Here is a 51,101-nt window from a genome sequence, read left to right on the forward strand (position 1 = left end):
TAAGTCTACTTACCACGACTTATTGCATATTATATGAAAGCGACGGGCGATATGTGCATATTTTAGAGCTAAGATCATTTTAATTAATTTATTAAAATTACTATCAAATCCAAATTTAAATTTTTAATAATAAAAATTATCCAAAAATATTTTTATTGTAACCCATTACTTCTTATATATAAATTGCACCTTGATCTGATAAATTTTATAATATTAAATTCTAAATTTTTATAATTTTAATAAAATATTTAATTACGATGATATACAAACTAATAATATAAGTAAATTAAATCGTGGATTATCATTTACAGAACAAGTTCCTCTGAAAAGACTAAAATACCGCCAAAATTTTTAATTTTCAAGAACATAACTATTACTAATTTAATATTTTCAATTACATTTAAAATAATAGGGTATCTAATCCTAGTTTATAATTTAAATTTTTAAACTTCATTAACAAATTTAAATTTTTAAATAAAATTTAAAATTTCTCTTATTAAATTTTATATTAAAATTATTATTTGCAACTAATTTCTATTAATAAAATTAAATTATATTATTTGTATAACCGCAACTGCTGGCACAAATTTTGTTAATAATACTTACTATTTCTAAATATAAATTTCTTTAATATATAATTTTAATCACTGTTAAATTCTTCTATAAAATAATTTACACATAATAAAAAATAACACCTAATTTTTTAAGTTAAAATAAAACTTTCAAAATATAAACAATCAAATAAACATAAAATGAACTTCCTGCCTGTAAAAATTTTTCCCACTGACCAAAATTAAAAACAAATTATTCTTCAAATTTATTTTTTAAATTTTAACCTATTTTAATTTAAAATTTTATGACAAAATCAAATTCTTTTCATATATGAGAACTAAGTAACAATTTTTAATAAAATCCTAATTTAATAACGTAAAAATTTAGATAAATTAAATTGACCTGCACCCCTTAATGCAAGTTACAAAATAATTGATTCAAATTTTCAGTTAAATTAATTCCATAAATCAAATTGACCCGTACCCCTTAATGCAAGTTACAAAATAATTGATTCAAATTTTCAGTTAAATTAATCCCATACATTAAATTGACCTGCACCCCTTAATGCAAGTTACAAAATAATTGATTCAAATTTTCAGTTAAATTAATTCCATAAATTAAATTGACCCGCACCCCTTAATGCAAGTTACAAAATAATTGATTCAAATTTTCAGTTAAATTAATTCCATACATTAAATTGACCTGCACCCCTTAATGCAAGTTACAAAATAATTGATTCAAATTGTCAGTTAAATTAATTCCATTCCACATACTCCGTTCGATCAAGAGTAGTGTGAACATAGACGAGATGGGTAAAGGTAAAAGGCATTAAGAAAACTGCTAAGGGTGATGTCCTTATGGAGATACTTGGAGAAAAAAATCAAGTAATCGCCCTCAGACAAGCTATAATGGACAAAGATAAAGATACCCAGGTCGAAATTAAAAGAGATGAAGAAATTATTCATATCGCGGACATAGACGGAGATATGAACGCAAAACAGATAGAGCAAGATGTCAGGAAAAGCGTAGCAAACGCAAAAGAAGATGACGTCCGAGTGCTCTCTTGCAGGCCAAACCAGAGGGGAAACCAAACTGCTACACTTGCGGTCAAAAGAAGAGTGGCCAGCGAATTACTCAAAATGGATACCGTGAGAATAGGGTGGACACCGTGCCAGGTCCGAGCAAGGGTCAAAATCACCAGGTGTTTCAAATGTTTGGAGTTTGGCCACCGCACCAATGAATGCAAAGGAACCGATAACTCGAAGATGTGCCTTAAATGCGGCAAGGATAACCACAAGGCCAGAGACTGTCCTAACAAAAGCCATTGCCTAACATGTAAAAAAGACGGCCACAGAGCTGATCAGACTGCTTGCCATTACTACCTTAAGCTTGTAAAAGAAAAATCAAAAGCAATTAGTGACACCAGACGCAGGCTCAGCACTGCACGCGGTCAAAACTTTAGTGTTCAATATTAAAATACTTCAAGCCAACGTTGGACGTGCCTATGCAGCTCAAGACATGGCGTATGCCACCTCAGTTCAGCAAGGTATTGATATTTTGGTAACTGGGGAACCGAACAAAAGAAGAACTAAAGAAGCAAACTGGATCAAGGACAGCAGGCATAATGTGGGGGTCCTACTTCTGAATAAAAAGCTTGGCGTAATAAACCACGTAGCCGGAGATGGTCACGTAATTATCAAACTCAAAGATCTTGAGCTGATATGTTGCTATATATCCCCAAACATCAGATTGGAAGACTACAAAACTGAGGTGGACAGTATAATGGAGCACATAACGAACAACAGTGATGCCATTATTCTGGGAGACCCAAATGCCAAGTCCCCAATGTGGGGATCACCTGTAACCGATGAAAAGGGTCAATACTGGATGGAATGGATCAACGCTCGCGATTTGGTGGTTCTGCTCCAGCCCCACCCTTCACAGCAGAAGAGCTAAGGAAGGTAGCCCAAGGTACCAAATGTGGAAAATCACCTGGAATCCCCCTAAGGCTATCAAAATAGTAGCAGATTGTGCCCCAGACAGGTTATTAGGCATGATGAACAAACTACTCCAAAAACAGGAATTTCCAAATGAATGGAAAGTTGCAAAGATGGTTTTAATACTAAAACCAGGAAAGTCAGCTGAGTTACTTAGTTCCTACAGACCACTCTGTCTGTTAAATTCTTTGAGCAAGTTACTAGAAGCGTTCATACGAGAAAGACTACAAGATGAGCTTAAAGACAGAGGAGGGTTGCACATGTGTCAGTATGGATTTCAAAAAGGGAAATCCACGATCCAGGCTGTAGAAGCTGCACTGAATACTGTAACGGAGTTAAAAAGTAGATTGTGCACCCTTGTCACAATTGACGTTAAGAATGCTTTCAACACTGCATGCCACAGCCTGATTATCAAAGAGCTACAAAAAAGGAAAATATCGACATATCTAATAAACCTTGTCTCTAACTATTTAAGAAACAGAAAGCTGCAATTAGAAAAGAATAGGGAGGTGGATATTACGTCAGGTGTTCCCCAGGGTTCCGTCCTGGGTCCACTGCTGTGGAATGTACTATATGACGGCGTGCTGAGCTTAGAACTAACTCGTAATGCCGACGATCTGGCGCTGATAGTCGGAGCAGAAAGCCAACAGACATTGGTTACAAACACCAACATGTGCCTGGAAAAAATAAATACCTGGATGAGAGACAACAAGCTTGCTCTTGCCCCCCACAAAACTGAGGCAATCCTACTAAAGGGTAAACAAAAGAGGGAGCAAATAAGCTTCAGCGTAGACGGAATCAATATAAAGACAGCAAAGAACCTGAGATACCTAGGTATAACCATTGACGAAAGTAGAAATTTTGGCAAACATGTAGAAACAGTAACAAAGAAAGCAATAGAAAGGATTTCCAAACTTGCTCGGATTATGCCAAACGTAGGAGGTCCTAGGCAAAGCAAAAGAGCAGTGTTGTGTAGTGCTATGCAAAATATTGTCCTATATGGAGCCCCAATATGGCAAAAAGCGCTTATGAGAAAAAAGCACTATACTACGGTGAATAGAGCACAAAGAGACATGCTGCTGCGTGTAGCCTCCGCCTTCCGAACTGTGTCTGGGGTAGCACTCCAAGTAATTACGGCTACGGTGCCCATTGATCTCTTAGCCCAGGAAAGAACATCCAAGTACAAATCGCTACAGAATAGCAACAAAGCTAGAGAAAGTTCCCTCACAACATGGCAAACTAGATGGGAAGGTGAGACAGTAAAGGCCCAATGGACCAAAAGGTTAATACCAGACATCAAGCCGTGGGTTAAGTGCGAGCACCGCCAAGTAGACTACTACCTGACACAGGTCCTAACAGGACATGGCGTCTTTCGATGTTATGCCAATAGGTTCAGAAAAGACACCACGGATAGATGTATATACTGTGCCGCCGTAGACACTGCCGAACATACCATCTTCGTATGCTACAAGTGGAGAGAGGTCAGAGACAGGACTTGCAGACAGCTGGAATGCGAGCTCACTCCAGACAACATTGTAGAGAAGATGCTTGACAGCTCAGAGAACTGGAAATCGGTGCAGAACATGGCTAAGAATATTCTCAGCAACAAGGAAAAAGATGAAAGACAAAGTCAGCAGAGAGAAAGGAACCCGAACTCCTAATCCCGAGAGGGGAAGGGAGACGTAGGGTAAAAGGAAACCACTAATAGCCCGTCACTCATGAAGTATGTTCCAGGAACGATGCCATAAGTGACAAAAGGGGCCGTAGATGACAAGAAGGACACTCCAACCATCCGAGCCCCTCTGCTGAGCAGGACTCCGCAGAGGTGGTGAATGTTTCCCAGCAAATTGCTGAGGAAGTGTGAGGAAGTCGTTTAAAAAAAAACATTCAACACAATTGAAATTCCTCTTCTTAACACTTTAATTTTATTAACATCAGGATTAACTGTAACATGAGCCCATCACAGATTGACAGAAAATAATTTTACTCAAGGCCTCCAAGGATTAATTTTTACAGTTATTCTAGGAATCTACTTTACAATCCTACAAGGATATGAATATATCGAAGCTCCGTTTTCTATTGCAGATTCAGTTTATGGCTCTTCTTTTTTCATAGCAACAGGATTCCATGGTTTACATGTAATTATTGAAACAACATTTTTATTAATTTGTACAATTCGTCAATTTTTAAATCATTTTTCTTCTATCCACCATTTCGGATTTGAAGCAGCTGCCTGATACTGACACTTTGTTGATGTAGTATGATTATTCTTATATATTTCTATATATTGATGAGGTAGATAATTTATATAATATAAAAATTATATTTGACTTCCAATCAAAAAATCTAGATTCTAGTATAAATAATTAAAATTTTAATAAGATTAATAATAATAATTTGCTTAATTTTAATACTACTAACAATTATTTTAAATTTAATTTCTAAACAAAGATATTATGATGGAGAAAAAAGAAGCCCTTTTGAATGTGGGTTTGATCCTAAAACTTCAGCTCGTCTTCCCTTTTCTCTACATTTTTTCTTAATTGCAATTATTTTTTTAATTTTTGATGTTGAAATTACTTTACTTTTACCATTAATTATAACAATAAAAATTTCTAACATTATAAATTATTCAATAATTTTAATTATCTTTATTTTTATTTTACTGTGAGGTTTATACCATGAATGAAACCAAGGAGCATTAAATTGAATTAATTAGGATAATAGTTAATTATAACATTTAAGTTGTATTTAAAAATTATTGAATAAATCAATTTATCTTAAATAAGAAGCAAAATATTGTATTTAGTTTCGACCTAAAAGTTTGATTTTATATAAATCCTTATTTTTAATTGAATCCAAAAAGAGGTCTATCACTGTTAATGATCAAAATGAGTTATTCTCCAATCAAAGAAATAAGAAAATCAAGAATAAGCTTCTAACTTAATTCTTAAGCAATGAAATTTTGTTTTTATTTCTATTTATATAGTTTAAAAAAACATTACATTTTCATTGTAAAATTAGATTTTTTCTTATAAATACTTAAAAGTCTTTGACTTCCTTAATTTCATCAAAATTACACTCTTTATAAGCTATTTAAGTAAATATTTAATAATAAAAATATTAATAAAAAAATTAATAATAATAAATAAATTTTTAAATGATTAATTGAAAATAATTGTATTAAAGTTAACATTTTAAAATTTTTTGATATTTGTTGACCACCATAATATTCTAATCAACCTTGATCAAAAATTTTTAAATATAATTTTCCTATATATAACGGTAAATAATTAACCCCTAATGTAGATAAATAAGACATATTTCATATTATTCTTATAAATAACCTTGAAGTTAAAAAATTTAAAGTTAATAATTGATAAGAAAGTTTAAATTTAGCTAATTCATACCCTAACCACCCTCCAATTATAATTACAAATAAAGTTAATATTTTTATAAAAAAAGTTAAACAAATAAAATAAGGTGTAGAAAAAAGTAATCATGAAAATAATCTACCTCTAAAAACCACAAATAAAATTAACCCTCTTATTCCTTTTAATATAATTATTCTTCCTTCTTGAATAATATGCAAAGACATAAAATTAAAACTTCCAATTATTGAATAATAAGTTAAACGAAACCTATAAGAAACGGTTAATCCAATAGAAATATGAACAATTAAATAAATATAAATATTTAAATAATTTATTGATATAAATTCAACTACTAAATCTTTAGAATAAAATCCTGATATAAAAGGTAAACCACATAAAGATAAATTACAAATATTTAAATAAGTACATGTTAGAGGTAAATGTTTAACTAACCCACCTATAAAACGAATATCTTGACAATTAAATAAGTTATGAATATTACCTGCACACATAAATAGTAAAGCTTTAAATAAAGCATGAATTAATAAATGAAAAAATGCCAATTTATATTCCCCTAATGCTAAAATTGATATTATTAAACCTAATTGTCTTAAAGTTGATAAAGCAATAATTTTTTTTAAATCAAATTCAAAATTAGCCCCTAAGCCTGATATAAATATTGTTATTGATGAAATAAATAATAAAATTATTATTAAATTATTACTAAATGAAAAATTAAAACGAATTAATAAATAAACACCAGCAGTGACTAATGTAGAAGAATGAACTAAAGAAGAAACAGGAGTGGGTGCAGCTATTGCAGCAGGTAACCAAGAAGAAAAAGGAATTTGAGCCCTTTTTGTTATTGCCGCTAAAACTACTAAATACCTAATTAATTGTATAATATAATCTTCCTTTATAATTTCTAAATAAAAAATAAAATTTCATCTACCAAAATTTAATATTCAAGCAATAGATATCAATAAAGCTACATCACCAATTCGATTACTTAAAGCAGTTAATATTCCAGCTCTAAGACTTTTTAAATTTTGATAATAAATAACCAAACAATAAGAAACTAATCCCAATCCATTTCAACCCAATAAAATAGAAATTAAATTTGGTGAAATAATTAATAATATTATAGATAGAACAAATATTACAACCAATAAAATAAATCGATTTTTATAAATATCCCCAGATATATATTCCTCCCTATAAAAAATTACTATAGAAAAAATAAATAAAACAAAACTTATAAACAACACAGATATTCAATCTAACAAAACAACAAAATAAATATTAGTAGAATTTAATATTATAAAATTAAGCTCTAAAATATAAGTTAAATTTATAATCAATAAATATAATGAAAATCCTAATAATATTAATCTCAAATTTAAAAATATTACAAAATAAATATAACAAATAATCTAAAATCTTTATTTATATCTTAAGTACCACAAACTAATATTTTTATTAAACTATTTAGATTAAATTCATTGTACTAAAAATTCCAATTTTATAAACAATAAATTTAAAGGTAACCAATGTAAAATTATTAGTAAATATTCACGAATTAACCGTCTATTGAATATATATAATCCTGAATAATATTGACCATGTTGAGTATATGAATATAAAAACTATGAATAAATAGCTCTAAAAAATCATATTAAAGATAAAAATAATATACTAAATAAACTAAAAGATAAAATCCTATTGTTTAATATCATTTCTCTTATTAAATTTAATGAAGGTGGAGCAGCCATATTATAAGAAACTAACAAAAATCAAATTAACCTCAAATTAGGTATAATATTTAATAAACCTTTATTTAAATATAGCCTTCGACTATGAATTCGTTTAGCTAAACAAAATAAACCTGAGGAACAATAGCCATGAGCTAATATTATTAATAAAGCTCCTCATAATCCTCAATAATTTAAAGTTATAATTCCCGCTAAAACTAAACTTATATGAGAAACAGAAGAGTAAGCAATTAAAGATTTTATATCACTTTGACGAATACAAATTAAAGAAACAATAAAACCCCTTAATAAACAAATTATTATAAAAAAATATTTAAATTTATTAAAAATTGCTTAAAAATAAGTATAAACCGTAAAAGTCCATATCCTAATTTTAATATAATTCCTGCTAAAATTATTGAACCAGAGATAGGGGCCTCTACATGTGCCTTACGAAGTCATAACTGTAAAAATATATTGGAATTTTAACAAAAAAAATTAAATTAATACATAAAAATGTAAAAATAGAAGTTGAATTTTGATGCATACAAATAATATAGTTAAATAATATTTTTCTCTTAAATAAAAAATCATAATTTATATTGGTAATAATATTAATAAGTATGAAATAATAAATAGATATCAGCCTCTGAACGCTCAGGTTGACATCCTCAACCAATAATCAACATTGACGTAGGAATTAAACTAATTTCAAAATATAAATAAAAAATTCATAAATTAAGAGAAAAAATGTCAAATATGAGCTTAATAATAAAATAATTAAAATTATTATAACTAAATGATAATATTCATTATTAGTATACAATTTTACTCTAGCTGAAATTATTAAGCTACAAATTCAAAAACCTAGAAAAATTAAACAATAAGATAATATATCGTAACCCTAAAAAAAAGATAAGATAAAAAAATTACTGTATTAACCAAAAGCTCTTAAAACTTAAAGGAATCAATATTAATAACCCTAATAAATATATTATCATAAAAATGAAAAAGTTGTAATATAATCATCACCATGAACACGAACAATTAAAATTAATATAGACAGTCCTAATCCTTCTTCACATACTCTTATTGTTAAATAAATCATAGAAAAAAAATATTCATAAGTTATATTTCTTAAATATAAAAATAACCTAAAATATAAAGAAATAACAATAAATTCTAATCTTAATAATATTATTAATAAATGTTTTCGATTTGAAACAAATATTAACCCATCAGAAAAAAATATAATTATTAATAAATATATTAACATTAAAGTTTTAATAATTTAAATAAAATATTGGTCTTGTAAACCAAAAATAAGGTTTCTTTTAAAACTTTAGATTCTTTTAAAACTTTAGATATAAATAATATTCATCATTAATCTCCAAAATTTTTATTTTATTTAAACTAATATCTGATATAATTATATTTTTTCCTATATTATTTATATTGTCATTAATATTTATTTTTATAAGTCACCCTTTAACCTGTGGTTTAAAACTTTTACTACAAACTCTAATAATTGCTCTTATCAGTAGACTTATAAGTCTAAACTACTGATATTCTTATATTCTATTTTTAATTATGATTGGAGGAATATTAATTTTATTTATTTATATAACAAGAATCGCCTCTAATGAAAAATTTAAGTTCAATTTTAAATTATTATTGATTATTACACTAACAATAATTTTATTATTTATTTTAATATTTTTAGATCATTATTATATAAATATTATAGTACAAACAATTGAAACAAAATCATTTGATTTAAATAAAAACCTAAATCTATCTATAATAAAATATTTTAATTTTCCTAATTACTTATTTATAATTATAATAATTATTTATTTATTACTCTAATTGCTACCGTAAAAATTACAAACTTTTTATAGGGACCTCTACGACAAATATTTTAATGAAAATACCCTTACGAAACAGAAACCCATTATTAAAAATTATTAATAATTCATTAATTACATTTCCAACTCAATCAAATATTTCATACATATGAAATTTTGGTTCCTTACTAGGAATTTGTCTAAGAATTCAAATTTTTACAGGATTATTTTTAGCAATACATTATTGTCCTAATATTGAATTAGCTTTCAACAGAGCTGCTCATATTTGTCGTGATGTAAATTATGGTTGATTATTACGAATTTCACATGCAAATGGAGCCTCTTTTTTTATTTGTTTAAATATTCACATTGGTCGAGGAATTTACTATAGATCATATAATATAATAGAAACATGAATAATTGGTGTAACAATTTTTTTTAACAATAGCAACTGCCTTTTTAGGGTATGTTTTACCTTGAGGGCAAATATCTTTTTAAGGTGCCACTGTTATTACTAATTTAATATCTGCAATCCCTTATTTAGGAAATATATTAGTACAATGAATTTGAGGGGAATTTGCAGTTGACAATGCAACTCTAACACGATTTTTTACATTTCATTTTATTTTACCATTTATTATCTTTGCTTTTATAATTATTCACTTATTATACCTTCGTCAAACAGGATCTAGAAATCCAATTGGTACTAATAGTAATATTGACAAAATTCCTTTTCATCCTTATTTTATCTTTAAAGATAATTTAGGAGCTCTAATTATAATTTTTTTATTAATTTTATTAACTTTAAGAAACCCTTATTTATTCGGAAACCCTGATAATTTTACTCCTGCTAATCTACTAGTAACTCCTATTCATATTCAACCTGAATGATATTTTTTATTTGCTTATGCTATTTTACTTTCAATTCCTAATAAATTAGGCGGAGTAATTGCACTAGTTATATCAATTATTATTCTATATTTACTTCCATTTATTAATAATAAAAAATTTTTAAGATCAGAATTTTATCCATTAAATAAATTTTTATTTTAAACATTAGTCTCTACTAGTATTTTATTAACATGAATTGGAGCCCGACCAGTTGAAGATCCTTATATTTTAACAGGTCAAATTCTTACAATAGTTTATTTCCTTTATTAAAATTCTCTATTAACTTATACTAAAAATAATTAACTAAATTATAAGAATAAAAAAAATTCTTATTCTACCAAAAAATTAAATAATTTAATGAAATAGGTAAATAACCCTTTCAAGCTAAATATATCAATTTATCATAACGATAACGAGGTAAGGTCCCCCGAACCCAAAGCCAAAAAAAAGATAAAAAAGATAATTTTAAAAAATATATATAATTTATTAAATTTGCCCCTATAAATAGAAAAACACATATTATTCTTATAAACAAAATATTTCCATATTCCGCTAAAAAAATTATGGCAAATCCCCCTCTTCTATATTCAACATTAAATCCAGAAACTAATTCTGACTTTCCTTCAGCAAAATCACAAGGAGTCCGATTAGTTTCAGCTAATCTTGAAACTAATCATATAAAACATAATGGTAATAATAAATATATAAATCAAATAAATTCTTGATATTTAATTAAATCAATTAAATTCACACTTAAAATTAAAAATAAAAAAGATATTAAAATTAAAGCTAATCTTACTTCATAAGAAATTGTTTGTGCTACTGTAGGAAGCCTACCTAATAATGAATAATTAGAATTTGAAGATCAGCCAGCTAATATGATTGTATAAACACTTGAACTTGAAACAGCTAAAAAAAATAAAATTGTTAAATTAAACCTAATATTAATTCTAATAAATGGTATACATATTCATATAAATAAAGATAATAATAAATTAAAAATAGGAGATAAATAATATAAATTAAAATTTGCTATAAAAGGATAAATTTGCTCTTTACTAAATAATTTAATGGCCTCCCTAAAAGGTTGAATTAAACCAATAAATCCTACTTTATTTGGACCTTTACGAATCTGAATTTATCCTAAAACCTTACTTTCTAACAACGTTAAAAAAGCAATTCTAATTAATACACAAATAATTAAAATTAATTTTGAAATTATTATTATTAAAAAATCTTTTAATATCATCTATTATTTGTAATATAAATTTCATTTAAAGATTCTAAATTCATTGCACTAATCTGCCAAAATAATTATTTTAATTCAAAATATAAAAATTATTTTTTTCATTTGGTCCTTTCGTACTAAAATGTTAAATTTAATTAAAGATAGAAACCAACCTGGCTTAAACCGGTTTAAACTCAGATCATGTAAAATTTTAAAAGTCGAACAGACTTAATTAATTAGCTTCTGCACCAATTATAAACTTTAATCCAACATCGAGGTCGCAATCTTTATTATCGATTTGAACTCTTTAATAAAATTACGTTGTTATCCCCCTAAGGTAATTTTATCTTATAATCAAAACATTTGGATCAATTATTTATTAATTAATATAAAAATATAAAAAAAGGTCATTAAATTTTTTAATCACCCCAATCAAATAATTTTTAAATATAAAAAAATTAATTCTAAATCTTTTATATAAAAAATTATAAAACTCTATAGGGTCTTCTCGTCTTTTAATATTATTTAAGCTTTTGAACTTAAAAATAAAATATTATAAAAATTAAATAGAGACAGTCTTTTTTTCATTCAACCCTTCATTCCAGCTTTCAATTAAAAACTAATGATTATGCTACCTTAGCACGGTCAAAATACCGCGGCCATTCAATATATTCAGAGGGCAGACCAGACTTTAAATTTAACACAAAAAGACATGTTTTTAATAAACAGGTGAAAAAATATTTGCCGAATTCCTTTATTTAACCTAATAAAAAAATTTCAAACTTACAAATTTATATACTAATTTTATCATTATTACTAAATTTTTTATATTTAAATTTATATTTTAATAAAAAATTTGTAGCAAATGAAAATTATATAATTTTAATTATAAATTATAACATACTTCAAAATATGAAAATTTTTAATCCAAATTTTATAATTTCATTATTAATATCCTAATAAAAATTTATTTTTAAGCCCATCCCTAAAAATATTAACTATTAATAATATAAAAATATTCATATTAATTAATAAATAAATTGAATTTTTCTCTTAAAAAACTAGATATATTTAAAAACGAATAAAATTTCATTACAAAAAAAATATTTGGAATTATTTATTCTACAATAAAAATTTCAATTTTTTAGCTCTTTTAACTTCGAAAAAATTAAATATATAAATATTATTTAATAAACCCTAATAATAAAATTTTCTTTCACAATACAATTTACTATAATTAAATAATTGTTTTTTAATAATAAAATAAATTTTACTTAAATTAAAACTTTATAACTTAAAAAAATAATAAAATTCTTATTTCAAATTAAATTGAATTTCAAAATTAACTTTTTAATGTAACTAAAATACTTTTTAATCAAGCTCTAATTTGTATTCTAGACTCACTTTCCAGTAAGTCTACTTTGTTACGACTCATTCCATATTAAATGAAAGCGAATTAAAATTACTATCAAATCCAAATATAAATTTTTAATAATAAAAATTATCCAAAAATATTTTTATTGTAACCCATTACTTCTTATATATAAATTGCACCTTGATCTGATAAATTTTATAATATTAAATTCTAAATTTTTATAATTTTAATAAAATATTTAATTACGATGATATACAAACTAATAATATAAGTAAATTAAATCGTGGATTATCATTTACAGAACAGGTCAAATGATCAAATTTACAATGTTATCGTAACTGCTCATGCATTTATCATAATTTTTTTATAGTAATACCAAATATAATCGGTGGATTTGGAAACTGATTAGTTCCCTTAATAATCGGTGCTCCATAAAGGCATAGCATATCCCCGAATAAATTATATAAGTTTTTGAGGTGCAGGTACAGGATGAACGGTGTATCCCCTCCTTTCATCTAATATCGCACATGGTGGATCTTCAGTAGACTTAGCTATTTTTAGTTTACATTTAGCTGGTATACCTTCAATTATTTTAGGAGCAATTAATTTTATTAATACAGTAATTAATATACGACCTAAAGATATGACATTAGACCGTATACCTTTATTTGTTTGAGCAGTTGTTAGTTGTTATTACAGCAATTCTTCTATTATTATCCCTACCAGTTTTAGCTGGGGCTATTATTATATTATTAACTGATCGAAATTTGAATACATCTTTTTTTGATATTGCCGGAGGAGGGGACCCAATTTTATATCAACATTTATTTTGATTTTTTGGACATACTAAAATTTATATTTCAATTATTCCTGGTTTTGTATTAATTTCTCATATTGTTAGACAACAAAGAAGAAAAAAAAAGCTTTTGGTACATTAGGTTTAATTTATGCCATAATAGCAATTGGACTACTAGGATTCATTGTATGAGCTCATCATATATTTACATTAGGTATAGATGTTGACACCCGAGCTTATTTCACATCAGCTACTATAATTATTGTAGCTCCTAGTGGAATTAAAGTTTTTATATTATTAGCAACATTTCATGGATTAAAAACTAACTAAGACCAGCAACATTATGAGCATCAGGCTTTATTTTTTTATTTACAGTTGGAGGATTAACTGGAATAGTATTAGCTAACTCTTCAATCGATATTGTTTTAAATGATACTTATTATGTTTTAGCTCATTTTCATTATGTTCTCTCTACAGGTGCAGTATTTGCAATTATAGCAGGAATTGTTCAATGATTCCCTTCATTCACAGGTCTAACTCTAAATAATTTCTACTTAAAAATTCAATTTTTTATTATATTTATTGGAGTAAATTTAACATTTTTTCCACAACATTTTTTAGGATTAATAGGAATACCACGACGATATTCAGATTACCCTGATATTTTTACTCTATGAAATATTGTTTCATCAATTGGATCTTTAATTTCCCTTATTATAGTAATTTTTTTATTATTTAGTTTTTGAGAAGCTTTCTCTATACAACCAAAAAGAATTACTTCATTAAGAATAAATTCTTCAATTTAATGATTACAATTTCTTCCTCCACAACTAAGCATCTAAATTCAGGATCTGATACTTAGATAGATCTATCAAGCTATTTCATATACTATGTTAGGCAATTTATTGATTGGTGTTTTATAATTCAATTAGTAGAAATAGATTGAACATTAAGGGTTTGACTGTAAGCTATTTTAATATTTTGTTATTTAAAGATTCCAGAAAGTTTAGGAGTAACTGATTTTATATATGGTAAAGGTGTATAAATATATGGAATATTTCTATCAACGTGAATTTGAATATTGAATTTTGAAACCTATGAATTTAAAATTTTTACAAGAATTAATACAATTCAAAACCATCGAAAATCTTAATTATTTATTAATTTCTTGGACCTTTGATATATGTCTATTCTTTTAAATGTTCTTGATTTTAGGTACCTTCTGTTTCAAAATTAGTTTTTATTCAATTTGAAAGATAATACAAATAAATTTGACGTTTCGTCTTTTCTTTAAGTTTTTATCAAAATATGATACTGACACTGACAATTTGCGTATTTATATTGATGTATAGATTACCTTCATCATAAATATCAAAATAAAAAAAAATCAAATTAGAGCTTTGTTCTAATAGCAGTAATTAAATTAATTATTTGTAGTTTTATTAGAATTTACAAAATAGAGATATAAATTTTACTTAAATTATTTAGGTCTTTTTTATCATTTATAGCTTTTTCGTTCTTATGAATGTGAAGCATTTCTAAAAATATTCTTTTTCATGTGTTAGATTCCGTGCCAAGAATTTTTGAATCTTTATAATTGGATTTATGTTTTTTTATATTCCATTGTTCGTTAATGCAGTTTTATTTTTTAATCGTATTGATCACCTTTTAGTCTATTTTCCAAATACTGAGATGTCTATCCTATATAGACATCGTCCAAATTAGTACAAGGCACTCGATATATAATATTATTTCTTTTGTTATTTGGTATTTTAGATTTAAATTTAGTGAAATATTTGGATAACGTATTATGTTCTTTTTGACTTATACTAATATCATATTTATGAAAATACTTTGATAGTTTTTGGGAAAGTTCTTATACCTAGGGGAAATGTGCCTATGATGGACCCTCGCCAATGATGGACCACTAGCTATATTTTCAAATTTACCGCGCATATTACACTACCACCATATTGGTTGGGTTGATTGATGCTTATAGTCAGTTGTTTACAAGCGCTCTTGCGAATCTAAACCGTTTTTGTGAAAATAAATAAATAAATTGAAATTGGTATGTATTGATATAACAAAGTAGCATGGCATGATGTTAGATAACTTTTGTTTTACTCTTAGCTAGAATCTGATTTTGTTACTACAGCTTGATAGAACTGTTGCATGTTGATTGGCGAGTAAAAATTGAGGTTATGGCGGAGAACAAAAAAAAATTGAGATTTTTATCTGATTTATGCAATATGGCCTATGATGGACTACTTAACGGATCCCAATGATGGACCAGGGGTCCATCATTGGAACTGAAATAAACAAAATAAATATATTGTTTTAGTAGTTTTTCTTTTCCATTTATAGAGATGGCATCCAAAAAAAGACAACAGTGGGACGAGCATGATATGCGACAGGCTATTGAGAACGTACAAGATCACAGTATGGGCTTTAAGTTGGCTGCAAAGACCTTCAATGTTCCCAAAACAACTTTGCGAAGGCGTTTGGCTAAACAGGACAGTTCCAAGGGTAATTTGGGAGGACGAACCGCAATTTTCTCTAAAGCCATCGAAGAGGAGATTGCAGGATATATTATTGATATGGAAACACGTTTTTTTGGTTTAACCTCTAAAGATTTGCGGCGGATGGTATTCGAAGTAGCCGAAAAAAATAAAATAGAGCATCGTTTCAATCGTGAAACAAAAATGGCAGGTTGGAAATGGGTGAGGGGATTCCTGAAGCGCAATCCACGAATTTCTTTGCGTAGTCCAGAAAGTACATCATTAGCTAGAGCCCAGGCTTTTAACAAGCCTAATATTCAAGCCTATTTCAATGCACTATCTAGCACTCTGGAGCAGTACAACTTTCCTCCCGAAAATATATTTAATATGGATGAGTCAGGTTTGACTACGGTCCAAAAGAAATGTCAAAAAATTTACGCTTCAAAAGGTCGGAAGCAAGTTGGTGCACTCAGCAGTGCAGAGCGTGGGCAGCACGTGACCGTAGTGTGCTCAATGAATGTCATGGGCACTTACATCCCTCCTGCTCTTATTTACCCTCGTCAAAGGATGAACGATGAGCTTATGAACGGTGCTCCCGTTGGTAGCATAGCTTTCGTACAAGAAAAAGGTTGGATGACCAGTTAAATTTTTTGTAGATGGCTAAAGCATTTCGTGAAGTATACGAAAGCATCTAATAACAATAAGGTTCTTTTGCTCCTAGATGGGCACAGTAGCCATAAGAGTCTCGAATCTCTTCAGTTTGCAAAAGAAAATGGGGTAATTGTGTTCTGCTTCCCGGCACATTGTTCATATCACGTTCAACCATTGGACGTAGGATTCTTCCGTCCTCTTCATACGTATTTTGATCAAGAAATTCAATTATGGCTTCGTCAAAACCCGGGGAAGGCAGTGACTCAATTCAAAATAGCAGGTCTTCTCAATCAAGCTTATTTGAAGAGTGCTGTACCATCAAATGCAATAAATTCGTTCAAAAAGACTGGCATTCATTCTTTCAATCCTCATGTCTTCGAGGACTGGCAGTTTGCACCAGCTTTAGCAACGGATAAGCAGATTCCCGAGGCTCAAGGAGATATCATCGAGAACCAAATGGAATTAGAAATTCAAACCCCATCCACATCTGGTCTTAACATGTCTTCATCGTCAGTTCTCGACATTTCTGTGAAGGAAATTTGTCCTCCCCCTCAAACTGTAGCAATTGGTACTGATAAAAAAAATGCAGAAGAAGGGGAAAAACTGGTCATTTGAATTCAACACCAGAAATTCATGAACTCAAAGAGAAGGTTATAGAAAAGGAAACAAAGATAAGAAAACAACAAGCCAGGATAGTAAAACGGAAACTTGTCATTGAAAATGACAGTTCTGATGAAGATGAATCCGCCTTAGAGAACTTTTTGGAAAAGGGACAAGATGACTCAGATGATGATGCTAGCTGCCTTTACTGCAATGAGTTATTCTCGCAGTCACGTGCAAAAGAAAAGTGGATTCGTTGTCAAAAATGTAACTCGTGGTGCCATAATGAGTGCGCTGGTGTTTCCTTCCATTGCAAGTCTTTTATTTGTGAGCTCTGTACCTAACGTGATGTTAGTTTGTTCTATATTTTTTCTAATAAAACTTTAAAGACATTTTTTTTTCATTTATTTTAAAGGGGTCCGACATGGGCAGATGTGTGCCAATGATGGACCCCTCGACTACTTTTTTAAAAATAGCTATGCTATTAAACAGGAAATTATTTGGCAGAAAAATCTTCCTATACTATAATAAACTTCGAGCTAAGTATATATTTTCATCTAAAAAAAATTAATAAGTCCAAAACTAAAAAAGTTGTAATGATATTTCCTTAAGGGGTCCATCATAGGCACATTTCCCCTACATATGGTAAGGAAAAATGATTCATATTTTGATGTTTGGTTTCTGTTTTGTTTTTTAATTGATTGTGGTATCTGTTTATCCTTTTTCTGAATATGAACTTTTAATCAACTTAAGAAATCGCGTTTCTCGATCTTCCAGTAAAAAAGGATCAGCAAAATCTATCCCAACATTTAAAAAATGGAGAATAAACATTTATTCTAACATCCAGAAGATCACCCATCAAATATTGTAAACCTTTAGGTTGGGCTTCAGTGCAAATTAAATATTTCTAGTAATTTTTTTACAGGCATTTCTAGACGAAATAGGCCAATATTTTTCTCTGGCTGTATATAATAATTGTTGTGTTCCACAATGAAGAGATTTTCTATGGAGATGAGTTGGAATAATATCAGTCACAACATGATAGAGTAAGATCCCAGAGCAATCAGACACAACTTATTTTCAAATGGATAAAGCCTTAGGTTCTCAGTAGTGTCTCATGTACTTAGAATACCTGTGTGTTTATGGAGTTCGCAGAGTGATCCCTGGGCAGGTAGCAGGTGAGAAAGGTAACTAAAAATTAGAGTTATTTAACTTAAATTCTGATGGCTGATATTTATATATATTTTGTAGAATATTATACTGAACTAGTATTATGAAGTGTCAGACACTTTTCATGGATCAGAACTTTTGTCAGACGCTTTAAAGCTCCACAAAAAATAAAAGAACTTTACTTATTTTCAAATGTCTGACTTTTACCTATGTTATTAAGATAATTACTAAAAAGTTATATTTTATCTGTCAGACAAGTTTGAGTGAACAAACATCCCTTAAATGAAAAAATTATTTAACTGGGAGTGCGAGCGCGAGAGCACTATACATGCATTTAAGAGCGAGTGAGAGTTTCATAGCAACTCGGTTCCCCTTCTTAAACTTACCATCTGCTCCACTCTACTGCGTGTGTGTATGTGCCTGTGGCGCACCACTTAGAGTATACAGTGCAGTTTGGATCTGTAAGAGCACATGTTTTTGTTGTTTATATTGTGTAATTTGTTACTGATATTAAGTTATTTGTGATAGTGAAAACCATGGAAGAAGATAAATTTATGTGTATATTTTGCAAACAATCTCATGACAAATCAATATTATTTACAAATGAAACATTTACAAAATGTAAACAAGTTTTAAAACAGCGAGTAATCCATAACCTAAAATTCAAAGACTTAAAATTACCTGAGGATTTGTATGACAATGGTTACCATCGAGAGTGCTATAAAAATTTCACTGCTTTACCAAAGAAATATTATTCTGCCACTCCAGAATATTCAAAAAGTGCTAAAAAAAATTTATTAAGTGATTCTGAAATAACATCATCAGTCAAACAAATAATTCTATAGCTTTAGATTCAGATGTAGTATCAAACTCAAGCCCAGCTAATACATACTATGTCTGAACCTAATGTAATACCTGAGCCAAGTGTTGAACCTAGTGATGAATCTGAATCAGTTGAGCCAGCGACACATATTTCTGAGGAACTTTGTGTGACTTCCGAATGTGATAGTAATTCCTTTACTCCTAATAATTTATTTGAACGTGATATGACAACTGACAAAACCCAGGCATGTATATATTGTGATCAAAAGAAAAAAGACATAAATTAAAACTACTAGGGTTGCATTCATGCGATAAAAACCAATTTTTAATGCGATTACATGAACAAGAAGAAGACATGGCAGAATTAATTGAGAAAGTAGAAGATATAACGGATCCAACAATATATTATCACAAGAATTGCCAATTAGATTATACTTATAAAATATCGTCGACGAAGAATACAGTAAAAACATCTTGGCATGAGCTTCGCAAACACCATCAAGTTGTTTTTGATGAAATTTGTAATTTTATACAACAAAATATCGTTGAGAAAGGTCGATGTTACTTTCTGACTTATCTCCACAGACAATACATGGAATTATTCAACGAGGAAGTTGGAGATTCTCAGGAAGTTATGGGGAATTACACTTCTTCTAACTTAGAACATAAAATAAAAAAAGCATTTAAGGATGAGATAAAGTTTTTTGTGCATCATAATAAAAAGTTACTTACTCCGAAACATGTTTCTGTCATTGATGAGGCGTTGTTGAATGATTTGAAGGATCAGGATATTCTCAATAAAGCTGCTTTGATATTGAGGAAATCAGTATTACAAATCGAAAAAAAGAAATTGCCATATCATTTATCTGTTCAAGATCTGAAAAACGGTGAAGTGTCAGTGCTGGAAGACTTACCCCAATTTTATTTTACTCTTATTGGAGGTAATAACAGTAAAAGAAAAAATAATTTTAAGTGTGTTCGAGTAGTTAAATCTTTGAGCCAGGATGCTGTGTATTCTATCTTAAATTGTAAATATAAAACGTCAAAGCATATTAAGCTTGGAATGGCTTTAAAAAGCTTGACAAGTAGCCGTAATATCATCGACATCATCCACAGATATGGCCATTGCATCAGTTATCCAGGAGTAGAGGAGTTAGAAACTGAAGCAACTTATCATTCCATGCAAAAATCTACTATATGTCCTGAAGCAATTATAACAAACCCAAATTTATGCACTGGAATTGCGTTTGATAATTATGATCGGTTTGTGGAAACTAAAGATGGGAAAGACACGCTACATGACACTGTTGGTATAATTTACCAAAACGTGGATCCAAATGTTACACAAGAATCAGACACTCCAAATTTGTCTCCTTCCACCAGCGAAGAACCTGGAACGTCGGGGAAAAGACGACGACGGAGAACAATGGAGGTTACTAAGGTAGAAAGAAGACCATACATGAAAAAACCTAAGATGACTGATACTTTAGAGATTTCTATTCATGAAGCTGAAGAAACATTACCTGAAAATTTACAATTATATAAAAACATTGATACAATTTGGATGTTAAGTCATGCCTATAATTTACCAAATCTTCCGATGTGGGTTGGATACAATTATTTAATCAGCAACAATGAAAACAATCCAAAGCAAGTTGTTTGTTATCTAACTCCAATCAATTTATCGCCCACAAACACATCGGTTGTTTTAGAAACAATGGAGCAAAGTTTAAAAATTTGCAATGAAGTAAAACAAGCTAGTATTCAAGTTACCTATGAACTTGCAATAGCAAAAGTAGCTTTACAAATTCAAGCTACTGAAGCACCCAAATTTGATAACTTATTTATTCACTTAGGACCGTTTCACATCATGATGGCATACTTCAAAGTTGTAAGAAAATTTATAACTGATTGCGGCTTGTCCAACGTTATGGTCCAAGGCAGTTTGTTTGCTTCAGGCTCAGTTGCTGGATTTCTGGACGGAAAACACTTTAATCGGTGCAAGAGGCTTCATCCGTTGGTGTCAGTAGGTTTAGAGATTTTACATTTTAAGTCCTTTTTAGCTTTTAATAATATTGAAGTGTCGAATGAAATTATTGAAGAACTTGTACGTTTGCAAAATACTCCAACATCAACTTTTGAGATAGAAAATGACGAGTTGAAAGTACTATTAAATAATTATTGTATTTACAAACAACAAACTTTAAGCGGCGAGCATGGAAAAACAGCGCAGTTTTATTTAATATATGTTAACTTAATCAACTATTACTTAACTCTGTCCAGAAGTATTCGTGTTGGAGATTTTGAGTTATTCAAGTACGTATTACCGAAGATCACGAATTTATTTTTTATTTTTAATCAACCTAACTGTGCTCGTTGGACTGTTAGATATCATTCTAATTTATTAAACGTTGCAAATACTCATCCAAATTTGTACGAAGAATTTCATGAAGGTTTTTTTGGCATTCGAAGAACCAATCTTTTTCAAAGCAACCGATTGATCTTGTTCTTGCACAAACAATAAACGCTGACGCAGCGAGGAAACTTACTGGAATCGTGCATTTTACTAATTCAATTTCTGCACGTCAACAATGGGCCCGCAGTCATGATATTAGATCCACAGTAATCAGTTCAGTGTATGAAGATTTAGATCTGCAAAAGGGACAAGATGTTTCAGCTGAGCTTACCAATCATGCTATAAAAACTAACACTAAGCAATTGCAAAAATTTATCGATACTTTTGATCTCTTTATAAATCCATTTGACCCACAACTGCCGAAAGATCTATTAATTAATATTTCATCGGGTAAAGCTGTGTCGGAGCCAGTAGAAAAGTTTTACCGTGGATTATGCAAAAAAAAGTAAAACTGCAAAGAGACTTTTTTGGCCGTATTCTAGGCATATCTCTAGATTACAAAGTTGATATGGAGAAGATATTATCATATCCTATTACTCCAATGCCATTATCAATGTGTCATATTGATAGGACAATTTGTAAAACCCAGAAGTCAATTTTGATGAAATCTTTGGAGAATGATTTAGAGCACAATTCACCTGATCACATAGACATCTTATTAATTGATGGTTTCTTTATGCTGCACACTATGAAAAATATTCCGAAAACTTTTGGTGCAATTTCCAAGAAAATGCTTCTAATGGTAACTCAGGTGAAAGCGACAAGATACGACGTTATTTTTGATCAATATTTCTCTCCTTCAAACAAAGATTATGAAAGAGATCTTCGCAGAGAGTCTACGCAATTACATTTCAACATCACTGGTCCTGATCAAGTTCGTCCGTCAGATTTTTTAAAGGAACTTAAGAATATTAATTTTAAACAAGCCCTTGTTGATTTTTTTATTCAACACTGGGCATCTGATGAAATGATACCATTTCTAGAGAATAAACGAATATTAGTTAATTTTAAACAATGTCACTCTTACATAGTTGATAATAATAAAATCGTATCAAATGTAGATGATAAATAATTTGTCATGTCCAGAGCATGAAGAAGCCGATACTAAAATTGTTTTTCATGTATCCAATACAGACGTTCAGGCAACTTTTGTTATAAGATGCTCAGATACTGATATTGCAATAATTATGCTAGGACATATGCATAATTTGATAGATGATGACTCAAATGTATGGTTAAACGCAGGCACCGGAAACAATCAAAGATATATTAATTTGACTGAAATATATGAGTATTTGGGACCTTCTTTGTGTAGAAGTTTGCCAGGATTTCATGCATTGACTGACTGCGACTTTAATCCTGCGTCTTTTAAGAAAGGTAAACAAAAACCTTTTAAAATATTAATGAAGAAACATGAATATCAGCAAGCTTTTATGCAGTTTGGAGATCCAGAGTTGTTTACCGATGAGCATGTACAAGAAGATGTTTTTTTAAACACAATTCAAAAATTCATCTGCGAAATTTACAATGTTTCTGGTCTACTTGATATTGATGCTGCTCGACTCCAGCTGTTTTTAAATAACTACAGGGTAAATAATATTAACGAAGAGTTCAATCGAAAAAATTTGAAAACTTTTGATGCTAGCAATTTACCACCATGTAAAACTGAATTATTTCAACAAGCTAACTATATTTCTAGTATATGGAATAACGCAAATGTAAAAATACCAACTATTTTTACTCCTGAACACAATGGGTGGAAATTAGAAGAAAACCAATATCACTTTTACTGGTTTGATGGTGACCAATTACCCGGAGACTTTAGTGAATTCGTTACTAATTCAGGTATTATACCTTTAACTTAAAGTTTAAAAATTTTTGTACTTATAATTTTGTTTTTTAATTCTTTAAACTGTTTTGTTGCAGAAGAAGCTACCAATAATGACAACATAACTGATGACGAGGATGATGACTCGAACGAACAGTATCGTGATTGGATGAATGATGAAAATTCTAATGATTTTGTCGATGACTATGATGATTAAAAAATAAACAAATACTTGCTGTAATTAATCATAATTATATATTCTTCCTTAAAATTATTCTAACTAACTTGTATTTTTTTACAATAAAATAAAAATAATGTCTTATAAAACAAAATAGCTCCTAATCTATTCATTATTTTAAATACATGCAATAAATAAATTTACTTTACTATTTATTAATTATTAATTCAACATTAAAGATCACTTTTTTGAAGTAAGGATGCAAAAATTTTGGAATGAAAGCAGTAAGTATTTTTAATACATTTGAATTCTTTACTTTGAGACGCATGCGCATAGTGCTCTCGCGCTCGCACTCCCGGTTAAATAATTTTTTCATTTAAGGGATGTTTGTTCACTCAAACTTGTCTGACAGATAAAATATAACTTTTTAGTAATTATCTTAATAACATAGGTAAAAGTCAGACATTTGAAAATAAGTAAAGTTCTTTTATTTTTTGTGGAGCTTTAAAGCGTCTGACAAAAGTTCTGATCCATGAAAAGTGTCTGACACTTCATAATACTAGTTCAGTATAAAATTCTACAAAATATATATAAATATCAGCCATTAGAATTTAAGTTAAATAAATCTAATTTTTAGTTACCTTTCTCACCTGGTACCTGCCCAGGGATCACTCTGCGAAGTTGTTTCATGAACTTGCTAATTGGCCTTCCTTTCAAACATTTAGTGTTTGAAAATGATATTCATGGCTAATTTACAAATTCAATACTGATATTGATCTTTTCACTAATACACTTAGGAGACTTTTTGAAATCATACTTTATAAAGCTTCAAATTGCTCTAAAAACTGAAAAAGAATTTAAGGATAAGGGTGGTAGCGAACAAGGTTGATACGTTCAGTTGAATAGAAAAATGTTTATGAGAGGATATAACATGTGCTATTCATTAAAAAGACCAAATTTTAACGTGCATACTTTTGGTTTTGTTATAATAAAATGTTGATATTTTTTTTTAATTCTATTATTACCATATTCTGACAGCAAATGTACCAACTTTATCGACAACAACCCATATAATGTCCTTATTTTCCACTATTTAGTGTACTTTTAAATTTTTATGAAGGGTGATTTTGAAAAAAAATTTTATGAAATCTTTTTAGTTTTTTCCTCCTTATGTCAATATTTGAATTAATATACTCATTTTGTGCCTCCTTCTACTTATTTCAATAATTGTTTGTCGAGTATTTGAGTTCCATGTTTCGATTTTTTCTGTTTTTTACTACATATTTTTCCACGTTCCTGGAATTGAAATTTTGTTACTAACTGCATGTAATCGATAGTTTTCAACAAATTTTTTCATTTATACTTTCCGTAAAACGAATTTGTATCCGTATAGCGACGATGACCAGCATCATCAGAAATCCGATTCTTCACCGATATGTACAACAAAAAACAATCCACCGCCCGAAGAAAAGAAAAATAAAATAATGGAAGATCTGAGGATTTTCGTCCGAATGCAAGTGGGTAGGGCCAGAAAATATTACAAATCTGATATCGATTGGTTCCAGAAAATGGAACCATACGTTTCTGACGAAAACTTATTTTGAAATAGAAATGACCAGAGATTATAATCGTATAATTATAAAAAGTGAATCGAACTTCAATTTACGGCAAATATCACCAGGAAGATTTATTCGAATTTTTAAAACTCTGTACCTAGGAGGGACAAGGCGGGAGTATATTTGTATAATTCGTTTTTTTATGTTATTTGCTATTTAATTTGACGAAGCTATGTGAAAGATACATAATGCTGACAATTTGAACACTATAAATCCGAATAGATGCATAAAATATCACAACTTGTATAAATATTTGAAAAATTGTAATACTTTTTATGAATGCACCAATTATCAATCCACATTATATTTGGTCGACAAGAATAATGAAAAGATCATTAAGAATATTGTCACTCAGTTATAATCGATATAAATGTAATTCACGACACCATACTCTTGATGTATATTTAGTATGTTTGAGATAAATGCATAAAAGCAGTAATTGGTTTATCACATATTTATTTATTATACTTATTATTATTTAAAGTTAATATGATAAATTGAGCTTCTGAAAGCTTCGAAACAATGATACAAAGATTATAACTTAATTAGCATGCAGCAAAATACAGTCGGTGAAAATTCATGTCGTAGTACTAGAAAAGTGATAATTGAACGGAAAATTCCTTTGATACATTTTGTGAAAATCACCTGAAAATGATTTTACTTAGAATCATTTGTATTAGGTCCAATTATTTTTATTTTATATTATTTTCTTGTTGGCAATAAAATATTCAAAATACAACGATTTTATTTTGATCCTTTCCTTCCTTAGTCTTTACATTTTCCCACTATGTATATACTTGATACGTGAAATACAATATGGATTGTTATAAAATATTTTTCCAAAGTTCTCTTTGTTTGCCTAGTTCCTTTTGACAACGACAATCATACAATCCTCTGTCTCTTTTACATAAAATTTTGTTGGGAATTTTGAAAGTTTTTAATTTTCTAGGACAATCATGGTGATAAGTGGAATGTGAACATCGGCATATTTTTCAAAAAGAACGTTGTGAGAAGGGGACGCTTATTTAGAGCAACTATCTTTCGGGATTTGAGGAGGAATAGTTTGAAGATTTTTTCTAAATACATGTCAAAAATAATTTGTTCCGAGGTTTTTCGAATTCCTGTTGTACAACTGAATTATCTGGGAAAAGAACTAGTGATCTCTTAGAGAAATGGTGAATGTAGAAAAACCGGGGTTCAATGGGAGAGAATCGGAATTGTTTGGTTGTAGTTTTGAGATGTTGAGTATGTTGAGAAAGGTAATACTTTATAAAAAAAATTAATTTGTACCTATTTTATCAGTGGCCTCATTTAGTATTTTAGTATAATAAAAATGATATTGTGAAAAAAAGGAGCAAAAGAATATTTTTCGTAACCTTAGCGAGTTGAGAAATGGAAGAATATATGTTCTAAAAAACTATGTGGATTCTGATTGAAATTTAACAAATATAAAAATACATACATAAAAAAATATCATAAAAATTAAGAGAGTAGTGGCGGCTTATAGGGTGGTTTCGGGTAGATAATTGAGTAGAAGTTAGGTGTTGTATATCAGTTTTTTTTTAAAGTAGGGTGAAGAATTGTTCTGGATCTAGAGGATGATCTAATTAATCTAGAGTTATGTAACTTTGCACATCATGCAAGGAATGTACTTTTGCTGTTTGTGAGAGAGTTTCGGCCCATTCTTTATAAAGCAGCTCTCTGAAATTGTTTTCACGTGAAAATGAACCTTCCACATTGCTTTATGGCACTCTCTTCTATTCCTTGCAAACACGAACCCGGAGGAGATGTTTTGGATCGAATAGAGGTCACTCTTCCTCTTCGGAATAGCAATGTTAACAAATCTCGTTAGGCTCGCGCAGGCGTATGATCTTAGTTTGATATTAATTGTTTCCTCGACCTAAAAATATAGCGCCCATATGTTCTTCTCTCCTCCTATCCTTCCTAGTTAGAAATTCCTGCCCAAACTGATCTTTTTTTTTTTTAGATCCCATTTTGTTGTATAGCATCTTCGAATACAAAAAAATGTATTTGAAGAAAAACATGATAGACACTCTCATCCAATTTTTTGAATATCTCACGGAAGCAAGAAGCTTTATGAATTTTTCTAAACTGCTGCCAAACTTTCAGTATTCTTAGTAGAACTGCGCTTCCCTAACAAATAAATAACTAGAATGAGGCGTTTTGTTTGATCTTTGTCCTTGTTTAATTTTAAATATGTTACATAATTTATTAATATTAACAAAATGTTCTATTCTATTTTGTTAACTTCCCTTTTCAACGTTTCTGTAGTTGGTACAGATTCATCTTGTTTATTATAGATACTTTTGTTAGTTTTTGACACCTGGAGCAAATTATCATCATTAGTATCTGTTTCGGCTGCTTTTCCTACTTTGCATACGTTCTCTGCCTTTTCGCTAGGAAATTTACGTTTTCTTATATTTATATTGATACTTTAATTTTAATATTTTTCTATTCTCGACCTACACATATTGTATTCTTTGTTTTGATAACGACTCACCTTTTCTCGTGTTCTCTTTTATACAAATTGATTATTTAATCCTGATAATTTCTCCCTCTTCATTTTCAATGCCTTTTATATGCCATTTTCAAAACTAGGCATCTACTTGTATTTTAACTTTATTATCACCTCAGTAACTTCCCAATTTGTTCTCATTTTTTCTCTTTCATCACACAGGTCTTTTCCATATTACAACGACGTTATCTTTATCTTCCCCATATCACTTCAATTTTTGCTGTCTGTGTAATCAATTTATAATTTTCATTTCATATCCAATGTTTATTCACTTAATCTCTCAAGTTCTACAGCATATACGATACTGTCGGTAAGTTTTTCGTTAGTCTAACCAAATTTCAATTAAACGAAGGTCTATCTTCAAAGTTGACTTGAACGAAATCGCCAATTTTAAAGTCACAGCAAGTTTGCTCCACTTTGGTCCGCGGTGGAATTGTTTAATATAATCAATAGATCATTAATGCGGAAATCACTGTTGTTTGATTAGTTTTTTGAATTAATAAGAACTGATTGAATGTCTTGACAAGCGTCGATCAACCGCAAGATTTTGAGGAAACCGAACATAGGAAATACAGTGCTGCCATTTAAACTCTACTTATGTTAAATTTGGGTCAGCTACTGAGCACTGCCGACTTTCAACCCTTTCGAACCTTTTTTGTAACTGCAACAGTAGTTAAAAGCAGGTACGCCGAAGGTCCGAAAAGGGTCGGGCGTCGGGGGACTACTGGATTCACCAGTAGAGGTAGCTGACCCAAATTCAACATTAAGCTTAAATGACAGCATGATGTTTCCTATGTTCGGTTTCCTCAAAATCTTACAGTAAACTAATCGTTTAAACTATTCGTTGTCTATTTCAATGAAATGATTACTTACACTTTTTTTCCATTTTTCTGAGTTAATCTTAGAAAACTCAAATTCAACCAATTTCAATTGAGAAACAGATTTTTCATCCCATGTTATAGAGTAAAAAACTGGAAAAGAACTTATTTTAAAATTTTTTTCATAGGCTACCACTGACGAACAATAAATGAATGCAGCTGCTCGTTAAATCGTCAGAGCACGCCTTCATTGTAATGGCGACGATGGCGGGGCGTAAAATAGGGCGTGCCTTTAATGGTGCAGGGCAGAGGGAGCAAATACTTCTAAGTACGGTCATGATGAAATTTTTGAAGATGTCTTCCGGATCGGAGGTCTATACCGCGTAAGCTGTACATACGTAAATGTTTTGGCTGGAGTTTTACCTTTGCCCAGGAAATTTTTTAATAAAACACTTTAAAGAATTTCGACAGTTAATAATAGATAATACCTAGTACCTAATAATAAAATGGCTTACCTTGGCTCTACCAGCACACATTTTGTACCCAATAAAATATATAAGGTAAGCGACACAAACTAATGGCCACATTATTTTTTGCCGATTTTTTAAGAGGTGACTGTTGACTGAAAAAAATAAAGTAGTTGAAAATGATAGTTAAATTATTAACAATCAATAAGCCCTGCAATTTTACAGAAAAAATATTGTGAAATTGATTTTCAGTCATTTTTTACTTTTTTTGTGCATTGGCCTTATCAAGGCTAGAGGTTCTAAATAAGGCCAATAATAAAAAGCACGTTTGGTGTTTTAAGTTGAAAAATAAATTAAAACTAACTGCAAATGAAAGTTCAATTAATTCTACCTGTATTTTGATAATCAAACAATATAATTTTGAATCATGCCAAAAGAAATTTTGATGGGTTTGAATTGTATTAATTCTTGCAACTAACCTCACCTAACCTATAAATTTCAATTTCACCTAAGTATAACCTAATCTAAGATAAAATTTATTGTCATTTATATTCTAACCAATAAATATTCAGCTACATTCATAATAGAGCTATATACTTTATTTAAATTATTCAGGTCTTTTTCATCATTTATAGCTTTTTCGTTCTTATGAATGTGCACTATTTCTAAATATTCCTTTTTTGTGTATTAGATTCCGTTTCAAGCGCCCAAATTAGTACAAATCACTCGATATATAATATTATTTCTTTTGTTTTTTGGTGTTTCAGATTTCGATTAAGTGAAATAAGTATTTGGATGAAGTAATTCGTTCTTTAAGACTTGTACCTACTAATATCATATTTATTGAAATATAGATAATTGTGGGGAGAGTCCTTATACTTATGGTTAGGTTGTAGGTATAGATTTGTCAGCCACACTCTGTTCTTATGTTATTGTCAATTTTATATAATGTGACATCGAAAAAATAGATTTTATTTTTTTTTTTCGATTTCGATTGAGATTTGAAATTTTTTATGATAAGAATTTCATTTAATTTCAAATTGATTCTTTGCTACAGCAGTAATGCAATCATCTACATATTGGAAAAAGAATGGAATATGTATATGTATCAAGTTTGTTTAGAACCGTTTCCTCAAGATCTTCCATTACCAATTGTGCTATAACACTTGAAATGTAAGCCCCCTAGCACAACCATTAATTTGTTTGTATATTTCATTTTCATATTTGAAATATGTTGTTGTAAGTGTGAGTTCTATAGCTTCTATAAATTCTTTCTGAGGTATTTCCATATATTCTTTAATTTTGTCCCATTTTTTATTAATATATCTTTCAAAATATAAATAGGAATATTTGTTTATGAAGAAACCATATCTAACGAAATAAATACATATTCTTTAGGAATTTTTATAATTTTAATTTCTTCTTTGAAATCCCATGTGTTTTTGATATGGTATTTTATATATTTATATTTTTTTGAATATATTAATCAAATAATTAGATAATGAGGTAAGAGGAGTTTGAATACTTGAAAAAATTGGTCGAAGGGGAATGTCAGGCTTTGGTAAACCATATATTTCAGGGGGAAGGCTTTGTGAATTTTCATTTTTTTTGCAGCTGATAGCGAAATAAAAAGTTGTTTTTCCATTTTATATGGGATAATTTTGATTTAAAAATATAGAGAATAGAAATTGAATTTAAAATGTAGAAATTTCAAATAATTATGAAATCAGGAGATAATAATAATAAAATTATGAAATTATCAAACCACAAGACAACTTACAAAAAAATTGAACAAGACCCTACGAATTCTTATCAAAAATAAAATAATGCTCTGACTCTATTTTGGGAATAACAACTTCCCATTTCTCCTTCAAATGCAAAATATGGAAATTCACAATGCCTTACCCCTTAAAATATATGGTTTACCAAAGCTGCATAAGCCTAACATTCCCCTTTGTCCCCTTTGAACGATTGTTCCAAGTAATCAAACTCCACTCCCCCCATTATCCAATTATTTGAAAGATATTTTGAAAAAAAATTTATATCAAAACAAATACTACCTATAGGTATAGGTACAAAGAACAGTGAGAAAATGTAAGGACTAAGGAAGGAAAGGATCAAAATAAAGTCGATGTATATTAAATATTTTATTGCCAACAAGAAAATAATATAAAATAAACACAATTGGATATACTTAATTTAAATTATTCTAAGAATAATCATTATCAGGTGATTTTCTTTTAATTATCAATTTTACTACGTGATAGGTATGACGATTTTTCTAGTACTACGACATATATTTTCACGACTGTATTTTACTGCATACCTACTAATTAAATACTCTTTTATCATTATTTCAGAACTTTTAGAAACTTAATATAAGTATCATATTAACTTTAAATAATAATATAATAAATAAATATGTAATAAATCGAATACGGTTTTTATGTAGGTATAGCTCTTATATATATTAAATAAGTATTTATCAAGAGCATGGTGTCGTGAATTTTTTGAATTATATTTGTCACCAAATATAATGTTGACTGATAATTGGTACATTTATAAAAAGTACCCATCAAAATCTTTTAATTATTTAAATAAGACAAAATAATAGCTGCGTCAAATTGAATAATAAATGACATAAAAACGAATTATACAATTATACTCCCGCCTTGTCCCTCCAAGGTACAGAATTCTAAAAATTCGAATGAATCTTCTTGGTGATATCTGCCGTAATTTGAAGTTCGATTCATTTTTTATAATTATACGATTATAATCTCTGGTCATTTCTATTTCAAAATAAGTTTTCGTCAGAAACGTATGGTTCCATTTTCTGGAACCAATCGATATCAGATTTGTAATATTTTCTGGCCCTACCCACTTGCATTCGGACGAAAATCCTCAGATCTTCCATTATTTTATTTTTCTTTTCTTCGGGCAGTGGATTGTTTTTTGTTGTACATATCGGTGAAGAATCGGACTTCTGATGATGCTGGTCATCGTCGCTATACGGATACAAATTCGTTTTACGGAAAGTATAAATAAAAAAATGTGTTGGAAACTATCGATTACATGCAGTTAGTAACAAAATTTCAATTTCAATAACGTGGAAAAATATGTAGTAAAAAACAGAAAAAATCGAAACATGGAACTCAAATACTCGACAACCAATTATTAACCTAATAATTAACCTAACCAAATATTTAGAAGGAGACACAAAATGAGTATATTAATTCAAATAATTGACATAAGGATGAAAAGACTAAACAATAAATGATGAAAACAGTTATAATAACAACAAGACAAATAGTGCTGAATGCAGATTTAGTAAAATTCAACAGGATAGTGTGATAGTGAAAAATTAGGACAGTATATAGGTCGCGGTGGATGAAGTTGGTACGTTTGCCGTCAGAATTTGGTAATAATAGAATTAAAAAAAATATATATTAACGATTTATTATTACAAAACCAAAAGTAAGCACGTCTTTCTCCAGAATAGTGCATGTTATATCCTCTCATATATCATTCAATCTTTTAGTTTTGTTATAATAAATTTTTCTATTCAACTGAATTATTACCACCTTTAGACGGTATACGTACCAACCACTAAATAAACTATTTGAAAGGAAGGCCAATTAGCAAGTTCATGAAACAACCAGACAAAAAAATAATAATGGTTAAAATGATGAAAAAATCAAAAGGAAAAATAAAATTTGGAATAAATTTTGGAGTATAGTGAGGTGGTGATGGACTCGGCATTGTTAAATATAGCAGTGGAAGACATGATATCTAAGGGAATGTAATGTAATATTCATAATTATCCAAACAAAACAAATAATGGCAAAAGACCGAAAAAGCATTGGAAAAAATTGTGGGAGCGGTAGGAGAAGGAGGAATAAGAATAATTCAAGAAATCTGATACGTAAAAATTTACATACCTCGAACGACTACTAGGGAAATGCTGTGATTGTCTCTTCTTAGAAATCGTAGAAGGTATCGAATATGTTGGAGTATAGCAACGATGCGCACACTAAATATAATTGTGCCTGTGCGAATTGAAAATGCCAGGTAGACGGGAAACCAAGAGAGCCAAATTTTATTGCTCTTCCCCTTCCGTCTGAAGAGCCCCGAAGGATGACCCACCACGGTCAGTCCGCCACCAGCCCACGCGACAGCCAGTCGCATTTAGCAGTTCACATCCAGTTATCAGTGTTTATACAAAAGTGTTTTTTTACAGTCCATTCATTTATAATTAAACGAAAGACTTTTTCAAGTGCATTTTATATACTGCGTTACGTGCATACTTTTATTCATGTATTATTGTGCTTCATTTATGTATTATTAATAAAGTCAATCTAATAATACTTATTGTTTATTAACATTTAACAGCAGAATATCCTAATTGGAGAAGACATCATTCAATTACAAATTGATATGAATTAAAAGCTACACTGGTCAAAATTATACTTATAACACACACGTTCAATACTCTTTTTCTCACAATATTTGAAAATATATAATTGAAAATATTTTTGATAATTGAGATTAACTTTTACACAAGAATATTTTTCAAACTCTACAGGATGAGTAAAAAACAGTAGGAATTTATGTTACAAACAAATATCTTGACGTATTCTCACTGATATATAAATTTTTCTTATTTTGACCAGTGTTACTTTCAATAATGGAAAATCTTAAAAAATTTCCCTTAACTTCAAAATTCGAATAGGTTTCATAAATAAAATTTTCTCGACAACAAATCGAAAGTTTCCACTTACTCGAAAACATTTGATTACTTGAATTAGTCAATAAATTGGAGTGGTTGTGAGAAAGACCGGAAGAATCTTGTTCCATATTTTGGTTACTGGTCGTTATCGATATCATCATATACTGCTTATTAGGTTCCACTTTGAGAACAGTAACAGGAATTTGTCTTTCAATTACTTTTTCATTCGAAGTCGTCGAAATTTTAGTCTTTTTTGATATCTGATTATTATCCGGACTCCTCTTCCTCTTCAGATAAATTTCCTGAAATTAAAAGAGAAAAATAACAAGAAAATACAATCTAAATTTTTTATATAATGGTGGAAATTTATATTTTATGATCAAGTTAACTGTCGGATAATTGAGCAACATATTTCTTCACTACTTAGTTCAATTTGACAGGATTTTGAAAATAAAGTCACTGAAGCAAATTTGTAATGTGGGTCTGAAATTATGGGATATCAATAATAATTTTCCAATAAAATAAAAGAAATAGTTACCCAAGTTTTTTTATGAAAAGTCATTAAATAGTAACACGCTGTAGGATATACATGTTTTTTTTCTAGATAAGACATCATACTTATTGAAATATATTATGAAATATTTAAAGCTGAAACTACTTATTTCAAGAATAAATCATTTACGCAATAAAAAAATTTTTATTTCTTACCTTGCAACGATCGTAACTATGTGAAGGAGTTTCAGATCCATTTGTTGTAAGCCTTTCATAATTTCGAAATACTTCTTGAGTTCTACATTGTTGAACTGATGACGCTGCACAAGGACTTCCATCCATTAAGGCGATTTCAGTATTATTGGTGTACGAATTTTTGCTGTTGGTAACCGATCGTTGTAGTTTTAGAGGCGATTCGATTAATGACGGCTTCTATTAGCTCTTTAGATGGTTTTCTAATTTTTGGTACTACTAAAGGGATCTTTATCTTTTCAGAATATTCAAGATCGTTTTTGATTTCTCTTTGAGTACTGTCGGTAAGTTTTATTTTTGTAGGAAATTCTTTTTCTAATAATCAATTATTTATAGTACTGTTTACACTACTTTTATACCAACACTCACAATTACTATGATTGACTGTAAACTGGTTGACCTACAGTCTCTGAAGACGATAACTTATAGAAACGCGCGTCGTACAGAGAGTGTTGGTGTAGTGGTAGTGTGAGTAGTGAGTTTGGTATGAATATCATCAACAGTTGCAAAAATTTCATTATATGCATTTATGAGAATGATGTATACCAACATTAAAACTGAATAAAACTTACCAAAATGTTGTATATCAGCTAAGGCAGCAAGCGGATTGATATTGATTACTTCCTGTTTATGACAAACTTCTTGGAGTTTTTCTAGTACATCTTTTTGCGAAGGTTGATATTTTTTCGTCCAATTTCTTTGACAAATCTTGTTATATCATCTGACTGGGATTTCGTAGCTATTCTCTTCTATTGGACAAGTTTGTTTTTCTTTAATTCTTTTGTAAAAAACCAATTTCTCCGATATTTTCTTAGATTTACCATTGAATTCACTTGAATTAATATTTTCTTGATTGAATCTCGCACACGGAATATCCAGTTGTACCTGACATTCACAAATTCTTTGTATTTCTCTAGTGGAATCTCGATTATATAATAAATTCGTGACAGGCTCATTGGGAAATTTTAAAAAAGGACTCAGCATGTCAATAATGGTATCCGAAGACTCGGTGACCGTGAATCCTTTCCACATGAGTCCCTTGTCTTTTCCACTCACTTCATCACCTCTTTCCCTGCAAGATCTATTTACTTCGAGATCTAAATCCATAAGAGAATTTAGAAACTCGTTTTCTTCCGCAGTTAATGTCATTGTTATTGATGATGGATTACCTAGGCAAACGAAATTCGAATTGAAATTTGTCAGATGTGGTTCATTTGTTGATCTAATATTTTAATGAAGTAAACTCATAGAAAGTGAATAACTATACAGTACGACACAATTATATACGAATATACACTATATAGACAATAAAAATAAAATAAAATTATTGATATTTAAAATAATTCGAAATGAAATAGAAAAACTAGAAATAAAGCTAAAAATTAATGCAACATATTGACAGAATAATCACGAATTAAACTTAAATTAAAACCTTGTACATCTCCAAATTAGAACATTTAATAGTAAAAATTCGAAATATTAAGAAAGGTTCGAAACAGAAGTGTTTGGAGAAAAAAAAGGAGTTTGAGTTGAGTTTAGACTATTCCGAGTTGAGATTAGACTATTCTATAAATATTGCAATAATTAAATTATGAAAAATTCCGAAAAAGTGTCTTTAGATTCATCGACAATACATTATGAATATGAGAATTTGTGCGAATGAATAATTCCAAAATTATATAAATATATCCGTTTTAGCTTTAAAAATTTCAAGTTAATTTGAGAAACCAATAAACACTGAAATATCTACTGATACTTGATCAAGTAACTTGACCAACTAAAACTAATGTTGCTCAAAATATATTTTTATACTAATAGTGAGGTAAGAGCAGGTAATTTGTAGCAAAAGGATTATATATTCACAATTTATTCTTTACTTTTATCACAAATATCTGCAATATATACATAGTTAATACCAACCGTCATTAAAAATCAATTATGAAACAGAGAGATCAAGTTTTGTAAATATTTATTATATAAACCGGTTACCTGCTAATTGAATCATACTTACCCCATTTTACCATCGTAGGTAATTTTTCCTTCTTGTTGTCAGATAGGTAAACTGATTAAATGATTGGTATTCAAATTCAATAGTTTCTCTTTTTGGTGGCTAATGGCATTATTGGGTTTTGAAGTGGTTTTTCTTATAAGTACCTTATAGTACTTCGGCTGTATAATTTTGTTGAATTTATTTTTTCAAAACCTGAAATATGTGCATGATTAGGTTATTTAAACCAGTTTTCTTATTAATGCATTGATAATTTTGAGCAATATACGTCTCCATCGTCAAAATTTTGATAGGTTCATAATTAATGGAAACACTTTCATAGAGAACGTGGAAGGCGAGCTGGTGCTTTAATATCGATAATATTCAAAATCATTCGTAGTGACTTGAACTAATTTTCTATTGAATTAATTTCAATTTCAAAGAAACTGTGGTGGTTAACGAAATTCAGAAATACTCTTACGAATTGAAATGAACTCAGATTGAGGAGAAGGTTGATAGAAATAAGATTATAATTGTACAAAATGTAAATAATTAAGAATTAGTTTTCCTATATTTAAGAATTTACGTGAAAAAAACAATGTACATATTCGAACAAAGCTCCAGTGTCTTTTCTTTTCCCATAAATTGTAACATTGACGAAAATTGGTGCACTATAATAATTAGTGAGAACTAACTAAACTTGTTTGGTAAGTACAAGGGTAAAACATGGCTGAAATGTCTGAATAGAGTAGAAGTTTCGTTTGGGGTTCGGGTAGTTTCTTAGATAAACATTAATTCAGGAGATTTCAATTAGCAAAAGCTCCATTTTTTAAATGGAACATCCAGTATATTATTTTACCACCTTATAAAACTATTTTATCCCTTCAAATTATGCTTAATACTGTAAACTCTAAAATTGGCCGTTTTTAAGAAAATTGCATTTTTAGTTTATGATTTAAAAATATTCGCTTTTTTAACAAGTAAACACTGAATGTGATGTTTAAAATACAGTAATTTCACAACACCTTTAAAAATTGTAATAAAATAAATAGTTTCTGTATTCGCTGTATACTGTAAGGATGCATTTTGTTCTTAGATATAATTTTTTGGACGACAATACGACTTATGTCGATTTGTTTTGATATTTCCCGTGTCTAGATATGAAGATCTTCCGCAACTTTCAACATAACGGTCATATCATTGTCCTATGACATTGCATTCTTCAAACTTTCGCTTATTTCGTAAGCTGCAGTTTTGGTAAATTGTTGAAGCAAATTCTCCAATGTCTCCTTTCGTGGCTGTCTTCGATGGTAAACAAATATACAGGGTGTCCTATTTAAAAAAACTTCACTTCATGTTTTCACGCTTAGACTGAACACCATGTATACCTCAAAATATTTTAGAAATGTGTATCTGTGCAAATATAAATATTTTTAATTGATTTTTTTTGTATATTTTATGTTAAGTAGATAATTTATTGCACCTCCACACACTAATGGGCCGACCGGTATGAATATGTTTCTAAATGTTCTTGATTTTAGGTCTCTTCCGTTTCAAAATTAATTTTTTTAATAATTTTCAAAAGATGGATTAAAATTGACGTTTCTCCTTATTTTTAAGTCTTTATCTTTTTCGTTCTTATGAATGTGAAACCATTTCTAAAAATATTCTTTTTCATGTGTTAGATTCCGTGCCAAGAATTTTTGAATAGTCGAATTTATGTTTTTTTGATATTTCATGGTTTGTCAATGCAGTCCTATTTTTTTTATCGTATTGATGATCTTTTAGTCTATTGTCTAAATACTGAGATATCTGCCTTATGTAGACTGTAGACTGTAGAGTTTCTAAATTCTCTTATGGATTTAGATCTCGAAGTAAATAGATCTTGCAGTGAAAGAGGTGATGAAGTGAGTGGAAAAGACAAGGGACTAATGTGAAAAGGATTCACGGTCACCGAGTCCTCGGATACCATTATTGACATGCTAAGTCCATTTTTAAAATTTTCCAATGAGCCTGTCACGAATTTATTATATAATAGAGATTCCACTAGAGAGATACAAAGAATTTGTGAATATCAGGTGCAATTGGATATTTCGAGTAAATGATTTAATCACGGCAACGTAGACAAATTCATTTATGAAAATGGAAATATTGATTTAAGTGAATTCACTAGCAAATCAAAAAAGATATCAGAGAAAGTGGTATTATAGAAGAAAATAAAGAAAAACCAACTAGTCCAAAGTCCAAAAGAAGAGAATAACTACGAAATTCCAGTCAGATGATATAACAAGATTTGTCAAAGAAATTGGACGAAAAAATATCAACCTTCGCAAAAAGATGTACTAGAAAAACTCCAAGAAGTTTGTCATAAACAGGAAGTAATCAATATCAATCCGCTTGCTGCCTTAGCTGATATACAACATTTTGGTAAGTTTTATTCAGTTTTAATGTTGGTATACATCATTCTCATAAATGCATATACTTTTCAAAATTGAGTTGAAATTTTGAGTGTAAATATTACTTATCGAAATTGATAAAATTTATGTAATTCATTCAAAATTTGTACTGAAAATTATTCATTCTTCCTATTATACTGTTAACATGAGATTTAATTTTCTTTTGAAATTTTCTGGATTCTATAAATGTGGAATTAGACTCTATATCAAAACAGGCTATTTATGAAGACAAAACAACTGTGTGCGGCATATTATCCGATTCGGGACTTAATTATGAGCAACATTCGAAAAATATTAAGTACAACGGAACTTGAAGTGATTTTTCCCAGTCAGGCCCTCAAAAGTCATCGACAAATTTGTAGTATGCTATAAATAATTCATCATCAGAAAAAAAATTTCCTACTAAAATAAAACTTACAGACAGTTCTCAAAGGGAAACCAAAAACGATCTTGAATATTCTGAAGAGATTCAGCCTTCCAACAAGTGGATATGAAACTCCTTCATATAGTTACGATCGAGACAAGGTAAGAAATTGTTTCTTTGCGTGAATTATTTATTCCTAAAGTATTATTTCGTAATAAGTTGTAGTTCTTTATGGATATAGCTTGGATATGTTGGTTTCCTTCCAAAATTTCATAATATATTTCAATAATTATGATGTCTTATCTCTCAAAACATATATATCCTACAGCGTATTACGATTTAGTCACTTTCTCTTAAAAAAAAAACGATTTTTTTGTACTTTCTTCATTTTATTAAAAAATAACTATTGATATCAATAATTTCGAATCCACGTAATAAACCGGCTTCAGTGACTTAACACTATGTTCTCTATATTTTAAAAAATTCTATCGAATTGAACTAAATAGTAGAGAAATATGTTATCCAACAGTGAACTTAATCATAAAATATGAATTTCCACCATTATATAAGAAATTAACTCCGCCTGCATGATTGTGGGTGGATTGAGTAGCTCATAGTCATGGTTTCTAGGTAAGGGTAGCTTCCTGCTTTAAGTAAAAGAACAATCTAGCTCACAGAAAATAGCCTCGGATGTTGGACGGATTAGGGAACAAACGACAATGGCAAGAACACAGAAACGGAAAAATGTATTAAAATTTGCATGCTGGAATATTAGATCATGGAACAAGAGACACCAAGAAATCATAATCGAACTAAATAACCATACTACCATAAAATAGATATCTGTGCTCTATCGGAAACCAGACGCAAAGGAAAAGGGACCACACAATATGAAAATTACATATTATTATATAGTGGCATAGAGAAAACCGATAAAATAACAAATTCGGGAGTTGGATTAAGTACGTAAATGATAGAATACTAATAGCAACATTGAATATCGAAAGAACATCAACGATCTATCGACTATATTGACCTATGCACCAGATGCCGAAAAACCAGCGGAAGAATATGTAGCCTTCTGCGACCAATTACAAGACGAACTTAATAACATACCTTCTAAAGACAGAGTAATTATCATGGGAAACCTGAACGCAAGAGTGGAAAACTAAATACTAGATAGAGTTAAAGGAAAATTTAATGAAGATGTAGTAAATGACCGAGGTGAAATGCTAATAGAATAATGTGCACAGAACGAACTAAGAATTAACAACACGTTCTACCAACACAAACCTCAACACACATATACTTGGGCAGATACAAGAGGAAGGAAATCCGTAATAGATTACATGATAACTAATAAAAACACAGCCTAGGAACATACTGGATGTTCGAGTACTATCCTTAGCCAACATAGGATCCGACCATCAATTAGTGTTAAGCAAAATAAGACTACAGAAAACTAATATAGAATCACTAGAAACCGAAAGTACAAAAATCCTGTATCAAAATAGACTACTTAGAATTAAAAATAGAAAACGAAACGATGATGTAGAACAATGCCGAGAAAGAATAATCAACAACAGAATAACAGCTTCAAGAGAAGCACTTGGAACAAGAAAGATAAATGTAAATAATAAAAAAAGGCAACAAACCCTGGTTTACATAAGGGGTAAAAATCATATGCAAAGAAAAAAGAGACGCACACTTAAAATATAGAATTAACAAAATACCTGAAGAGCACGCAAATTATATAGCAACAAGAAATAGGGTGAATGCAAGGATAAAAACCATCAAAGAGGAATATTGGGAAAGATTCACGAAAGACATCGAGCACGATTTTTATCGAAGTCAAAAAACAGTGTGGAAACTATTACGATCAACTAAAATGAATACATAAAGATTAACTCAAAAAAAAATGGAAGAATGCACAAAATACTTTAAAAATCTATATAATTCAAAAGAAAATAAAGCTCAAGACAAAACAGAAACAATTGGCTCAAATTTGGTAATAGCATAAAACCACGTGAAAAAAGCAATACGTGAACTGAAAAATCGAAAAGCACCAGGAGAAAACACGATCACAAACCAACAAATTAAATATGGAGGACCAAAGCTAATAAAGGAAATAACAAAAAATTTTCAATAAAATCATTGAAGAAGAAAAGATACCTCTAGAGTGGAATAAAAGTTTGACTACATTAATATCTAAAAAAGGAGATTAGAACAAGTCATCAAACTATAGGGGAATATTACTGCTAGATACAATATCGAAAATTTTCACCAAAATCATAGCCGAAGAACTAAGAGCAACAATCCCAATATGCGAAGAACAGCAAGGTCTTAGAAAGAACAGATCAACAACAGATGCCAACATCTTTATAATTTGCCAATTAGTGGAAAAGTCAATAGAATACAACAAGCCTATCTTCATGTGTTTCGTGGACCTAACAAAAGCATTCGATAAAATACGACTCAATGACATAGTATACTTACTTAAAGAAAAAAATGAATCTCCTAAAATAATAAAAATTATAGATGAGCTCAATTACAACTGCTCCACTAAAATAAAAGCTGAGGGAAAGGTATCTGAAGAAATAAAGGTGAACACAGGTATAAGACAAGGAGACAGCTTAAGTCCATTTCTATTTAACCTGATTATGGACAAAATGACGGATGCCGTAGCCGATACAAAGAAAACAAAACAAACACTAAGAACAACTGAGATGAAAACATTAAGATGCATAATAGGAAAGACTAGACGAGACCATTTAAGAAACGAAGATATCCGGCAACAATGTAATATTCAGGATATAGTAAGATGGAGAGAAGAAGAAATTGGAATCAACGAGTAACGAGAATGGGGGAGCACAGACTAGCAAAGATCATAAGAGATGGAAAACCCGAAGGGAAAAGATCAAGAGGAAGACCACAAAAAAGATGGCAAGATAGCTGGTCATCAGAATCACAAATAAGATTAAACATCACCCAGTAAACACAAGTCATTGGACTTAACGCAGGAATAAGAAGAAGAAGATATAAGAAATTGGGACTGCATTTTTTTGTTATAATTCTCTTTTAATTTCAGGAAATTTATCTGAAGGGGAAGAGGAGTCCGGATAATAATCAGATATCAAAAGAAACTAAAATTTCAACGACTTCTAATGAAATAGTAATTGAAAGACAAATTCCTGTTACTGTTCTCAAAGTGGAACCTAATAAGCAGTATATGATGATATCGATAACGCCCAGTAACCAAAATACGGATCAGGTCTTTCTCACAGCCACTCCAATTTATTGACAAATTCAAGTAATCAAATGTCTTCGAGTAAGTGGAAACTTTCCATTTGTTGTCGAGTAAATTTGATTGATGAAAATATTCGAATTTTGAAGTTGAGGGAAATTTTTTAAGATTTTTCAATATTGAAAGTAACACTGGTCAAAATAAGAAAAATTTATAACATAAAGATCAGTATAGAATATCAGTGAGAATATGTCAAGATATTTGTTTGTAACATAAATTCCTACTGTTTTTTATTCATCCTGTAGAGTTTGGAAAATATTCTTGTGTAAAAGTTAATCTCAATTATCAAAAATATTTTCAATTATATATTTTTAAATATTGTGAGAAAAAGAGTATTGAACGTGTGTGTTATACGTATAATTTTGACCAGTGTAACTTTTAATTCGTATCAATTTGTAATTGAATGATGTCTTCTCCAATTAGGATATTCGATACCTTCTACGATTTCTAAGGAGAGAAAATCACAGCATTTCCCCAGTAGTCGTTCGAGGTATGTAAATTTTTACGTATCAGATTTCTTGAATTATTCTTATTCCTCCTTCTCCTACCGCTCCCACAATTTTTTCGTTTTCGGTCTTTTGCCATTATTTGTTTTGTTTGGATAATTATGAATATTACATTACATTCCCTTAAATATTAAGTCTTTCACTGCTTTATTTAACAATACCGAGACCAACACCACCTCACTATACTCCAAAATTTATTCCAAATTTTATTTTTCCTTTTGATTTTTTCATCATTTTAACCATTATTATTTTTTGTCTGGTTGTTTCATGAACTTGCTAATTGACCTTCCTTTCAAATAGTTTATTTAGTGGTTGGTACGTATACCGTCTAAAGGTGGTAATAATTCAGTTGAATAGAAAAATTTATTATAACAAAACTAAAAGATTGTATGATATATGAGAGGATATAACATGCACTATTCTGGAGAAAGACGTGCTTACTTTTGGTTTTGCAATAATAAATCGTTAATATATATATTTTTTAATTCTATTATTACCAAATTCTGACGGCAAACGTACCAACTTCATCCACCGCGAACTATTTACTGTCCTAATTTTTCACTATCACACTATCCTGTTGAATTTTACTAAATCTGCTTCCAACACTATTTGTCTTGTTGTTATTGTAACTGTTTTCATCATTTATTGTTTAGTTTTTTCCTCCTTATGTCAATTATTTGAATTAGGTAATATACTCATTTTGTGCCTCCTACTTATTTCAATAATTCTTCTTGTTTGTCGACTATCTGTTTAAGTTTTTGTGTTCCATATTTCGATTTTTTTATATTATAGGCATTTCTGTGTAATATTACATACATATTTTTCCACGTTCTTGAAATTGAAATTTTGTTACTAAATGCATGTAATCGATAGTTTTCAACAAATTTTTTTGTTTATCCTTTCAGTAAAACGAATTCGTATTCGTATAGCGAAGATGACCAGCATCACCAGAAGTCCGATTCTTCACCGATATGTACAACAAAAAACAATCTACTGCCCGAAGAAAAGAAAAATAAAATAATGAAAAATCTGAGGATTTTCGTGTGTGTGTGTGTGTGTGTGTGTGTGTGTGAGTCGGGTTATAGGGTTCGGGATAATTGAGTAGAAGTCGTTCATTTGGTTCAAGTTTTCTTCTAAAGCAGGGCCAAGAATTGACCTCGATCTTTCTGGAGAATAGTCTAATTAGTATCTATATTAGAACTGTGCATCGGGGAAAAAAGAACTGAATGCTTGCTATTTGTGGTAGAGTTTTGGCTCATTTTTTATAAAGCAAGCAACTTCATGGCCCTTTAATTTTATTGTTCACGTAAACATAAACCCTCTTGTGTTATGGCATTTCCTTGCTAACACGATATTTTGAATGTCCTCGACCCTAACATTATAGCGGCCATATATTCTTGCTCCTCCTAGATCCCATTTTGTTATATAGCATCTTCGAATATAAAAAAATGCATTTGAAGAAAACATGATAGACCTTCACATCCAATTATATTTGAATATCTCATGGAAGCAAATATGTAGCTTTGTAAGTTTTTCCAAACTGCGGTCAAACATTCAATATTCTTAAAAGATTTGACTAAAGCACAGCATTCTCCTAACAAGAAAATAATTAGAATACGACGTTATGTTTGATCATTTTCCTTGTTTTATTTTAAATATATTTCATCTCTTGTTCATTATACTTAGTTACTTCTGTTAGTTTTTGACATCTGAAGCAAATTATATATACCTTTGATAACGTCTTGTCTTTTCTCGTGGATTCTGTTATAATTACTAATTGATTCCTTCGTTTTGTTACTTTCTCTTCTTTATTATCGTCGCCTTTTATATACCAGATCCTAATCTGGGTATATTTAGTTTATTTTTTTTTTATTTCTTCAGTGACTTCCAATTCCTTCTCATTCTTTATTTTTCATCACAGACATTTCCTGTCTGTGTAATCAGTTTACATTTTCTCTTCTTTATCCAATGTTTATTCGCTTAATCTCTGAAGTTCTACAGCACATACTGTACGTAAGTTTTCCGTTAGTTTAACCAAATTTCTGTTAAACTGGAATCTCTCTTCAAAATTGACTCGAACGAAATCTTGATAGGCATCTATCTATACTACTCGTTAAAAATATTCGTTGTCTATTTGAATATAATTATCAATTACTAAAATTTTAATTTCAAATAAACAAAATGGTTGTATTAATATGTTTATTCATAGGCTACCACAGACGACCAATAAATGAATGCAACAGCTCATTTAGATGGTCAGAGCACGCCTCCAATGTAATGGTTGCGATCGCGGGGCGTGAAACAGGGCGTTCCACTAATGGAGCAGGGAAAAGGTGGGCAAATACTTCTAAGTGCGGCCATGATGAAATTTTTGAAAATGTCACCCGGGTCGGATGAATAAACTGCGTATTTGGTTTGGGTGGAGATTTTCCTTTGCAAAAGAAATTTTTTGACAAAAGTTTTATCATGGGTCTACCAGAGCATAAGTTTTGTGCAGTAAAATATATTTTTGAAAGGATATATATCATTACGTTCAAAATATATGACTATTCGAAATAATATCCAGTAATATCCGCCAGATAGTGTGGTGTTGCGATCACATTGCTTCGTATAAGTAGTAAAGTATTGCGAAAAATAAATAAAAATATAAGTAAACGAACTTTCAATTTATACGGTGCTGCTAAAATTTTATAAGTACTATAATCTATTTCAGAAATGTGTAGAGTCCAGTTCGGCTCAATTTCGGTGTCTGCCATAGGCATAGGTCTTGAAAGAGAGTTAGGAAAAGTATGTTTTGTGGCCTGAAGTGTTAATATCTGATTATTGTGTAGGGATTACTTAGGTAGTAGATTATAAGTTACGATTTATGGTTAACAGATACCGTTTAACCTTCTATTAGTGCCTCTGTCTAATTCCAACCCTATACCTACCAGATTCGGCTTAACCATGCGCCGTAAGGGCAATGGTGCCTCACCCAAAAGTTTTAGACCTTTATAAGTATATTTGTTCAATTAACGCATTAACGCATCTCTATTTGCTGTAAAGCCGTAAATAGTATTATAGTATTATAATAGTATTATTATAGTATTAAGTAATAAAATGGTGACATTTACACCGACGAAAAGATGTTCCAACAATTCTCCACTATCAGTGAATGAAAAACTTATTATTTTAAATGTACACGATTGCATAAAATACGATTACCCGAAATTTACTGTACAAGAAACTGTCGACCGATGTTCCCGAATGATTGGAGTTGGAAAGTCCACCGTTTTTAAATTATTGCGGGGGAGAAAGATAGCAGGCCAAGTGGAACCTCCCAAGAAAAGTTCTGGCAGATCAGTAATTGTCCTTGATGAAGACAACAAAAGTGTAATTCGAAGAAAAGTTCACTCTTTGTATTTTAAAATAGAAAGATTTTAATGGAGCTTGGCCAGGAAGACAGTATTCCGTTGATAACTAAAAAACTTTGAGAAATTTGGATTTTGCCTGGGAAAAGCATACCCCGTAAAGCACTTTCACTGGAAAGCGATGAAGCTGTTTGCTGGCGACGAAGATACTTAAGAAGTATAAAGCAATACAGAACAGAGCAAAAGAAAATCTTTTATATTGATGAGACGTGGATTAATGAACGTTATACAGTACTAAAAATGTGGCAAGTCAAATTTATATCCAGTGCTCGCCAAGCTTTCATGAAAGGCCTCTCAACGAGTATTGAGGTGCCTTCAGGTAAAGGGAAAAGATTAACAATCGTCCATATTGGAAGCGAAGAGGGATTTTTAAAAGAAGATCTGCTAACCTTTCAGTCGTGCCATACGGGAAATTACCACGAGGTGGATTCGGATGTTTTTGAAGTGGTGGTTATGGATAACGCAAGTTATCATTCTCGACGCATAGAGAAGACTCCAACTTCATCTTGGTGAAAACAAGAAATTATTGACTGGTTAACCACCAAAAGTATTGAATTTGAAGATAATTTGATGAAAAAAGAACTTTTAGCTATAGGAAATGTACACAAACATCGTTTTATGAAATACGCCGTGGAAGATATAGCAGAAAAACATAGTATAACTTAGTTGCGCACACCGCCATATCGTTGCGATCTAAATCCTATAGAACTTATATGGGCGCAAGTGAAAGGATTTGTAGCAAGACACAACATGAAAGACGTTAAGCTACTGTTCGATCTAGTCATTAAAGAGGTGACACCAGAGAACTGGTGAAAAGCAGTCCAGCATGTGATTAAAGAAGAGGAGAAAACGTGGGAGCTTGTTCGATCTGACCGTCGACCCATTAATTATAACGCGTCAAGAGAAGATGACAGTTCCTCAGATGATGAAGAATATTATGATGTTTTGTATTTTGATTTCTGTATAATGTATTTTTTTGCACAAGGTTCAATAAAAAATAAGTGCACCTTTTACTATGTACATACTGCCTAATTTTTATTCTGTTAAAATAAAATTCTTCCCTTTTCACGACTATCCTACCGGCAAGCATTTGGAACAATATTTTCAGTGTTTGTGAATGGTCAACAATAGGTTAAATCCATATATTGATCTAACCCAGGTGGCACTGATGCTCGTTAAAAAAAATTCCAACCATTTTAAAATTATGCAAGAAAGAGATTTTCCGTTAACAATGAAGGCCTTTCAGTTTTCCGAACAGTTAAATATACAACACAAATTTAGTAAGTTGGAGATATGATTTACTTATGAATGTTTCTAAGTAAAAATCTCGACATCGTTTTGAGAGAATCTGAGGAGTATTAAAAGGCTTGATGTCAATGTATGAACCGGATGAAATGAACATCCGTTTTATCTAGAAAAGAATTTTCTAGAAAATGATTCAAAAACCGATTGCATATTTAATAAGGACGAGACAGGCTCACAATTAACTAATCGTGCAGGACATGTGCTCGTCGAAAGAGGCTCGAAAGCTGTATCCGTAACGACATCTACTGGTTATATGTAAGATCACTTCATCAATATTCTTATCCTGGCTTAAAACTCATTTTATACCAAGGAAACCAGCTGATGAAGTTTTATTGTTGCTCGCTGGACATTCCACTCATTGTAATTCGGTGGAAATGCTTTGCTGATCAAAACGAAATCAATTCATTTTCTATGCCTAGCCACACCTTGTATCTTTAATTACCCTTTGACCGGACATGGCTGGATATGGTTTAATCAAAATCAAGATCGCCTTGTAACAATACTGACATTCTCTGCGAAATAATGTTCGGGGTACGGCGAATATACGAATATAAATACGAATTTTTCTTGAATAATACGAGGTGTTATTTAACACAATTAGGTACACTGTGTGCATGTAGTTTTGGTACAAGTTTTTTTTTTTAAATCAAGGTCTCTTTAATATCTTAGTGGTGATCTAAAGAACTACCCTCAACATGCTTAGAATTTAATGATCACGCATCAATTATCCAAACCCACCGCAATGTAATATGCATATGCGTTTACCTCTTGTACCTAATTTCGTTTTACATTCCTAATTATCATTTGTCCAGCCAAATGATAGATTTGTCTCCCTTCATTACGATACCTACTCCAGAATTTTTGTCATATACTCATTTCTCTACTATATCAAACGACTAATTTCCATTACTAGGTACTTGCTCTTTACTCTTTAAAAAATGTTACCAATGTTCGTACCGAAAATATCTCAAGGATATGTCTTCTTTCCAGTACTGTAAAAATACCTTGAAGATTCCGAAGCGAAGATATCGTTAATTGTTTCGCATATTGGAATTGATCTAACAGGTTTCATGTTGAAAAAACTTCCTAAAAAATTCCTCAAGTTTAGTCAAAGTCTTTGACAGAAACATTTTTTACTATATAGTACCTTTTCTGGATATTCCTCGACTACAAATCAGTTTTTAACCATCTGTTGATAGATATTGCCGTTTTTGTTTAACTGTTTGGCATCTCTTTGTGCTAGGTTCTAGTAGCACGTTTTTACCGAATCTGCAAATCTTGAAGCCACGGTTGCCACATATTGTTCACAAAATTTTTAATAAAGAATAATCAGACCTTAAATACACCGCACACTTGCACAGCTAACAACTAACTACTAACTGTGAATCGGAAACCCTACTAAAAGTACCTACCTGAAGGAAATAAAAAATATTCCGTATTATGGATAATACCCTATTTATATTCATTATTTTTTCACTTTTTTGATTTAGTTTTATTTAGGAATTCGAAGGGACTATTTTGTTGTGTAATGAAGTTGTTTATCTATACTTTTAAATGATTCACTTATTCTGAAAATTGAATATTGTAATGCAGTGGCGAAAAAGTTTTTTCAGTTTACAGTAGGGGTATTTTGTCTTTTTTTGTTTAGATAGATCTTCACATGTTTCTGACAAGACTGGTGGCATAAGCTCTTAATGATATGATTCATCGATTTCAGTAGATATGAAGCATATACCTACTTTTATACAGTCGATAAAATCGAGTAAATAATATTTAACATTGTATTTGATTCATATAATTTGGGCCAAATGATTTTTGATTTCTCGAAATAAATTTACTTTTGCAGCATACGATAAGACGAATTGTTTACACTTACCCCAGACATCTTTCTTATGCTCGACGTATACAAATATGTATATCTTAAGTAAGGCGCGCACTAAAGTGATCATCAAGTGACGTGGCAGTGGCGTGGTGATCAAGTGGCAGGTGGAATCGGTAAAGCCTATGTAAACAAATGAAGACGCGCACATCAAAAGAGAGTAGCGGTGACGTGGTATTTTGCAGGTGGCGTGATGCCAGTCTGGTGCCACTAATCTAGAACACGTTTAATTTTCGACTGGCAAGCAGCTGGTGAAAACGTGGGTTTTGCATTGCAACTACGTATTTTTGTTCACCCGGATGTAAAGTGAATAAAGTGAAATTATATGAAAAACTAGAAACATGCGAGACGACCAAGAATTTTATGTAAAATTTGTAACCCTTGTAGAGGCATATATTCCTGTCTGTATGATAAAACGCGGGAGGATTATCATATGAGCCATGTGCAAGAGAGGGCCTGGGCCAAAATTGCAAAAGATATTGGAGATGGAGGTGAGTAATAAAAAATTAGGTTTCTTGAAAAAATATTTATTGCCTATTGTTTGTAGAACAAAATTGAAAAATATTTTGTGTTTTCTTTTCGAGCACTATAAATCTAGTTAAAATGTTAATATATATGTCTTCATACACAAAATCGTTTTTGACCTTTGAGTGAGCCGTCCACAGTGAAGAAAAAATCGCAGAGTTTCTCCCGTGTAGCAATTGCTGGATTGGTAGCTCTTCTTTTATTTGAGAGTCTCGGATCACGTTGGTGTTCTCCATTTTCTACCTCTATGTCATCATCGTTTCCTTTCTTTCCTCGCGGGCGTGAATACACACCTTCCTCTTTCTCAATAAAATCATGCAGTACGCATACAGTTTGAAAAATAGTGTCCACTGTATTTATATTAAGAGTAATTGCCGTGTGTAAAATTCTAAACTTGGATGCCATCATTCCAAACGAGCACTCAACTGATTTGCGACCTCTTGATAACCTACCATTGAATACTCTCTTCCTATTTGTTAAGCCT

At 30.2% G+C, this 51,101-nt stretch overlaps 1 protein-coding gene and 2 pseudogenes across 1 annotated transcript; 1 reads left to right on the forward strand and 2 right to left on the reverse strand.

The window, feature by feature from the left end:
• Positions 1–5,634: 5,634 nt before the first annotated feature.
• Positions 5,635–7,350, reverse strand: LOC130453077 (NADH-ubiquinone oxidoreductase chain 5-like; annotated as a pseudogene).
• An 84-nt stretch (positions 7,351–7,434) lies between these two features.
• Positions 7,435–8,675, reverse strand: LOC130440501 (NADH-ubiquinone oxidoreductase chain 4-like; annotated as a pseudogene).
• A 7,502-nt stretch (positions 8,676–16,177) lies between these two features.
• LOC130453078 (uncharacterized) lies at positions 16,178–17,575 on the forward strand. The gene is made up of 2 exons (XM_056792669.1): positions 16,178–16,937; positions 17,031–17,575. Exons 1-2 carry the CDS (start codon positions 16,178–16,180, stop codon positions 17,573–17,575), a joined length of 1,305 nt encoding a protein of 434 aa, XP_056648647.1.
• The last annotated feature ends 33,526 nt before the right edge of the window (positions 17,576–51,101 follow it).

The sequence above is a fragment of the Diorhabda sublineata genome, chromosome 2 (assembly GCF_026230105.1).
Source record: "Diorhabda sublineata isolate icDioSubl1.1 chromosome 2, icDioSubl1.1, whole genome shotgun sequence".
Lineage (NCBI taxonomy): Eukaryota > Metazoa > Arthropoda > Insecta > Coleoptera > Chrysomelidae > Diorhabda > Diorhabda sublineata.

Coding starts and splice junctions, on each gene's coding strand:
- LOC130453078 (XM_056792669.1), top strand. CDS start 16,178: ATGGCATCCAAAAAAAGACAACAGTGGGACGAGCATGATATGCGACAG. Junction 16,938..17,030: donor AGCTTTCGTACAAGAAAAAG/GTTGGATGACCA, acceptor TTTTGCTCCTAG/ATGGGCACAGTAGCCATAAG.